The 72,089-nt window shown below is 38.5% G+C and overlaps 1 protein-coding gene and 1 long non-coding RNA gene across 2 annotated transcripts; both read left to right on the top strand.

Moving 5' to 3' along the window:
- The first annotated feature begins 41,530 nt into the window (after nucleotides 1-41,530).
- On the top strand, nucleotides 41,531-43,635 carry LOC141633618 (uncharacterized). The gene is made up of 3 exons (XR_012538401.1): nucleotides 41,531-41,631; nucleotides 41,725-41,797; nucleotides 43,475-43,635. It is a non-coding gene; the product is annotated as an uncharacterized LOC141633618 (long non-coding RNA).
- Nucleotides 43,636-47,709: 4,074 nt separating this feature from the next.
- Nucleotides 47,710-50,481, top strand: LOC141630193 (uncharacterized). The gene is made up of 3 exons (XM_074443053.1): nucleotides 47,710-48,185; nucleotides 48,387-50,277; nucleotides 50,374-50,481. Exons 1-3 carry the CDS (start codon nucleotides 47,710-47,712, stop codon nucleotides 50,479-50,481), a joined length of 2,475 nt encoding a protein of 824 aa, XP_074299154.1.
- Nucleotides 50,482-72,089: the final 21,608 nt, after the last annotated feature.

Raw genomic sequence — 72,089 nt, 5'->3', positions numbered from 1 at the left:
AATCATACTCGTAAATATATTAACAAGATATGAGCATTTATATAGTGACCTCTACCCAACTATCATAAATGATTCCAAGATCCAAATTCATATTAACTTGGGCACGGTAGGGCCGATTCATCCCTTATCAATATAACTCGGTGGATTAACGCTTTAATCGATTCTACTTTTAGAACTCTTGGTCGATAAAATTACATTAACATTTATCTTTAGCCCGGAACACATGCGACTACGGTCACGAATACTTCCGTTGAGCTCAAGCCAAATTTCGAATAAATGTGTCCATGATCCAAATCCACATCAACTTGGGCACGGTAGGGCCGATTCATCCCTTATCAACATGAATTCGGTGGATAGACATTTATCACCCACTTCCCCTACGTAACAAGTTTTGTACCCCGGTAGGGCCGAGTGCACTCCCTCGCGAAATAGGTTTTCATGGTTTCTACTATTTGGTAAGGCTAAATCTCAATTGTTTATTTTAGCGTGAGGTCATGTCAATTCATTATCTATCACATTTTAAGTGAACTAAAGCGGTGAACTACGATAATTCTAATTGACACGGTCATTAAATTCGATTAAATGATAATGCATGTTTTAGTTATGGCGATTTAGCGATGCATGCGACATATAAATAAAATGCAAAACATAAAATAAATCCTAGTATGGCCTTCTTAAAATAGAAAATCTAATTAACTATTACATATTCAGAAACCAACTCCATTGGTCCCTTGAAATTCGGTTATGGCACGCATCTCGAGGTAACACCGTCTTTATGTATCGCCTTCTTGAGTGACACCGTCTTTATGGAACTCCGGAATAAATAAATAAATTACATAACAAATTACATAATTTCCTATTATACATATGTAATTAAAATAAAATAAATCTATTAAATTACAAAACGGTGATACGAGATCACAATAAATTACAACCGAATCGATATTCCCATACATTTCGGGTAATACCAATTAAAAACTAAGGCCATACTAAGTAAAATTACATAGTTCAAAATTAGATAAAATAAAATTATGACAATCATAAATAAAATGCAGCATTATAATATGTATGAACATGCCCAATTTTATGCTAAATCGCCTTTAAGTAGCCAATATCGTATATTTAATGGTTTTTACGGATTTGCGTGATTCAACCTTTTAAAATCACAATAAATTACATAAATTCATATTTATGCACAAGTTAATTACCCTAACCTCTTAGGACTCAAAATTAGTCTCCACTAACTATTTGACTATAATTAACTCATATTTCTTAAAATTGTTCATTAATGGACCTAAAATTACAATAAAATGCTATAAACTTCAAATAAATCACAAAAATTCCCAATAAATTTGAAATTTGAAATTTAAACTTATGAACATTCTGGAAAAATACCATGACACTCATAATGTTCAAAACTTAGGTTAAAATTTCGTAAAATTATCGGAAAAACTGTGTTATGGTTTATCGGATTTATCAATAATAATCATAAAAACATGAGAAAAATTATATTCATCAACTTTTCAATTTTAGATCTGAAAAAGATAATAAAATGTAACATGTGACGTTTTTCCTTAGTCATGGAGTATGTTTTAGGAATTATTCACTAATTAAGTCACTATTTATGCTATTTTTCATCAAAAATTCATAAATCATGCATAAAGACTTCAATATAGCCTATTATTTTACACACATCTTGTAAAATTTCATGTGACAACATACTAAATTTCTATGACCCTATTCAATATTTATCTCATATTAACCTATTTTTCTTCTAAATCCGATTTTAAAAATGAAAAATCCATATTTTGAGCATAAGAACTCCAAAAATTCTGAAAATTTACAGGTCATCTCAAAATAAAACATGTGATAACATATCCAAAAATCACGGGGAAATACGAAGTTTAGCTAATTTTAGTCCGAAAATGACATTTTAATCATAAAATCACATTTTTAATGCCATTATTATATAAGATGAACAATAAAAAAAATCCGTAAATTAACCAAAATATCCTAAATACATTTTAGGACCAGAAACTTTAACATGCATAAATTTATTTCGTGATATATCATAATAACACAAATTTACAAGTTTTATATGTTAATCGTATAACTCAGAAAAACTATAACCGATTTGCATGCAAACAGCCAAGGCTCTTGATACCGCTTGTTGGAAATCTCAATCTCTTTACTAACATATTAATATATGTTTTAATTTTAATTTAGTCATAAAATTAAAAGGGGATCTTATGCATGCAAACAATAAGAAAAATAAGGAAGAAATCTCATTCTTACATTGATGTTTCGGATCAAAGGGCACAAGAGAGTTCTCCTACTCTCTTGTTCTTGAGCTTTCCTTAATTGGATGAACAAGGATTCAAGTGTAGAATCCCTCCCAAGGAATTATACCCAAGGTAACAACTTAATAAAATTAATATTATTATTACTAGAACAATATTAATTTTGTGTAAAAATTGACCCAAAAATTATTTGGTCTCTCAACAATTTCGGTCAAGAGAGAGAGAGGAGGAGGAAGATGTTATCACTCTAAAATTCTTATTTTTAGATGTTAAAACAATGAATGATACACTAGTGAATATCTTAGTGTATATTAGGTAAAATAAGAAGAAAAACCCATGGTATTTGTCTTCTCAAAACCGGGTGAAAGGGGGGAAAGGAAGGAGCCAATGCATGCACAAGGTTGCCTTCACAAGAACAAGTAGGCTTGCATGGCTAGTATTAGGCAAACATGATTATGTTTACCACTAACATAATTAACCTAATATTTTCCTAATCCTCTCCAATATTTCGGTTATAATAGATAAAATGGATTCCATTTTATCTTTGTCAATTTGTCAATTTGTCACATGTCATATGTCACATGAAATTGTTATGCATTTTTAACATATTAAAAATCAACGCATTAATAAAAATACGTCATACACAAAATCGACTTAGTAATTCACAATTACTTGTACCAAAATAATTTACCAATTATAAATCACAACATCTTGTATTTATAATAATGTATTCATTCAAATGCAATTGTTTCCTTAAACAATAATTTCATCTAAGTAATAAAACATTTCGATTACTTAGACCGTATCTTATTTAATAAAATTTCAATAAGACACGTAAAATAACTTCCAAAATCGTCCGTCAATTTTAAGTAATTTAATTGACCCGTATCGTCATACGATCAATTAAATGATCAATTAAGAGTGTTATCCTATAGGTATGACCTAAGGGGATCAAATGGTCACCACCGTCTCATGACAGTAATGTCAAACTCTAGTCAGCCAATCATTACCGATATGTGTGGACCAGTTGACAGTAAAAATACTTCCCAATTGTATTCTTTAAAATGAGACTTAAATACTTCCCTTTACGGATATCGTCTTCAATTCTTGTTCCTAGCACCCTTAAGTCTTTGAAAGACTTTTTGTTTTGGTACCTCAGATGGTTCGCATAGATTGGCCTTAAATTGTCTACGAACTTTTCAACAAGGGTAGCTTTGTCTGGGCATTCGACGAGTTGCGTGCTAGTCTTTCTCCACCTTCTTAGGAAGTCGGTGAAACCTTCTTTCTTATTTTGGGTAAGAACCTCTAGAGTACGCATATTGACTTTAATTTCATCATTATCTACGTACTGTTTCGTGAACTCAATTGCAGCATCGTCCTAGGTAGCAATTTTTTTGTGATCTAAGGAGTAGAATCATTGCTTCGGAATAGTATCAAGAGATGAAGGAAAGATCCTTAAGAACATCTCTGACTTAATGCCTTTGATAGGCATATAATCTTTGAATGCACGAATATGGTTCAAAGGGTTTTCATGCCCCTTAAACTTCGGGATGTCAGTCAAGTTGAAGTTAGTTAGCAGTTGAGCATTTACTGCCTCATATTTGGACTATTTTCCTTATAGATGTCATGTCCTTTGAGATACATTAGTTGCTCTTCCAAATACTGGAGTCGCTTTTCAGCTTCAGTAGGACCTGGTGGAAGATTGACTTATGTAGAAGGAAGTCTAGCTTCTACAGCGACAATACGGCCATCGATGGCGTTGAGGCGAGCATAAGCTTGGTCTTGGCTTTCCTGGAAATGAAGGAGTGCAGCTAGGATTTGATCATTACCATTTACGGGCTGTTAGTGTTCATCATTAACACTTGCTTGACAAGTTCCCACCATTTTGGACTGGGATAAGAAATCGATGACGAATCAAAACACGATCGACCATTTTTGCAAACTTACTCGAAAAAAGGACTTGACTAGTGAAGTGGGTGTGTGCCACTATGTCAAGTGGGATTTGAAAATGACAAATTTTGAAATGTTTGTCCTAGACAACTGTAGTGTAGTTGTAGGAGTGCTGACTCGAAGTGGGTTTCGAAATGGGTTTGAGGCCCGAATTTTGACTCAACATTTGGACAGAGTTTCGGCTTATTCTGCGCTATTTTTAGGCCATTTTAGAAAAGGTTTACATTTTGAAATGGATTTTATTTTACAAAATTTCGTCATGGTTTTATTTACAAATGGTGATCACGTATATGATACAAACATATACATGGGCATTATAACAGTATGCTGAGTGCATTTAAAGGGTTTTGGCTTAAAAGGTGGGTTGCCATACCAAGCAATCAAACCCTGGTCTGTGGAGAGGTCCATGCCAAACATGAGTAAGGTCGGTTCCTAGTCCATTTTCCGAGTAGTGAAAGCTCTTGATACAAACATGAGTAAGCATCGTGGTATGGTTGACGTCAATCGCTATCCATCTTTGGGCCCAGATAGGAATTTGGACCGTCCAGACGGGACGATTGGTTGAATGGATTGGGTTAAGGCCTAGGAAGGCCAAATGAAACGACCTAAGAAGGTCGATTAATGACAACTGTCTCGTATAAACTATTCCCTAACCTTGTTCAAGTTTCACCCTCGGGAACACGTAAGTGTATCATCCCCAGCGGAGTCGCCAAACTGTGGACATGGGCCACCCGCACCGCGCGCACCTGCGCGTTGGTTTTGAGGTGGCGACACTTCTCCCACGGAACCTTGGTTTGCCAAAGCATGTCATGGGCCGTTACTGATTGGTGAGGTATTGAAACTGGTGAAAAGTTGAATAAGCCTGCATTTGTGGAGTGGGCACCAATTTATTGTGGAAAAATTGAAAACCGTTCAAATACTTCATGTAACACCCCCATTTATCTAAGAGCCTTAACTAGGCCTTCCAAGATAAGTGAGACTGTTACCATCTCGGAATGACCGAGTTAGTGAATAAAAGAGTTTAACAAACCAAGATAATTTAAATAAATTAAACTCAAATGTCTTTTACATATTCTTTTCTTCTCAAAATAAAAACAATACAATATAGCAGCGGAATTAAAAGACAACTAGTGGTGATAAATAACTAAACAGTGAGCTAAAGCTACGTCGTCCAGTCCATATCCTCACACGCCTCCCAGGCTCCTAGCCAAGTAATCTCAAGTACCATCCAAGCCTGCTCTCCAGTTACGGTTCATCATAGGTGTTCACGATTACACTGTCAACCACGAGGTTGAGTAGGAATAAACTAAACAACAATAATTATTTAATATAAAACACAACCAACCAATATCCAGTCATTTCCAAGTCACCCAGCTATACCGTAACTAACTCAACGATTTCACTGGCAGTAGCACAACCTCCTTAAAACCGTGCCATGCTCAACTCAACTGGCAGTGGTATTCTCATACCATGCTCAACTGACAGTAGTACCCTCCGTACTATACACATCTGGCAGTAACAACTCTCTTGTTATGCACAACTGGCAGTAGCATGTCTTCCTCTATGCACAACTCATCACAATACTCGTATGATATATCAATAATAATCGCAACAGTATAAATAACAGTGACATTCATCTCAACATTTAATATAATACTCTTAACCACAATTCTTTGTAAAACTTATCTCAGAGATAACTCCATCATATAAGAACATAACACAAGGTCGAGTAGAATATTCCTACCTTTTCGCAAAATCTTCCACAACTCAAGCTAACACAATAAAAAAGGGCTCTTCTACAAATCACCACCTAAAAAAGATAATTAATTCACACAATTACGATCAATTTCGATTACATAATTCTTATAATTTATTATACTACCACCCCAAATATCGTTTTATTAAATTTAATGAAATTACGTCAAGATTAATTAATTAATACGAACTACGCTGCTACACTACTACCGTGCTACGTATTCCGTACTACCATTATTATACTACATATATAACTACTATATTTAATTAGTAGTCCAAGACCCATTACATTATACTAACATTTAATATGAGTTTGTGATCATATACGATCACCAACATAAGAAAACAATTCTATGATCATCGATCCTCATCACCAAGACGCATATACGCTATTTTGGGCAGACACTCTCGTACCACCCCTTACCCGACTACTATCACAACAAGCGAGTGCCACTCACGACCAGCACCCATTACAACCCACTAACCACCTGCCACCGCCACAAGAGCAGCAGTTATGTAACACGACCCGTATGATGACCCGGCTCCACAACGAATCCAAAACGTACCCAAAACAGAGGCATGGTATTACCGTATGCGAGACCCTTAATGACTCTAAAACTGACCTCTAAACAACCCAACGTCATGTCTGAAACGGGGTGTGCAAACCCGACATAAAACTTGCTATTTTAACAAACGGAAACAGACATTCCAGGCCTTATAATCATGCTAGTAATCCCCTAAAGTTGCAGATTGATCGAAGTTCTCCACATCGCACACAACCCACGCGAAATCTTACCGAAACCGACTCAAAACAGAGTATGCGTATTGCTGCTGTCCAGCCCTCTTTACCACTTCTAACCGCCCTATAAAACCCATCCTATACGCCCTCAACTACCACCATACTACCAGCCATCGAACCACAACCAATCGTACCTAAACTCGACGCAAACGACTCAAAAACGAGCCCTAAACCAGATACGCCTACTGACCCAATGCCAATTCACGCTCTGCGTTTATAGGATGCCATAAGTTTCTATAATCTTTTGTATAATAAATAATATATTTAAGAACTCTACTTTTAAGAACTAACTAAGTCGTAGAAAACCGAAACGAACGGAAGAAGTTGTTACCTTTATTATGCGAGTGACGTAGCTTCTATCTAACGATGTAAAGGTGGATAGAATCTGCTTCCGATTAGGTTTCTAAAACGTATGCTTGAATGAAGCGAAAGGGGCGGAAGGTTGCAGCGTATAGATTAACCAAAGACTATGTGAATGTAAAAGAATTAGGGTTGTTGTTTGCAAGGTATATATATAGTCTATGTACTTCAATTTGAATGGTGTAAAGACTACTTTTCTATTTCTGACATAATTATTATTATTATTATTATTATTATTATTATTATTATTATTATTATTATTATTATTATTATTATTATTATTATTATTATTGTATTATTATTATTATATTATTATTATTATTATTATTATTATTATTATTAATATTATTATTATTATTACTACTATCGATATTATAATAAGTTATTTAATAAATATACATAATATGTATATATAATATATAATATAATAATACTGTATATAATAACATTACCAAATTTCATATACACTAGCATATTACCATCTTATAATGTATTATTGTATATTCTAATACAGAGTAAGAATTTTAATAAGGTTTATAAATAATTTCTCAGATAATTAAAATACGGGGTATTACTGTCTTCCTCCCTTAAAAATGAACTTCGCCTCGAAGATCACCCAAGAATACCACGAAATCCTTTATAAACACCCTTACAACTAAGTACCATTCCAACTTATGATCATTGCAACACAATCAACCATTTATTATTATCAAGCTATATCAATTTATCAAAAGGTGTCACAAAAATAAACTCAAAATAAACTCAAATACGGAAATGTAATACAAAAATAAACTCAAAACATGAGGTGTCACATTCTACCCTCCTAAAAATAAACTTCGTCCCGAAGTTTCGGAACTACTACCATTTTATTAAAACTACTAACAACTTAAATAGTTACATAAATGATAAGACTCTAATTCTCTCAATGAATCCTAGTTACCCTTCTCCCTATTTCCTTGTACTATACTAGCTGTCCCAAATGCCTTCCCACCATTACCCTGATCACCTCCATTGCCATGCCTATTGTTGTAGATCCTCTGGGTACTCCATTGCCCTTGATTCCTATTGCTCCCAATACTTGGTGCTGGAGTTCGATAACCCCCTTTGTTCCTACCTTCACTACTACCCTTAGGTGCTCTCCTACATTCAAAAGCTCTATGCCCCATTTTATTACAGTTAAAACACCTCCATCCTCGAACTGGAATCTGGCCTGAGCCTCCTCCTCCACTTCGTGTTGCACTTCCACCATAACAAAACCCTCCAGTTGAAAATTGTTTAGGTTGAGTATTGTTTTGCTTCTTACTACCCCCAGCTCCCTCACTTGATGTCTCAGTCTTCCTCTTTTCCTCATTTGCCTTCTTCTCCTCTTGTAACATATCACTAATCCTCTCAGCATGCCCAGCTCTTTGATAAACATCATCTATGCTACTTGGCTGCCCAGCAGCAAGCCTCTTCTTAATAGTTGTTGTCAACCCCTTCTCAAACCTCAGTGCTAGTATCTCCTCACTTAAGTTCAAATCTGACACATATTCTGCCAATTCCATAAACCTATTGTGATAGCTCTCCACCTTCATTTCATCAGTCATCTTAAAAGAATCAAATTGAGGTCTCATCTTACTCCTAATATGTTCTGGGACAAATACAGTTCTCATAGTCTCCTTAAAACCCTTCCAAGTGAGAAAAGATTCATCATTCTCCTTCCAAGCTTCCCTCAAAACTTCCTTGCTACGATTCCACCACAAACCGGCTTTCCCCCTCAAATAGTAAGCAGCTTGATCTACTTGCAGCTCCGCAGGATAACTCAGCAACTCAAAAGGTTGTCAAACTCCCTATGCCAATCCCCAAGTAAACATGATTCACCTAATCCTTCATACTTCGTCGGGTTGTGTCTTGCAATATTAGCACTCATCTTTGCTGGATCCTGAACTGGCCCTTTAGCCTTTAGTGCCGTAGTCAAAGCCTCATTCATAGATATCAAATGATCAATCTCCTCTTGGGACATGTTAGAAGGTGTAGGTGTAGATCTCTTTGGACGCATGGTTCTATAAAAGTAAAACAAGACAACATAAGTTTCTACCCGAGGGAAGATGGCTTAACATTTTTAAACTATCTATACATACAAAACAAGATGTGGTCAATTCTATCCTTTTTTACCGCTCCTTTTATCCTCTTATCATCACTCCTACATCCCAACTATCATAGTTTAAAAATTGATAAAACATTTATATTAAACTTTTGGTAAAACTCGCGTTTTTGGAAATCAAAGTCAAGCTGTAACTTTCAAAAATCGCCATTAAGTAACCGTTACATTCTACATTGAATTTTTATACTTCAAAGAAAATATAAAGAGTTTTCAAAACATGAGAAAAAGGATTAAGCCCAAATCTAGAATAATCATTTTATAAAGATTTTTACAATTCAGTGGTTCGAAACAAAAACTGATCAGCAATTTGTCAAAAACTTGGATCAACTTGTAAATATCACTATTAGTTGTAAACAATTTATCTTGTAACGTGGCTTATCAATTTGAAAACATATATGAATCTTTTAAATTTTGGAGTTGGAATTAGGCAAAAATATTAAGTACAAATTAAATGAGAAATTTTACAAAATCGATTGTCGAAATCTTAATTGTACAGGAACATTCTGATCATTGTCCACTAAAATATTTATTTCTCCTAAACCATAAACCTTTTAAATATGAGGCTAACGACATTGGAAAGATAACTCACTGGATTATCAGTCATAAAAATTTCGACCTTAGAAGATAAACAGAGATCAAACGGAAACTAGATCAAATAGGGGTAAAAATCAGACAAAATAAGGTTCAGCCCTAGGTTCCTTTTTACTAGGTCATAAGCTTCATTAACACTCTCCTATACTTGTATTAGCGCAACGTGGTCATCATACTTCACACACGACTAGCATCTACTCTAAAGCATTCCTATCACACGTTAAATCATTTCATAATATTATAAATAGCATGGTTTCGGGATTCACATAGCCGCATATCACTAGACATGATACTACTATCACACAACATCCAATCATCGAACAATATTAATTTATAACCACTTTCATGCTCACAATTAATTCAACATATATTTATTATCAATCCCCCTTTCACCCAACGCACAATACCAATTCTTAATATAAACACTATATGGCCAAGCCATCAATTAATCTTTATACTTAACTTACTCCCATCCTACAACTGAGTTAGTATAATTCATATCAAGCATACAAACATCTCCCTAAATCGGATATACTTCCTTTTATCTACCCCATGCTCTCAAATTTTCTCTAAGGGTTCCCGGTTCGAAACTGAGAGGGCCAATGGTTTGGAGTGAGGGGCCCTACTCATCCCAAGCCTAAGATGGGGCTCCTAACAGTTTCTATCACGGGGTTCATTTTATTAGACACAACCTATGTTCATTATTATTCATTGGTTTAGGCCTGAGGATCGTTCGCTCTGATACCACTTTGTAACACCCCCATTTATCTAAAAGCCTTAACTAGGCCTTCTTTGATAATTGAGACTGTTACCATCTCGGAATGACCGAGGTAGTGAATAAAAGAGTTTAGCAAACCAAGACAATTTAAATAAATTAAACTCAAACGTCTTTTACATATTCTTTTCTTCTGAAAATAAAAACAATACAATATAGCAGCGGAATTAAAAGACAACTAGTGGTGATGAATAACTAAACAGTGAGCTAAAGCTAAGTCGTCCAGTCCATATCCTCACACGCCTCCCAGGCTCCTAGCCAAGTAATCTCAAGTTCCTGCCAAGCCTGCTCCCCAGTTACGGTTCATCACAAGTTTTCACGGACACACTGTCAACCACGAGGTTGAGTAGGAATAAACTAAACAACAATAATTATTTAATATAAAACACAACCAACCAATATCCAGTCATTTCCAACTCATCCAACTATACCGTAACTAACTCAACGATTTCACTGGCAGTAGCACAACCCCCTTAACACCGTGTCATGCTCAACTCAACTAGCAGTGGTATTCTCATACCATGCTCAACTAGCAGTAGTATCCTCCGTACTATACACATCTGGCAGTAACAACTCTCTTGTTATTCACAACTGGCAGTAGCATCTCTTCCGCTATGCACAACTCATCACAATACTCGTATGACATATCAATAATAATCGCAACAGTATAAATAACAGTGACATCCATCTCAACATTTAATATAATACTCTTAACCACAATTCTTTATAAAACTTATCTCAGACATAACTCCGTCATATAAGAACATAATACAAGGTTGAGTAGAATATTCCTACCTTTTCGCAAAATCTTCCACAACTCAAGCTAGCACAATAAAAAAGGGCTCTTCTACAAATTACCACCTAAAAAAGATAATTAATTCACACAATTACGATCAATTTCGATTACATAATTCTTATAATTTATTATACTACCACCCCAAATATCGCTTTATTAAATTTAATGAAATTACGTCAAGATTAATTAATTAATATGAACTACGCTACTACACTACTACCGTGCTACGTAGTCCGTACTACCATTAATTAGTAGTCCAAGACCCATTACATAATACTAACATTCAATATGAGTTTGTGATCATATACGATCACCAACATAAGAAAACAATCCTATGATCATCGATCCTCATTCACCAAGACGCATATACGCTATTTTGGGCAGAAACTCTCGTACCACGCCTTACACGACTACTATCACAACAACCGAGTGCCACTCACGGCCAGCACCCATTCTAACCCACTAACCACCTGCCACCGCCACAAAAGCAGCAGCCATGTAACACGACCCATATGATGACCCGACTCCACAACAAATCCAAAACGTACCCAAAACAGGGGCACGGTACTGCCGTATGCGAGAACCTATATGACTCTAAAACTGACCTCTAAACAACCCAACTTCACGTCTGAAACGGGGTGTGAAAACCCGACATAAAACTTGCTATTTTAACAAACGGAAACAGACATTCCAGGCCTTATAATCATGCTAGTAATTTCCTAAAGTTTCAGATTGATCGAAGCTCTGCATATCGCACACAACCTACGCGAAATCTTACCGAAACTGACTCAAAACAGAGTATGCGTATTGCTGCTGTCCAGCCCTCTTTACCACTTCTAACCGCCCTATAAAAATCCCCCTATACGCCCTCAACTACCACCCTACTACCAGCCATCGAACCACAACCAATCATGCCTAAACTCGACGCAAACGACTCAAAAACGAGCCCTAAACCAGACATGCCTATTGACCCAATGCCAATTCACGCACTCCGTTTATTGGATGCCATAAGTGTCTATAATCTTTCTATAATAAACAATATATTTAAGAACTCTACTTTTAAGAACTAACTAAGTCGTAGAAAACCGAAACGAACGGAAGAAGTTGGTACCTTTATTAGGCGAGTGACGTAGCTCCTATCTAACGATGTAAAGGACGATAGAATCTGCTTCCGATTAGTTTTCTAAAACGTATGCTTGAATGCAGCGAAAGGGGCGGAAGGTTGCAGCGTATAGATTAACCAAAGACTATGTGAATGTAAAAGAATTAGGGTTGTACGCAAGGTATATATATAGTCTATGTACTACAATGTAAATGGTGTAAAGATTACTTTTCTATTTCTCACATAATTAGGATTATTATTATTATTATTATTATTATTATTATTATTATTATTATTATTATTATTATTATTATTATTATTATTATTATTATTATTATTATTACTACTATTATTATTGTATTATTTTTATATTATTATATTATTATTATTATTATTATTATTATTATTATTATTATTATTATTATTATTATTATTATTATTATTATTATTATTATTATTATTATTATTATTACTACTACAACTACTACTACTACTACCGATATTATAATAAGTTATTCAATAAATATACATAATACGTATATATAATATATAATATATAATACAATAATACTGTATATAATATTACCAAATTTCATAAACACTAGCATAATACCGAGTAATAATTTTAATAAGGTTTATAAATAATTTCTCAGATAATTAAATTACGGGATATTACACTTCATGCCATGTTTAGACACAAAGTAATGACATAAACACTAAGAACTCGTTACCCTTAGAATTCTATGTATAGAATGACTCTCGAAGATGCCAATGGACACGGATGTCCAGAGATAACTGGAGTAAGGGGTGAGGGTACGTATTAGGAAGCTCTTTAATTCGAACACCTAATCCCGCTCGCCTCGATAACGGCCTCTACTAATGATTATAGAAATTGTTCATATTTGATATGTCGTCGATGTAATGCGTGCAATGCAACAAACATTGTAACACCCCTATTTATTTAGGAGCCTTTAGCTAGACATTCCCAAATAAATAGGACCGTTACCATCTCGGTTTCCAGAGGTAGTGAATAACAAAGACCAACTCACCAAAATACTTTAAATTAAAAACTTTAATGATTACATGTTTATTACAAATTAACCAACTAAAACTTAATATAAGATATTTACAACTCGCAGCGGAAAATAAATAAGTGATATAACTATATATGTGATCTAGACTTCATCTAAGGTTCCAAGTTTGGCTCTCATCCCAATGCTCCCAAGTCAGCTAATCTTTGGTACCTGTCAAATCTGCTCCCCATAAAACGGTTCACCGCAGGTGTTCACGAATACACAGTCAACCACGAGGATGAGTAGGAATAACCAACAACAAGTCAAAGTGAAATGATATGATATATAATGCAAGCACAATTGTGCTCATCACCCGAAACATGCTCATCACCCGAAACACTCGTTCATCCCGCCAATCCCTGGCCCGGGGTATTCATCATTCCAACCGAAATTGAAGTATTCACCATCCCAACTGAAGTTGAGGTATTCATCATCCCAACCGAAGTTGAGGTATCCAATTATACACCATGCCAGTTATAAAAACCATCTCAGACACGAGCTGAGGTATCCAATGCAAACGAAATTCCAATATAAATAATCAATAACAAACAATCCAATGATATATAATCCACATCCATTAATCCATCCAATTTCACAATACTTTTATAAATTCCACAAACCAACAAAGACAAGACAAGTTGAGTAGTTATCCTACGTTTTCGCAAATCTTCGAGTCACGCGAGTCACACAAGCAATCAAAACTGATGCTTTACCAATTCATAACCTACATAACATAATTATGTACAATTACTTTATAACCAATATCAACCAACTAATCATGCACTTATCCTATTCCCATCACGTCCTAATCCTTTTGACAACTTCAAAGCTAAATCTCTAATTCTACAGTTTTACAGCACTGTTCAGTCTCGCTAAGACACATATCAACAATTCTTGTGAAATAGACTTTCTTCAAATTACAGACTTATCAGGGTTTTCTTGAAGGAATCATAAATACTGACGAATTCGTCGCATAAAAAGTATTGACCTCTAAAATAAGTTTAACAAATCCTTTTCAAGTGAAACAAAAGCCTAAAATTATCTAGACTCTCCAATTTTAATGTTTGCAAAAGACTCAACTCAATTTCAATTTATAAATTAGGTTTGCAAAATAAACTTTAGACCACTAGTGCATTCGCGGATTCTCAGTCGACATATTCATAACGAATTTATTCTGGAAAATCTACACGTTCAATTGCTACGGAATTTTATAGGCATGAACAAGACATGAAAATAACCTAAGTCTATTCTTTACGTTTTTGAAGACAACGACATTAAGATAGTCTGGTAGTTCGTTTAAGACAACTTACAGATTTATAAAATAGCTGTAACTTTATTCTAAACACTGAAAGATTAAAGATGAACTTACAAAATAAAAGATGATGAACTTCTCTTATTTTTTTCCCTTTTAGTTCTCTCTCTCTCTCTCTCTCTCTCTCTCTCTCTCTCTCTCTCTCTCTCTCTCTCTCTCTCTCTCTCTCTCTCTCTCTCTCTCTCTCTCTCTCTCTCTCTCTTTTATGTGATATTATGAGTTTTTATGTGGAATAAGGATTTATGGTTAGGTTAGCCTTGCTTATATACTAGTAAGGTAGTATTATTTTAGGAAAGTTTCTCTCTTTATTATTATTATACTAGTCTTACCATAAGTAGGATTACCATACATCTCTTTTACTAATTTAATTATTAAGATATTAATATAATTATTATTACTTTCCCATATTATTATTATTTCCATATTATTTATTATTAGTTCCCGATATAAAAACCCGATCACACCCATACTATACTAATAAATTTCGGTCCATATAATAATGGTACACGGCCCAAAGCACAAATATAAGCTAAGCCCAATTCCCGACTTGGATGCTTAATTTATTATTTAATTAACGTCTTACCTATACTTATTATTAGAAATGTCTTTAATCAATTATTAATGTACATAAATTATTCTCAGAAATTATTATCAAAATACGGGGTATTACAGTCTTCCCCCCTTAAAATGAACTTCATCCCGAAGTTCGCCTATAACTACTACAACAACACCTATAAACATCCACACAACTGAGCACTATCTAACTGATGATAACACAATTATCCATTTACGATTATCAACCACACCAATCTTGTCACAAGGTATCACAACAATAACTCAAAAAATTCGTAGTATTACATTCCTTCCTCCTAAAAATAAACTTCGTCCTCGAAGTTCGAGATAACAACCAACGGAAATAATTAGACCATTTATCACCAGAACATATAATACACATTGTAATATAAGACGACTGTTATTTTCAACAGAACATCGATTGATGGCATAATTAATTTTAAACAGCAAAACCACATTGTATAGTATATTCGAACCAATCTTTATTTAAACTCAACTACTACTTTACTTAACTACCGACGAATACATTGCCAGACTAAATAATAATCTATAACAAAATACTCCTAATTGTTTAGTATAATGATCACTTAAGCCAATGTGGTACTATCCACCCTTCCTTCATAAATGATTTAAATTTATTTTTCGTTCATTTTAATCCTTACCTAACGTCATCTAACTTAAGCATGGATGCAATTATCGTGAACATATATATGGCTTAGGGCAACACATTCCGCATATCACTAGACATGTTATTCTACTTCACATAATTGACAAAATCAAATATAATGTTCAAGAGATCAAAAAGAAAACTTGTTATTCATTTTACATGTTATAACTTCTAACAATCTTCAAGGCTAGGAAAACACGTCATATCTCCTAACAATCATTAATACATAATAACATAACTACTTATTGAGAACGTATACTTTTTAGAAAAATACAGAAAGTTAATAAACCATGAGAAAAAGAATGAAGGCCAAAGCTCATAAGATCAATTTATAATGCATTTTACAAACTACTTGGTCGAAACAGAAATTTTACAGCAACTTGTCAGAAACTTAGGTCAACTTGTAAAAATCACTATTAATTGTCAAAAATTTAAATTGTAACGTGGTTTATCAATTTGGAAACTTTCATGAGTCTACTAAACACTAGAGTTTGAATTATAACAAATCATTAAGTAGTTTTTAAATGGCAAATTTTACACAAACATGACGCAAAAACATCACTTTACAGGAATATTTCGACTACTGTCCAATAAAATATTTATTTCTCCTAAACCGTATATTATTTGATTATAATACCAGTGGCATATGAAACCTAACTCACAAAGGTATCAGACATAACAATCTCGGGCAAGAATTTTAAACAAACAATAAATGGCAACCAAAATAATCAAGGGTAAAAATCTTGTGAAATCAACCAAAATCGCATTCTTCACAATTTTACACAACAATTAATACCTCACATGCTTAATCATATTCACTCCTTCCACATACATGCCACATACTTCCTCATATCAACATGCTTAAAACAATCCTTAAAATAAATCATGTCACACCCCCTCCTCCGTAAAATAAGGTTACGCCCCCGTAACCGCAACCATTAATGACAACAATACGCAACCAAGACAAACAAAATTCCTAAGAGAAATATACTATATTCATTTTAAATTACCCCACACTCTCAAGTATTCTCTCAAGGTTCCCGGTTCAAAATTGGAAGGGCCAAGGTACGAATTAAGGCTAGCTTCTTAACCGCACTAAGAGGGGCTCCTAACAGTTTCTACCCGGGGTTCATTTTATTTAGACACATCCTAAGTTCATTATTATTCATTAGTTAGGCCTGAGGATCATTTTGCTCTGATACCACTTTGTAACACCCCCATTTATTTAGGAGCCTTTAGCTAGACATTCCCAAATAAATAGGACCGTTACCATCTCGGTTTCCCGAGGTAGTGAATAACAAAGACCAACTCACCAAAGTACTTTAAATTAAAAACTTTAATGATTACATGTTTATTACAAATTAACCAACTAAAACTTAATATAAGATATTTACAACTCGCAGCGGAAAATAAATAAGTGATATAACTATATATGTGATCTAGACTTCATCTAAGGTTCCAAGTTTGGCTCTCATCCCAATGCTCCCAAGTCAGCTAATCTTTGGTACCTGTCAAATCTGCTCCCCATAAAACGGTTAACCGCAGGTGTTCACGAATACACAGTCAACCACGAGGTTGAGTAGGAATAACCAACAACAAGTCAAAGTGAAATGATATGATATATAATGAAGTACAATTGTGCTCATCACCCGGAACATGCTCATCACCAGAAACACCCGTTCATCCGGCCAATCGCTGGCCCGTAGTATTCATCATTTCAACCGAAGTTGAAATATTCACCATCCCAACCGAAGTTGAGGTATTCATCATCCCAACCGAAGTTGAGGTATTCACCATCCCAACCGAAGTTGAGGTATCCAATTATACACCATGCCAGTTATAAAAACCATCCCAGACACGAGCTGAGGTATCTAATGCAAACGAAATTCCAATATAAATAATCAATAACAAACAATCCAATTATATATAATCCACATCCATTAATCCATCCAATTTCACAATACTTTTATAAATTCCACAAACCAACAAAGACAAGATAAGTTGAGTAGTTATCCTACCTTTTCGCAAATCTTTGAGTCACGCGAGTCACACAAGCAATCAAAATTGATTCTTTACCAATTCATAACCTGCATAACATAATTATGTACAATTACTTTATAACCAATAATCAACCAACTAATCATGCACTTATCCTATTCCCATCACGTCCTAATCCTTTTGACAACTTCAAAGCTCAATCTCTAATTCTACCGTTTTACAGCACTGTTCAGTCTCGCTATAAAATTCATAATTAATTCATAAAAAATCAAAACGATGCAAGACCAGTGAGGTTGGAACCCTAAGACACATATCTACAATTATTGTAAACTAGAATTTCTTCAAATTCCAGAGGTATCAAGGTTTTCTTGAAGGAAACATAAATACCGACGAATTCCGTCGCATAAAAAGTATTGACCTCTATAATAAGTTTAACAAATTATTTTCAAGTAAAACAAAATCCTAACATCATCTAGAATATCCAATTTTAATGTTTGCAAAAGACTCAACCCAATTTCAATTTATAAATTAGGTTTGCAAAATAAACTTTAGACCACTAGTGCATTCGCGGATTCTCAGTCGACATATTCATAACGAATTTATTCTGGAAAATCTACACATCCAATTGCTACGGAATTTTACAGGAATGAACAAGATATGAAAATAACCTAAGTCTATTCTTTACGTTTTTGAAGACAACGACATTAAGATAGTCTGGTAGTTCGTTTAAGACAACTTACAGATTTATTAAATTGCTGTAACTTTATTCTAAACATTGAAAGATTAAAGATGAACTTACAAAATAAAAGATGATGAACTTCTCTTATTTTTTTCCCTTTTAATTCTCTCTCTCTCTCTCTCTCTCTCTCTCTCTCTCTCTCTCTCTCTCTCTCTCTCTCTCTCTCTCTCTCTCTCTCTCTCTCTCTCTCTCTCTCTCTCTCTCTCTCTTTTATGTGATATTATGAGTTTTTATGTGGAATAAGGATTTATGGTTAGGTTAGTCTTGCTTATATACTAGTAAGGTAGTATTATTTTAGGAAAGTTTCTCTCTTTATTATTATTATACTAGTCTTACCATAAGTAGGATTACCATACATCTCTTTTACTAATTTAATTATTAAGATTTTAATATAATTATTATTACTTTCCCATATTATTATTATTTCCATATTATTTATTATTAATTCCCGATATAAAAACCCGATCACACCCATATAATAATGGCACACGACTCAAAGCACAAATATAAGCTAAGCCCAATTCCCGACTTGGATGCTTAATTTATTATTTAATTAACGTCTTACCTATACTTACTATTAGAAATGTCTTTAATCAATTATTAATGTACATAAATTATTCTCAGAAATTATTATCAAAATACGGGGTATTACAAACATAGATTAATCCTAGGATGTGAAATTAGACTATGTCGGTGAACACATGTTTTAGCAAACAATTGAGGTCGAAGTTGATGTTAGATTAAATTACATGTGAATGCCATACAATTAAATCATACATAAAGAAATAATAAAGGAATATTAAAATTACAAGAATTAAAATTACAAATATTACATGGTGTTATTTGATCTACGTCAAAAGCACCTTCAAAGACGGGATTTCGAAGAAGAAAATAAAGGGAAAATAAAATTAGAATTAAAAGACGAAAATACATCGGATTAGAGGTGATAATACGAATAATAGTTGATTTAAACTGTAATTAGAAGCTACGTCAAAGCGAGAAAGAGTTCAGGGACAGAACCCAGCCCAGAGCAGGCGGAGCATCTGCTGCGTCCTCTGGAAGAGGTGGAACACTTCCTGCGTCTGTTCTTTAGTTGGGTTCTGGCTGTGAAGTCAGAATCGCAATATCGTTATCGTTCGTTGGTAGATTTAGGATGGATTATCAATTTTAGACTCGAATGGAATTGCTTTAATTGATTATATGCATCTGGCCAAGTCATAAAACAAATAAAAAATGAGAATTTACAACGGTTTACAAGATTATGATTATCTCGTATCGGAAATACAAAAGAAGAAATTTGAGGTTAAATTAAGACGAAATTAGACACAGAAACTCGTAAGAAAACTTATGTATGAAACTAGGACTTCTAGAACCTCGACATGAACAAGTCGAAACCCCGAAGAATCGATTTGAATTAAGACGGCGAAAACCCGGAAGTATCTAATTACTCGGGATTAAGGACGAATTAAACATGGTAATTTAAAAGGGATTGTTAAAACATAATTTATATATGGAAAACAATGAAGAAAACAAAGAAAAACAGAAGTAATAAGAAAAATAGAAAATTGCAGAAGGTCGACGAAAAAGAAGAAGAGCAGGAGCAGCAGCAGCCTCTGGAAGAGGCGCAGCAGGTGCTAGGACTCTTTGAAGAGGCGCAGCTGCTGCTGCGTTTTTTCTTGACGTCTGACCTCCGCTGTTTTATAAATTCGGTTTTAAAAGATGGATTTTAAATCGGTTTTCGAACGTGCTCTTGATATAAATGTACATTAAATGATACAAAATAAAGGTACAATAATAAAAATGGGATTTTACACTCTCAGACTTACATGTTTGACGAAACGAGATTGACTAAAGTTATCGTTTTAGTGATTGCTCGACTCGAATATGCGTGGAAAATGCCCTCGTTATAGGTTTAGTAAATTTATTAGGTTAATTAAACGTGGAGTTGGTCAAATTGATCGGTCTATGCAACGTGACTGGGACTCAGAAGGATCTGAGCTTACGTGGTCGATTGATCAAGCACGTAGGCGTCGAAAGCAATAGCGTGGTCTAGAATGCAAAGAGAGAAAAAGAAGGGGCGGAACACTCACGCAGAAAATATGGAGGCCGAAGGCCTCTATTTATACTAAACATATGGAGGAGTTTAGGAATGACACGGATTTGGAAACAAATCTCGAAAATATTCTGAAAACTGCGAAAAGAGGGCTGGAGAAGAGGCGCAGCAGCCACTGCGACCCTTGGAAGAGGCGCAGCACCTGCTGCGTCCTTTCCCCAGAGGTTTCCACCTCAGCAAGAAAGATTTCCGCATTTTTTTATGGAATTTCGGTAGATATACACTTCCTTATTCCGCAAAACACAATTTTGCAGAAGATGTTTACTTAAAATATTAAATTTAATTAGGAATAATTATCCAGAGAATCCTAGAACATTACGGAATATTCCAACTCGGCATTTAAATGGTTTTCAGAAAATGAAGCGGTTTTTGACCCGGACTCCAAATGAACTCTAATTACTGTCAAAACTTACAGACTGTCATAAAATAGTTCCGTGTATCAAACATGCGGCCCAATCATCACTGGGTGGTTGGCGGGAGGTGAGAAATGAGGTATCTACACGATCTACATGGCTCGAATCCAAATAAAATGAACAAACTCACATCGATTCCAATAAAACACATGTTTCACATTCATAGCTCTCAAGGTACAATACTCGTTCATCTCACGTTATTAGCACCCCTTTATCCTCGCAAACTCATTAACTCACTCTCTTTTCACATCCTCTCAGTCACAACCACGCGTGTCTAAGTGTCTTCACTCATCAGAACTATACAACCCTCAAGGTAAGCAAACATTGAGACCCATATCTAAGTACATCACTACATTATTAACAAAGAAACAACACTATGAAGCAAAGGAACTATGTTTTAAATACAAAATTTAAAATTTAATCATATACACTATGGTATATATATATATATATATATATATATATATATATATATATATATATATATATATATATATATATATATATATATATATATATATATATATATATATATATATGAAATTTTGGGCAAAATTCTAATTTGATTCTCAATTTACTTAATACATAGTATTATTAATAAAATTGAAGTCTTATTATTACTCAATTAAATCAAGAAAAGCTTTAAGACAAATTTTTCAAATTTTAAGACCATACCTAGCATCATCAAATAACATTTGGATCACGCAATACTACATTAACAAGGCCTAAGTACCAAGAATTAACTAAGTCATGTTTGAGTACAAAATCAAAATCCATGAAATTCCAAAAATTTTGGGATACAATTAAGATAAAATTTTGAATCAAAATGATACATGTCGTTACTAACAAGGATAGTTGCCTCATTAGCCAATTAACCTATGCTTCAAACGCGAAAATCCAAAACTTAAGCATGATCATCAAAGTTTCGAAAATTTTGGAATAAAGTTTTAAGACAAATTGCAAATATATGACAAAAGTTAGCAATAACAACTAAACCTTGGTCCTTGTTAAACAATTAACCAAGCAACAAATACAAAATTAAATCATTGACACCGGAATATATATTTTCGAGTTCATAAAAAAAAAATTGGGCAAATTCAATATTAAATTTTTTTATACTTGACATCATAAATGAAGTAAGAGGTGATTAATATCATGAATCTAACACAACATGCAATGAATTGACAAAATGTGAAGGAATTAACGTAGATTTACACACAAAAATCAAGTTGGAAGAATGAGAGGAAAGAAAACGTCACTTGCACGGTGAAATTAGCCAATTTAAGGGACAAAAATAGAGTAGGAACTTGAATTCGAGCAATAAATAATCAACAATGAAGTTTACAAGGAAAAATGATTTTAAATGAATGAATAAAGAGATAAAATAAGGCTATAACACAATTTTAGCGAAATTTATAACCCATAAAATGGCACTCGGTCGAGTGCTAAGTCCACTCGGTCGAGTGCATGCCCACTCGGTCGAGCGACCCAATTCCAGAAAATTTCAAGTTTCTGGAAAATGGTCCACTCGGTCGAGTGACTTGTACTCGACCGGGTATTAGCTCGCACTCGGTTCGGTGCCCCTCAATGGTTTGCAATTCCCGACTAAGAAATACCATTTTATACTAATGACTAATCTACTAACAAACATTACTAAGCACATTCTAACTATAGCACTAATGAAGTTGAAACATGTACCAAATGAATAACTACATCATGTAAGAATCCTATCAACTATGTAATTTACTGTTTCAAACTCATCATATTCAAACACGCAACAATCGTACAAAGGAAAGAATTTCACATAAAAAAATTTCTTTACTCATATCACATATATCTTACTAAAGTAAACATTCAAATTTCATCATTTCTACTATCACATGTTATCATTCACCATATGAAAAATTATATCATGCAAGAAGCCTATTAACTCGTATCAACACATACAAAACTACGGCATGCAAGGACTTGCCAATTTAACATAGCACACATGTAATCACACAACATGCCACTTCACGTTTCCCGACTCATAACCACCCACGTAGTGACCCACCGAAACAATAGGATCTAGTTTTGGAATGAGGGATCCTTTTCACCCAAAACCCACCTCCTATTGTACTCATGTCGGGTCCATTTTATTAGACACTCCTAAATTCATTTTGGTTTATTGGTTTAGGTTCCAAAACTGTCGCTCTGATACCACTTTGTAACACCCCAATTATCCGGCCAAGATAATTGAAGCGTTACCGTCTCGGTTTCCCGAGGCAGTGAAATCGGAATTATAATTAAGAAACTTTATTAAATAAATACGAGTTTAGTTATGACAAATGTAAACTAATAAATGAAATACAACTCGTCTATGACTATGCCATCTACCTAGTGACTATGTACTCGACTCCAAAGTCCGTAGCGCGGCCCGAATCCCGATCATGTCAACAAACAAAACTGTACTTGACCTTCTCCCCATATGACCAAAGAATATCATATGGATCGACACAGGCCACCCAAAGATAAGTGACAATGACACAGACACACAAACGTCAGTAACGATAAAAGAAAGTGTGACACAACTCAAGTGCGTTAGTCAACAATATGACCATGATATGAATGACACACAATTATCCAACCATCACGCCGGTACCGGAACACGCCCAGACGTACCCACAACCACTGGTGCCAGGAACACGTCCACGACACCATACTCAGACAAGGTACTCCGAACACATCGGTGGTACTGGGCCAAAAAGCGACTCGGGTCCCCTGCCAGACGTCTTGCCTCATCCACACGCGTCCCACCAAGACTCAAGTCATTAATGTGCACATCCGTCTTGGAGCGGGAAACTCCAAGAGGCGACTCAAGCGGAAGACGGTCTCCCAACCACCTTCCGTCTCCACAATAACAAATGACCAAACATGCCCTCCAACATATAAAATAACACAAATATGCAAGATATCGCATAACATGTCAATTACCGACTCATCCAATAAAATTAATAACAAACGACTCATTTAACAAATGGATACATTATCGAACTGAGTAGGATAAACCTACCTTTTAGCAAAACTCCATAAGCAATCCGAATAAAATAATCTTCCACAAAACCGTCACCTAAATATAATTAATAAAAATTAATTAATTACTAACTAATCTAATCTAATTAAATATGAATTAACAAATTAAATAAAACTCGTCTTAACTATTCAAACCCCATCTTAAACACACTTGGTCAAAACCACCATTGCACCACCGTGTTCACCACCCACCCCAGCCACCATAGCCACCCTCTGCCGCCACCTGACCACCACCACCAATCACGGTGGCTCTCAAAGCCGGCAGCCACAACCAACCCAACCACACCCGACTCTAACAACACCACACCCGCAACCACGCACACCCATACAAGCATAGCCACCACCCGACACCACCGTCACCTCCTCATGACCGTGGTGGGTCCAGCAGGAGCCATCGTGCCACCAGCAACAGCCACGGCAGCCGCCATTCCCAACAACAACAATGGCGACACACACAACCCGTAGCCCTCCTTTAACCCGCGATAACAGCCCTGACTGCCACCTATGCCGCCACCCACGACCACCCACCAAGTCCTCTCACACCCCCCTACAACCACCGCCCAAAACCACCCCAAGTCAGGCCCATGACGGAGGTTAAAACACTAGCCCTAGAACCAAGTTACACCACCCAACATATACCTAGATCTATTCGGTCAAACACGGTTTTGGGGCGGTTAACGGTGGCTAAAGGTCGGTCAAGGTCAGTCCCGAGGTGGTCAAGGTCGAGGTGGATCGAATAAAATAATATATAAGCTAGTGAGACGGTCTTACCTTACGAACTCGAGGCGGAGGGACGAATCTCCATTTTCTCTTCCTTTTTCCCTCTTTCTTTTATCTCTCATGTTTGTGGATTTTGTGAGATTACAATAGGATAGGGTTGGGGTGGATAAGGTAGGATATATATGAGGTGAGTGCGGTACATAATACACGTATAGTATATCGTATTATTATTATTATTTCATTATTCTGTCTCATACACAATTCGTATAAAATATAACATAATATTATTATTATTATATAATTATAAAACTCGGAGTAGTACACTTTAAAACATCTGAGAGACGCTCCATGGGTCGTCATACGGCTCGCGCCCCATGAAGCCTTCTGCCTTCATCTTTTACAAACAAGAGAAGAGCCCTTTACACCGCCAATAGGCTCAAACTCTTACTGGACTGCCTGGTGCTGTTCTGTCCCTCTTCCGGCACTTGTCTAGGACATTCCCGATTACGGTTGACCCGAATGTATCGTGGATCAGATTGACGAGTTTATATTTTACACTTAATCTTTTAAAACACCTTTTTGAACAAATGGATCGTGTTAAGCACCATAACCATAATTTGGTAAATGTATGTTTAATATCCGCATTACATGAAAATCAACCTAAATACCATTCTGACACTAATTTCTTGGTATTTGCATAAACAACTGACTTAGTCAAATTCTCACATGTTACGATAAACTAATGGAAGCGCATTCATGAATTTAACCAATTTTATCAACTCTTGCACTTAGCAACCACGATCGATCAGTAGAGGCCGCTAGAGCGGGCGGGATTGGGTGTTCGATTAAAGAGCTTCCGTATACAAACCCTCACCTTCTTACTCAGAATCATAAGATAGTGGATGGCCTTACCCATGGCAACCAGAGTCATTCTAGGCATAGTATGCTAAAAAGGGGATAAGTCATTATCTTTAGTATCTATGTCAAGCTACGCTTCATGCTTAGTTTGACCAAGGTATAAAGTGGATCTCGAATAGTGTCCAAGCACTCCACAATAGCTTGCTGGCGACTCCGAACATCTTTCACTCATTTCGAAAACCTTCATCGATACGAAATCGAGCGATCTAAAGTGATCATGTCAAATCACCTTTGCCCCCAAATGTGGCTTTAGACCGTTGTATGTCCATAGATTGGCATGCGGGTGGCCCATGTCCACAAAAGTGTAACTACATCTTTTAACTAAAGTCTTACGTCTGATCATAGTTCATATATATAAATCCAAATTGGTAGGCATAGCTATAAGTCATGAGGTTTTATCACTAGCAATTGTAAACAAGCTAGAAACCCTAAACCCTAAACCCTAAACCAACCATAACAAAAAACCTAGAAACCCTAAAACCCTAATAATGTGTAATTGTTTGTATTAGCGATTTAGGTAATTTAATTATATCGAAAGGGAACAAAAGTAACGGTTGGCAACCCTCATCTCCCCTACTACAATGAACCTACATATTGTTATCAAAAACCGATTTGATCCTACGATTCTACAATTTCACGATGTAAAATTGCTTGACCGATATAAGCTCTTACGATTCTACAATGGTTGTTCAATATTGCGGTCCTTGTCATTTGAAAGTTTCTAGAGATAGGATCATACTACGATCCTTCAATTTTACGATCCTATAATCCGATTTCATGGTAAAAATATTACTTATATAGTTAAATGTATTGACATAGTAAAACCCAAATTCTTGTGTAGGTTGTAGAAACATGTTCATACAATGATACTAAAATTGTCCCTTCAGGGACATCTGTTAAAATTGGAACGATACAGAGAATGATATTAAGATCCTATGTAAGTGTTTTGAGCTTCGATTATGATGTTTTTACCGAATAAAAAACTATATTTAGCGACTTTGTAGGATCATTTCATTCAACAATCTGATTATAACGGTTCGATCATACCCTCCCCATTGATTCAAAGTAGACTCCCGATCCTAACAACCTTGTCGACTACTAGCCTACATCGTTCACATGTTAATTAAATGGAGGTCAAGATGCTTTATTAAAAAAAAATTATTAATCGAAAATGTCTATATATAGAAATCAGTATGTCCCCTGAATATCGTCTATCACTACATTAATAAGAGAGAACAAATAAAAAAAAAACTTCAAGCCAACTAAAATGAAAAAGTTAAAAGTTAGATTAAAATCGTTTATTAGTAAATTGAATAAATGGTCGTCAGTGACAACGATTCGTTTTACAACTCCATATCCCTTAGAAACCCAAATATAGAATGGAATATGGAAAGATATGCGATCGTTTAACCGGAAGACATACGCAACTGTTGTTTGCAAAGTTTGGGACCAGTGGTAGTTTTAGAAGGGTTGTATTCCAATGGATTCATTGGAAGGTTAAACATAATGACCCTCGTTATAAACGTTGCATCTTTTTTTTGTTAATTACAGATGTTTTCTCCGTAGTAATTAATCTTTTGAAGAAAGAAAAGTGTAATATATTTACTCTATTACTAACCGACTGAAACATTTGAACCTACAAACAAATGCAATTGTAAAGGTGAGACCAAAGATTGTGGGGGTGATGTCACCATAACACCCTTAGATGGTTGAAGTGAGAAATGAGATGATGTGGTATGTGGCTTCACCAAAATGCAAGAAATGTCATTTTCCTTTATTTAATAGAAGTAAGATTTGTTATTCGAAAGATACAGAAATAGAAGGAGAATAGAAATACCAGAAGAATTATAAGCGATCAGAAAGTAAAACCCGTAAGTAGTGCCGTAGTAGAAGCCACTGCCTTGAAAACTATTTCTCCGGTACGACCGTGGTGGCGATCAGCTAGTGCCAGTAGTTCCCCAAGGTTAACACTACAGTCCCCACGCAGTTCCGCCCACTTGGAACTGTGAGACTTGGAACGATAAAATCAGCAATACCCAGAAATTATGAGAGAGCAGAGAAGACGAAGAGAAGAAAGGAGAAGAGAGTTTGATTTTCTGTGTGTAAAATGTTGTGAAGAGGTTCGAATTTATAGTCGAAAAGGGTCAGTTACAGGAGCCAGAAACCGACTCCTGAAACCCTGCTACAATCCGAGTTAGTGGGATTAAGACTCTCCCCACTAACAGTCAGTTTGACTGACTTATTCAACTCAGCATACAAAAAACACAGTCCAAAACAAAACTCGGATCCGGCCCAAAAAGATAGGCACAGCCCGCCGCAGGCGATTGCCAAATTCCAAATCCCGAATCCGAATCCGGATCCGGGCTGGGCCGGGCTCGGGCTCGGGCACGGCGCGCGCGCGCGTGTACGAGCTGAATTAAGCACCTCGCAATGCTTCTACGAAAGCCTCCCTTGACCCACTAGTGATATGGTAAGAAGGGTAGGTATATATAAACCCATAAAACTTCCTTTTCCTCACCCATGTGGGACAATTGGAAACACTTCAAAGGTAAAAAAGCCCCTATATTTCCAACAAGAATTTTCCCATTATAAAAAACAAACAACTGAATTATCACTTCATCATTAAAATGTCCACGGCCTCGTTTATCCAAAGAAAACCTATAACATTTCCGCTTCCAACAACTGTTGATTTATTGTCCAACCTATGTCGCAATCAAGAAGAACTCGGGTGGTGGAAGACAATCTCTCTACGGAGGCGGACAGTTCATTTTTGGATGGATCCAGATCCTACGGTTCGGGGGCGGACATTTGGTTTTCGGATGATTCGGTAACGTCCCTTTACTTCAAGGAGGTCCCCGAAGCATACGAACCTGATGTGGATATGCTTTTAGATTTGTTGCCTTGTTTCCGTGCTCTTCATGGGTCGGAGCTCCTGAAGGCCAGAGAGTGTTTCCGTGATTTATTTTTTACAGAACGGAGATCAACGGCGGAATTCGATGCGGCTATACTGCTATAGAACTTGTTTTGTCCATCGCCACATGCGAGGACTTTCGTGTGGCTATAACTTATTTTGGGAAGGATTTGTAGAGAGTAAATTATCAATTATACCCACGCTTAATATACATTTTTACTTTTACTCTCACGTCAATTTTTTTGTTAAATTACATCCAAATTAATAGCTCAGGTTAAAATTTGCACCAAATATCGAAATCAGGCCAAATTTCCGTCAAATTTCAAATTTTTTGGATAAAATATTTATTTTTGTACGACTTTTCACTCCTTTTTTCCTTTATTAAGCTTATATGTTTTCTCCTCCTTCATTGCCTCTTCATCCTTCTCTTCTCTCTTCCCCAATTTTATTTCCCTTCATTGTGTTCATCATCTCAAGGCAAGTCATTCCACATTGTTTTGTTTTGGTTATTGTGTTCAATTAAATTAATTGAAGTCAATAAATTTCATTTTCGTTTAATTTTGTTATGGTTTTTGTTAATTAGGTTATCTTTTTTATTTGTCTTTTGAATATTAGGGTTAGTAACTCAATCAAAATGTCAATTGGAAGTAGCTATGAAAGCTCTCATCAAGGTGTCACAGCCCAGGAAATGTCTTTGTCGTGTACCAGTTGCCATTTTGACGTCTTCGACTCATGATAATAATTAAAGTTCAATTGGAATTATTGCGAAAATTTGGGGGGAAATTTTGGATGAAATTAGGGTAAAAAGTGAAATAGGGAAAATAAAATGAAGAGTCACAGGTTTATTGAGAGCTACACGCGGGGGCAATTTTGTCATTTCATGCAGTTTTTCACCTGAAAATGCCTTGGGGTGCAAATTCTAACCTGAGCTATTAATTTGGGTATAATTTAATAAAAACAATTGACGTGAGAGTAAATGTAAAAATGTGTATTAAGCGTGGGTGTAATTGCTAATTTTCTCTTTGTAGAATCTCACATTGTTTAATTAACTATTACTATCAAATTTAGAGTATAATACTAGTAGGTAGAGGTGGCAATCGGGTCAGTTCGGTCAGGTTTGGGTCGGGTCAAGCGGGGTCGGGTCTTATCGGGTTCGGATCATATCGGGTCGAGTTCGGGTCGTTATCGGGTTGGGTCATTCCGGGTCAAATGCTGTATCGGGTCGGGTCGGGTTAGGGTCGGGTTATTATCGAGTCCAGTTACTTAATCGCATTACTATAATTTATTACCATTAAATTTAGTTTTTAACCTATTATTTACATTATTATTAAGTCAAACGTATCAATCTATACACAAAATCACTTTCACTTTGATCAAAATTAAGCTTAATAATTGTCGGGTCATCAATTTAGTCGGGTCAGTATCGGGTCAGGTGAATATCAGGTCTAGTCTAGGTCGGGTTCGGGTCACTGATAATTGGGTCGTGTCGGCTCACGAGTCGTCATCAGGTCGGGTCGGGTCGGTTTCGGGTCGCAATATTTTCGGGTCCAATTGAATTGCGTTTGCTCGGGTTCGAGTCGGGTCACTCGGGTCGGGCCAAACTTGCCAGCTCTACTAGTAGGTAGTGTAAGATAAACTCAAGGCGACGATTTTTGAGTTTCTAAATCACTTTTTTCGGAAGGATTTGAAGCCCATGTCTAAATCATAGCTGATTTTTCATTTTAGAGGGGTTTATTGAAAGCTCTTATCTTATGTAATTACATGTGGTGGCTTAACTAAATTGTAAAAAAAAATTAGTGTATAATACTTTTCTACCTTAGTTACTTGATCGCTTGCGTCGTCAACAATCAAATCAAACACATTTATTATCTTAATAAACAACTAGCAAGTAGGTAAGTCGAGGTCGATCCACGGGCAGTATGTTTTGGGTTCTAAGTCTATCTATTTTGATTTATGCAAATGTCACGATTAGTAGGTTGGGTTTTAAACTACACTTATGAAATTCAAAAACAATAACAAGATGTAAACAATTAAATGAAAGTAATAGGGTGTCATGGGTTCATAGGAGTTATCAATGATGTCTACACATGTGAATCTAAATTGGGTCAATGTTATTATAACACCCCCTTCTTACCCGGCCAAGGTAATTAGGAGATGTTACAATCTCGGTTTCTCGAGGCGGTGAAATCGGAGTTGCAATTAAGAAACAATTAATATAAATAATGTATTGAGTGGAGTACATAAACATAGAAGAATAAGTAAAAGAATACAACTTATGACCACTATACTATTCTAGCCAACTATGCTCGACTCAGATGTCATCAAGGCTAGTCCCGTCTCCCACGTGCTACCAAAGCTAACTTGTACATAACCTGCTCCCTATATGATTGGAAATATCATATGGATCGACACAGGCTACCCAGGAAATAGGTGACATTTACATAGACACACAAACGTCAGTTTCTATACTTTAATATGAAGTACAACTTAGTAAATGAACATTCCACAATGCTTGAATGTAAAGGGACACGCCCACGACACCACACCACATCATAAGGTACTGGGACACGCCCAGACGTACCCGGTCCGGAAGCCAATCGGATCCCCTGCCAGACGTCGTGTCTCACCACACGAGACCCTCCTAACTCAAGTCATTAATGTGCACATTTCCCTGGAAGTGGGAAGCTCCAAGGGGCGACGCGAGCATAAGACGATTTTCCAACCATCTTACGTCTCCTCAACAACCAAGTACCGCCATCAAAGACCTTTCACATTATACAACCGTGACCATGTGTGACAAATGAAGAACAACACAAACATATGACCAATTTATGAAGTTAATTCCAACATGTTATGAATAACCATCCCTCAAATACCAACATGATACGCCAACCGCCTCACAAATGCAATAGTGAGGAAAGACACCCAAATGTGCATACAAAATATTGAAACCGAGTATGATAACCTACCTTTTAGCATTCTTCACAAGGTACTTGGTTCCGACTCGACTCCGTCTCATAAAACAGTCTGATAAGACCGTCTCATCCTAAAAAAATTATACAACACTATCACAATGCATTCAACACCACCATAATATGAAACCCTTTATTATTAGTCACTAATAACCCATATTACACAAGTAAATACTAATTAAACTCCCTTTCTAAAACCCTAAGATTAAGATTAACATAAGACAAAGTAGGAAGGTGAGATTTCCACTTACAAAGGTAGATCGGAAAATAGGAGGGATGTTCTATCATTAATCCAAGCTTGAAATCTATGGGAGGGTTTTTTTGAGCATTTAGAGAGAGGGGAGAGTGTTTTAGAATAAGAAGGAAGGAGAAGAAGAATAAAGAGGATAAGAGGTTTGGATAAGATGAAATCCCGAAATATCAATTCTCGGGTACTGCATAGTGTCACTCGACCAAGTGACAGGTTCACTCGACCGAGTGCCACTCACTCGGTCGAGTATACTCCTTACTCGACCGAGTGCGAGGCACTTGATCCGCTAGAGGCTCTACTCAATCATCTGGAAGTCTACTAGGTCTAGTTTAGGTCTTACTTGGTCTAGTGGATGGTAATCTTTTACATCCGGGTACACATGGGTTCCCTCTCGTGTCCCGAGCTCTCTTGTAGGTCCCAAAATATCCGGGTATTACAATAATCCCGCCTTAAAAATGAACTTCGTCCCCGAAGTTCGTCACCCACTTTCTTTCAAAATTATTCCTCAGTCTTCTCTCAAGTCTCATTCCCGATTCTCGTGTACTCTCTTGTCATTGTACTCTTTTATAAAGTCTGTCGAAGTTCTTGTTGTCATTATCACTCTTGTTAACCACACATGTTTATCGTACTTATCCCAAGATTCTTTGCTCAATTCTCATTACATCCTCACGTGTCGTGCTCTTTCTTTTCTAAATTTCCGAGTTATTACATTAATTCCTCCTAAAAGAGAACTTCGTCCCGAAGTAGTATCACATGACACTTCCCCGGTAATCTACTCTTATGTCAACTATTTTGTTCATAAGGGATTCCGACTCGCTTCACTATATCTGTATGTCATTCGTGACAAATAAGTATATATCTATTTGGTGAGGTTTTTGATATGTATGTGATTAATATATATATATATATATATATATGTGTGTGTGTGTGTGTGTGTGTGTGTTTGTGTGTGTGTGTGTGTGTGTGTGGACACACTTTATGAGTAGGCCCAAACACTCTTTATACTCATCATATAATTCACATATCGTATCGAACCGCTATTGCTTGTACTAGCGTTAAATAGTTGCCATGTGCCATGTACTTGTCATTATTGTTTACTTTTCCACTACTATCACGGAGTGCATACATGTCGTATACTGTAACACCCGCCCTTTTCGTATATTTTTCATGAAGAAAAGTAATACTTTTCCATTAATTTATCTAGTTAATTGCATTATATTACTAAAAATAAATTTAATATAAGCTATACTTTTTAAAGCTTACTTTATATAAAATATACGTCTTCGTCGGATAATAATAATAATAATCATAATAATAATAATAATAATAATAATAAGAATAATAATAATAATAATAATAATAATAATAATAATAATAATAATAATAATAATAATAATAATAATAATAATAATAATAGTGCTAATAGTAATAAGCTCCGTCTTGAATTATAGTAGGTTTAAGACGAAAAATCTAAGTCTAGCAAAGAACCGTCACATGCTCACGTATAAGACTAGACTTATCTACCTTCGACCTATCCCGGGTCGACAACACACCCCTCAATTTTGGCACCCAACTAATATAATAATAATAGATTTACTCTCCCTCACACTCTCTGACCAATCATAACGAGCCAACACCCCTATTCTTTTCGAAAGTTTCATGTGGGATTGCATAAAGGACCTGCACAAACGAATGCTGCAGCTGTACAAAACGAACCAAAACAAGCTCCAGAAAAACCCATTAATGGCGACTTAAAATCCTAGATTTATAGCTCATTTTTCGACCAAACTCAATAATTCTTGCACCATTCTTCTCTATATCTCTTCCTTCATCTTTTAAGGTAAGAAAGACATAGTCTTGTGGAGTTCTCGTCTCGACCCGTCTCATGAATGTGACGTTTTTAAGCTAACTCGGCTGTTATTACGGTTTCTAGGTGAAGACTTTGAGGACCCAGAAGGAAACTCTTTCATAATAGACCATTCTTTTGAAGATTGAAGAAAGTTAAGGTAACGGTAAAAGGTTACTCGGAAAACGACGGGAAACTCCGCACTTTTTACTCGTTTTTGCCTTATTTTTCGCAAAGTTTAAGTCTTTGTGCGCTTCCCCATAGATGGAGTCGATTTTTGTAGTGTTTGTGCTCATTTTACATGGTTTTTTGGACCCCTTTGGTCCGTTTTCTTGCTGGATTCGGGTAAGGCGAAGGAGTTGGGTTCTCTGTTCTGCCACGGTTCATTTTTTTTTAACTGTCAAAATTTCTATTTCACTTCCGTCCTACTGCTACTCTCAAGGTCATTCTTGAGTTGAGTTCAAAATGGACTGCTGGGGACTTTTTATGTTATGACTGTAGCGTCCTACCTCTGTTCGGTAGCGGGTACTTCCGTCTCTCGGACTGGCTTCTTACTTGCAGTGTCATGCTTTCCCTGTATGCAATGGTTAATCCCTCTCCCCTGTTTCTGAAACCTGCACTGATGACTCGTTTTTTTTGGAGCATGGATTGAATTGTTGGGCTCACAAGTCTACAAGTTTTGGACTGGTTTTGTTTTGGGTTTGGTGTGCAGTTGTCCTTCTTTTTCTTTATTTCGTGATTACTGGGTTTGCCGAGGACATTGATACCATGTCCTATTCTTTCTTTATTTTGTGATCACTGTGTTTGCCAATATTGCTGCCGTGTCCCTTTTTTTTCTTTACTTTGTGATTACTGATGTTGGACTCACCAACATTCAATGTTTGGGCTCATACCATGAAAACTTTTGGACTCACCTCTTCATTTTTTTTTGGACCCAAACTTCTGGATGTTTGTGGGCTCATCATTACTAAATTTTTGGGCTCAATTTGTCACTCGTATCGGATTGTTTGCATTTCGTAAATTTCCACATGACGTAAATTATCCATTACCACTTGTTATATTTTATTTATTGTATTTAGCCGACATGTATAATTATAAAATGAAATGTTTATTTTATGCGCTCAAGTATGAAAGGATGATTATAGATAATTACTTGTGAGGGTCGTATTCTTGTAGAAATGCCGTGATACTATCATGTATGCTTGATTTACATTTACGCCCTACTTGTGCTGTTCTGGCAAGTACGGGTTTGGCCTGCTTGTGCTGTTTTGGCAAGTATGGTTTTGGCCACTTGTGTTGTGCTGGCAAGTGAGTCATATCTTAGTCTTTCTGCCACTTTCGTGCTGTTCTGGCGATTGGGGGTATTCGGTCTCTATTAGTAGTCGAGTCTTGGGTGCGTGATGTGCTGGCGCACGTCAAATCGGGATGTACACCCGAGAATCTGCAGATTTAGACTAGGACCGTATCATTATCGTAGTCCTACCTGGGGAAATTATAGTCTAAGAGTAGTAAATGTTAGTATTTTGGATGGTTATTTTGGTCATATCTCCTTGGATTACGTGCTCATGGTTAAGTGGTCTTTATCTTGCCTTCTTACAATTTCCTCCATTATTTGACATTGTGTATGCTTTGCTTACTTGCCTATCTTACTCCTTTTCCTTATTCTTGAATCTTTGAACATGTAAGATCATATGCTTAGTTACAATTCAGCTCATCCTTATCTTACTTAATCTGATCATTTGTTTATGTGCTTTGTCATGTTCATCTTGATGTTTTATGGCTAGGAGAACCTTGAGTTACTCCCCACTGACTGTGGCTTTCATGTTTATATGAATGACAGGTTGGTGAAGATGCTTATATGGGGTTTGACGTGTGAGCTAGCGAGTACCCCGGACTTTTAGATTTCTTATTCACCGCTTAGACTCGCCTATTTCTTTATGTCATTCGAGGGATATATTTTCCCCACTTTTGACCGTTTTATTTGTTTGGACCCTTGTTTTTATTTCCGCTCTTTCTTTCTGTCGAATGTTAGTGACTCCCGCATGTTAAACCCTATCTACGAAATAAAAGTTTTAAAAACTTCACATTTTTCGCATTTATTTAGTAGTTTACTTTCCGCTTTATCGCGGGGTGTCACAGTTTGTATCAGAGCCTTTGTAGCTCCCGACGCACACACGTGTACCCCAAACTTAAATTTTTAACTTGACCTTGAAATAATGAATGAGAGATGGGTAGAACTAAGGACCTAAGTTGGTAGTCTTCTTGTGTATGTTATTTGTTAAGTACTAACTCGTTTGACTCTCTTTGGTGCTTTAAGAAGATGGTGCGACCAAACAATGTGCAGAATACTATCTTGCAAGCCCTTACTCAAATTCTTCAAAATAAACAAAATGTCAATGTTCAAGCCCATCCCGCTCCACAAGTGGTAGATCATCAAGGAAGTTTTTCTTGGATTGCAAGTCAACTAGCGAGAAACAAGGCTAGGACCTATGGTGGTGAAGTGGATCCTATTGAGCTTCCCGAGTGGTTTCGTGACATGGAGAAGAATTTCTCTCTTTATGATGTTCAATATCGAGACAAAGTGAAGCTTGCCTCTCATTTCCTTGTGAAGGAGGCCGATAGGTGGTGGACTATTACCGGACCTTCCGTCACTCAAGACCCCACCTTTGATTGGAACCGTTTCAAGACTCTTGTGGAAACTCGTTTCTACCCTAAGGAACTCAAGCAACAAAAATTGAAGGAGTTCATTGATTTCAAGCAAGAAGGCCTATCCGTTCAAGCTTACACCAACAAATTCAATGATCTTGCTCACTTTGCCCCTAAGTTTGTGAAAGATGAAGATGAGCATGTCTACTTCTACCGAAGAAAGTTGAATCCCAAGTTGGAAAGTATGGTGAGAAGAGACTCCACAACCTTTGTGGTGGTCTATAATGATTCTCTTTGGGCCGAAAATTCCTTGAAGGCTATTGATAATGATGCCAAGTCTCGTTCCCACTCTACTTCTTACCGTCCTAACTTTCATGGCAAGAGACCTTTTGTACCTCCTCCTTCACCAAGCCATTCTAACAAGAGGTTTGTACCAAGAGCACAAGAACCAAGAGTGCAAGAACCAAGGAGGCAAGAGCCTAGTAGACAAGTTTCCCAATCAAGCAACAACAACCTCAATTTGAAGAAAGCTCGCAAGTACTTCAATTGTAAGCAAGCCGTTCACCCCGGAGTTGGATGCTACAATAGACCTTTGAATTGCTACATTTGTAAGAGGCTCGGACATCGTGCCAATGCTTGTCCCGAGAAGAAGGATGATCCTACTCCTAAAGCCAAGCCAAGAGGAACCATCTTTGTCATGAGCCGTGCCGAAGCCGCCGCTCATCCCGACATCATTACGGGTATGTTCTCAATTTTGGATCAACCATGCCTTATTCTCTTCGATACCGGCGCATCTTTATCTTTTATTTCTTCCAGGTTTTCGGAAAAGTTAGCTCTTGAGCCCATACCTAGTGAGGATACCCCTATATCCTTACCTTCCGGAGAAATCATTTCATGCTCCTATTTCTTCCCCGATGTCCCTATCATAATTTCGGGAAATCTTTTCCCCGCTAACCTACGTCATTTTCCCCTTGAGGAATTCGATGTGATTTTGGGTATGAATTGTTTCTCCAAGTATGATGCAAGATTCGAGTGTAGAGATCAAAAGATTCGCCTCAAAAGTCCGCTAGGAACCCACGTATCCTATAAAGGAGTTCGTTCTCAAGAAGATGTGAAGTTGATTTCCGCGTTGAAGTTGATGAGTTTGGAGAGGAAGGGTCACCAAGTCTTTTATGTGTCGTGACTTCTAGTTCTTCTTCTTTGCCGAAGCTTGAAGAAGTACCCGTGGTGTGTGAGTTCGCCGATGTTTTTCCCGAGGAGTTGCCCGGGATACCTCCCGAGCGTGATGTTGAATTTTCTATCGACCTTGTGCCCGGAACCGGACCGATTGCAAAAGCTCCTTACCGTATGGCTCCAAACGAACTTAAAGATTTAAGGAAGCAACTTGATGAGATGATTGAGAAAGGGTTTATTCGACTTAGTGCCTCACCTTGGGGTGCTCCCGTTCTCTTTGTGAAGAAGAAAGATGGATCCATGAGACTTTGTATCGATTATCGTGAGCTTAACCGTGCTACTATGAAGAACAAGTACCCTCTACCAAGGATTGAAGATTTGTTTGATCAACTCAAAGGTGCCTCTACATTTTCCAAGATTGATTTAAGATCCGGTTATCATCAAATTCCCGTTCGTGATTCCGATATTCCAAAAACCGCCTTTAGCACGAGATATGGACATTTTGAGTTTAAGGTGATGCCCTTTGGTTTAACCAATGCCCCCGCTATCTTCATGGACCAAATGAACTGAACGTTTAGTGAGTTCTTGGACAAGTGTGTTGTGGTCTTCATCGACGATATTCTCATCTTTTCTAAATCCGAGGAAGAGCATGCCGATCATCTTCGTACCATCTTAGAGATTCTTCGTCGTCAAAAGTGGTTTGCCAAGTTTTCCAAGTGTGAATTTTGGTTTTCTAAGGTGTCATTTCTTGGTCATGTGATATCTAAGGAAGGTGTTATGGTGGATCCTTCGAAGATTGAAGCCGTGATGGAATGGAAGAGCCCGACCAATGTTGGGAGATCCGTAGTTTCTTGGGTTTGGCGGGTTATTACCGTCGCTTTGTAAAGGACTTTTCTAAGCTTGCTAGACCGATGACTCAACTTTTGAAGAAAGAGACCAAATTCTTGTGGACCGAAGCTTGTGAAGTAGCGTTTCAAGAGTTGAAGAGAAGATTGGCTACCGCTCCCGTGTTGACCTTACCCGAGGATGGAGTGGATTTTGATGTGTTTTGTGATGCTTTTAAGATGGGTTTAGGTTATGTTCTCATGCAAAATAGGAAGGTTGTTGCTTATGCTTCGCGACAATTGAGAGTTCATGAAGTGAACTACCCTACTCACGATCTTGAGTTAGCCGTCGTTGTTCATGCCTTAAAGATGTGGAGACACTACCTCATTGGAGTTCATTGCCGTATCTACACCGATCATAAGAGTTTGAGGTATATTTTCACCCAAAAGGAGTTGAATATGAGACAACGTCGTTGGTTGGAATTAGTGAATGACTATGATTTGGAGTTGTTATACCACGAAGGAAAGGCAAATGTGGTACCCGATGCTCTTAGTAGGAAGTCAACTCACTCCTTGAGTGCCATCCGTGTGCTTCCCGATGACCTTTGCGCCGAGTTTCGTAAGTTAAGTTTGCAAATAGTGGAAAGTGGCTTTGATTACCTTGGTGCTATGGTTGCCGAACCCGTTATTCTTCGTGAGATCCGTGATAACTTGTGGATGATGCTACTCTCAAAAGATTCCAAGCCAAGCTTCTTGAAGGGAGAGCTAAAGATTGTGAGATTGATGCTAGTGGATACCTTCATTACCAAAGCCGCATGTATGTCCTCGATGCCAATAACTTGAGAAAGAGAGTTCTTGATGAAGCCCATCTATCCCCTTATTCAATCCACCCTGGAGGAGACAAGATGTATAAGGATTTGAAGCTTCAATTTTGGTGGCCTAACATGAAGAATGACATTGTGATTTATGTTGGGAAATGCCTCACTTGTCAACAAGTGAAGATTGAGCATAAGAGACCCGGAGGTTTGCTACAACCCTTGGATGTGCCTTTATGGAAATGGGAATCTATCTCCATGGATTTTGTTATGGCTTTACCTAACACCGTTGGTGGAAAGGATGTCGTATGGGTGATTGTGGATAGATTGAGCAAGTGTGCTAGGTTCATTCCCATAAAAGAGACTTGGAGTCTAGATAGGCTTGCTAGTGCCTATGTTGAGGAGATTGTTTGTTACCATGGTGTCCCTAAGGAGATCGTGTCGGATCGTGACCCAAGATTTTTTTCGAGATTTTGGAAGGATTTACAAGATGCTATGGGTAGTAAGCTGTTGATGAGTACCGCTTTTCATGCCGCTACCGATGGACAAACCGAAAGGACGATTCAGACCCTTGAAGATTTGTTGCGTGCTTGTGCCCTTGATTTCCATATTAGTTGGGAGAAGAGCCTACCTTTGGTGGAGTTTTCCTACAATAATAGTTACCAAGCCTCTATCAAGATGGCTCCTTATGAAGCTTTATATGGAAGAAGGTGCCGTAGTCCGATTTGTTGGGATCAAGCAAGTGATGTTCGTGATCTAGGACCCGACAAGCTAGCCGAAACAATTGACCAAGTGAAGATCATCCGAGAAAGAATGAAAGCCGCTCAAGATCGCCAAAAGTCTTATGCCGATGTTCGCCGTCGACCCTTGGAGTTTGAAATTTGTGATAAAGTGTTCTTGAAGGTTTCTCCTATGAAAGGAGTAAAGAGATTTGGAGTTAAAGGGAAGTTGAGTCCAAAGTACATTGGACCCTATGAGGTGGTAAAAAGGATTGGTGCCGTGGCTTACAAATTGGATTTGCCCCCGAGTTTGGGTAAAGTTCATGATGTGTTCCATGTATCTCAACTTAGGAAGTACATTAGTGACCCGAGTCATGTGTTGCAAAATGATATTTCCGAGCTTGAGCCTAGTCTTTCTTTCGAAGAGAGACCGATTCGCATTTTGGATAAGAAAGACAAAAAGTTGAGGAGTAAAGTTGTCCCCTTATTGAAAGTTTTATGGAAGTGCGGTGACGTGGAAGAAGTGACTTGGGAACCGGAAGCTTCTATGCGTATCAAGTAACCGGAATTATTTTCTTAAGGTAATTATTCTTACTTTAAGTTTCGAGGACGAAACTTTCAAAAAGGAGGGGTGATTGTAACACCCGCCCTTTTCGAATATTTTTCATAAAGAAAAGTAATACTTTTCCATTAATTTATCTAGTTAATTGCATTATATTACAAAAAAAAATATTAATTAAAGCTATACTTTTTAGAGCTTACTTTATATAAAATATACGTCTTCGTCGGATAATAATAATAATAATAATAATAATAATAATAATAATAATAATAATAATAATAATAATAATAATAATAATAATAATAATAATAATAATAATAGTGCTAATAGTAATAAGGTCCGTCTTGAATTATAGTAGGTTTAAGACGAAAAATCTAAGTCTAGCAAAGAACCGTCACATGCTCACGTATGAGACTAGACTTATCTACCCTCGACCTATCCCGGGTCGACAACACACCCCTCAATTTTGGCACCCAACTAATATAATAATAATATATTTACTCTCCGTCACACTCTCTGACCAATCATAACCAGCCAACACCCCTATTCTTTTCGAAAGTTTTCTGTGGGATTGCATAAAGGACCTGCACAAACGAATGTTGCAGCTGTACAAAACGAACCAAAACAAGCTCCAGAAAAACCCATTAATGGCGACTTAAAATCCTAGATTTCTAGCTCAGTTTTCGACCAAACTCAATAATTCTTGCACCATTCTTCTCCTTATCTCTTCCTTCATCTTTTAAGGTAAGAAAGACATAGTCTTGTGGAGTTCTCGTCTCGACCCATCTCATGAATGTGACGTTTTTAAGCTAACTCGGCTGTTATTACGGTTTCTAGGTGAAGACTTTGAGGACCCAGAAGGAAACTCGTTCATAATAGACCATTCTCTTGAAGATTGAAGAAAGTTAAGGTAACGGTGATAGGTTACTCGACAAACGTCAGGAAACTCCGCCCTTTCTATTCGTTTTTGCCTTATTTTTCGCAAAGTTTAAGTCTTTGTGCATTTCCCCATAGATGGAGTCGATTTTTGTTGTGTTTGTGCTCATTTTACATGGTTGTTTGGACCCCTTTGGTCCGTTTTCTTGCTGGATTCGGGTAAGGCGAAGGAGTTGGGTTCTCTGTTCTGCCACGGTTCATTTTTTTTAACTGTCGAAATTTCTATTGCACTTCCGTCCTACTGCTACTCTCAAGGTCATTCTTGAGTTGAGTTCAAAATTGACTGTTAGGGACTGTTTATGTTATGACTGTAGCGTCCTACCTCTGTTCGGTAGCGGGTACTTCCGTCTCTCGGACTGGCTTCTTACTTGCATTGTCATGCTTTCCCTGTATGCAATGGTTAATCCCCTCTCCCCTGTTTCTGAAACCTGCACTGATGACTCGTTTTTTTTGGAGCATGGATTGAATTGTTGGGCTCACAGGTCTACAAGTTTTGGGCTGGTTTTGTTTTGGGTTTGGTGTGCTGTTGTCCTCCTTTTTCTTTATTTCGTGATTACTGGGTTTGCCGAGCACATTAATACCATGTCCTCTTCTTTCTTTATTTTGTGATCACTGTGTTTGCCAATATTGACGCCGTGTCCCTTTTTTTTCTTTACTTTGTGATTACTGATGTTGAACTCACCAACATTCAATGTTTGGGCTCAAACCTGAAAACTTTTGGACTCACCTCTTCATTTTTTTTGGGCGCAAATTTCTGGATGTTTGTGGGCTCATCATTACTAAATTTTTGGGCTCAATTTGTCACTTGTATCAGATTGTTTGCATTTCGTAAATTTCCACATGACGTAAATTATCCATTACCACTTGTTATATTTTATTTATTGTATTTATCCGACATGTATAATTATAAAATGAAATATTTATTTTATGCGCTCAAGTATGAAAGGATGATTATAGATAATTACTTGTGAGGGTCGTATTCTTGTAGAAATGCCGTGATACTATCATGTATGCTTGATTTACATTTACGCCCTACTTGTGCTGTTCTGTCAAGTACGGGTTTGGCCTGCTTGTGCTGTTCTGGCAAGTATGGTTTTGGCCACTTGTGCTGTGCTGGCAAGTGAGTCATATCTTAGTCTTTCCGCCACTTTCGTGCTGTTCTGGCGATTGGGGTACTCGGTCTCTATTAGTAGTCGAGTCTTGGGTGCGTGCTGTGCTGGCGCATGTCGAATCGGGATGTACACCCGAGAATCTGCAGATTTTGACTAGGACCGTATCATTATCGTAGTCCTACCCAGGGAAATTATAGTCTAAGAGTAGTAAATGTTAGCATTTTGGATGGTTATATTGGTCATATCTCCTTGGATTACGTGCTCATGTTTAAGTGGTCTTTATCTTGCCTTCTTACATTTTCCTCGATTATTTGACATTGTCTATGCTTTGCTTACTTGCCTATCTTACTCCTTTTCCTTATTCTTGAATCTTTGAACATGTAAGATCATATGCTTAGTTATAATTCAGCTCATCCTTATCTTACTTTATCTGATCATTTGTTTATGTGCTTTGTCATGTTCATCTTGATGTTTTGTGGCTAAGAGAACCTTAAGTTACTCCCCACTGACTGTGGCTTTCATGTTTACATGAATGACAGGTTGGTGAAGATGCTTATATGGGGTTTGACGTGTGAGCTAGCGAGTAACCCGGACTTTTAGATTTCTTATTCACCGCTTAGACTCACCTATTTCTTTATGTCATTCGAGGGATATATTTTCCCCACTTTTGACCGTTTTATTTGTTTGGACCCTTGTTTTTATTTCCGCTCTTTCTTTCTGTCGAATGTTAGTGACTCCCACATGTTAAACTCTATCTACTAAATAAAAGTTTTAAAAACTTCACATTTTTCGCATTTATTTAGTAGTTTACTTTCCGCTTTATCGCGGGGTGTCACATATACTGTCGTCATATATTTTATGCTATCACATAATCACTTGTAACTTGATTACCCTTGCATACTACTAAAACAAGTGCAAAATCAAATGTAAACATTACATAAAAATCCACCGTGTGGAGTTCCTATGGTCGCTCGACTCTTAGAAGGTCGGTATAGTCTGAAATCAAAGTCAAATACGTCATAGGCGGTCGAAAGTTCCTAGAAATGGTCAAATCCCATATTCCACGGTCCATTTTAGGAGCTACTCGGTCGAGTGAGGGTGTCACTCGGTCGATTGCGGGTCTTTACATGAGGTTTCCAGGGTCTGTCTTCGGCCTACTCGATCGAGTGAAGGGGGTCACTCGGTCGAGTGGACCTCCACTCGGTCAAGTGAAAAATGGCACTCGGTCGAGTGTCACTGGTTCGTCTAGATTTCAGTCATTAATAGCCTTTAAACTTTCCTATGGTTGAGTATACTTGCAATGGAGTCTCAATGTGATCACTACACCATCCTACCACACCATGTCTAATAGTTTTGGCCTTATGGCCGAGTTTACAACACAAGAAAATAATTTTTTCAAAGTTCAAACGATAAAGAAATGTCTCAAGGAGTCCCGAATCATAAGGTCGCCACTACTCGGAGGGCTTCCTCTTCTTGCCAATGCCCGACATCCATTTCGCCCACCTGGAATGATTCTTCACCGTCTTGCTTCCTCTTCCCGCTTGCTCTTCTTCCTTGTCCTCCTCCTCTTCCTCATCTCCGTTCTCTTCTCCCCTTCCTATACGTGCCGCCTCCTCCCATACACTATCAAGGTCCATGCCTTCCGCCGCCGCGGATGTTTCTGCCTCACTTTCACCCCCTTGATAGACATTCCCAAAATAGATCCCGGCATCACCGATATATGGGTCACCTAAGTGTCCTACACCAAAAGGGATGTTGCTAGTCCAATCTGATGGTTGGATACCATAGGCCTTAAAGACTCCAGTGGTGTCTCCGTCTCCGGACCCAAAGCTAGGGCGGTGGGTGGGTCGTACCCCTTGATAATAAGCCTCCTCGTGCATGTCTCTCAACACAAGGTCGGTGTTCACTCGGTGGATGAGGTACGACATAGGATAGTTGGAGTCAAAGGTGAGTTTGTTTTGGCTAAAGCTCCCGGCATAAGGTGGGGGCATCATCGATGTAGGCATAGAATAGGGAAAAGAGGTAGGAGCTTGTTCGACGGGATCACGAGGTGGGGAAGGTAGTGGAGGGGTCTCCCGTTCCATGGTAGAATCATCAAGGTCGAAAATGAGGTTACTAGGAATGGTGTACCGTTGGGCCTCGGGGCGGGGTGATTCCTCCCTCTCCAAGGGGAAAGTCAGAGGTAGTCTTTCACTGGAGGGGATTTTCATATGCCAATGTTCATCAACTCCCCAAGAATAGGTATCCTTCTCCTCCCCCATCAACAATCCAATACTTACCCTTAAACCACGCAAGATCAAAATAAACAACTCCCCTAGACATGGGTGCATCCACCACCCCCGGTTCATATGCTAGCAAGTCCTTGGCTAACCGAGTTACCAAGGCCCCACAATCTAAGGAGCACTTGTCCGACTCGGTCATCCTCTCAAGGGTAAGGCACACCATATGTATATCATTAAAGTAGAAACGCTCTGCACGGTAGGGGCTAAGGTAAGAACTCAAGATTAACACATCCGTTGAGTTGAGTTTGTTCAGGTATTTCCTCCTATAAAAGATGTTGGCCAAAGAGCATAAGAAAATCTTTAGAACGGGGTGCTTGATATCACTAATTTTCTTGTTAATCACACCGATCTTTCCCTTACTCGTGTAGAGATGAAAATACTTCGAAGCCTTTATGTCCTTCTCAACCTTATCATGGTGACCCTCGACTCTCTTACCCGCTCCCAAATGGTCGGTAAAGGCGTCACTATCTACATTGAAGGTGGTATTCTTGAGCCTAAATTAAACTCACATCATGGGTTTCCTTATCATAGGTGAAAGAGCTCAAAAACTCAAGGGTGAGGTTATGGTAGCTTATCTCCTTTAGGTTGTACAATCCCTCCAACCCACTACCATGGTGACCCTCGACTCGCTTACCCACTCCCAAATGGTCGGTAAAGGCGTCACTATCTACGTTGAAGGTGGTATTCTTAGCCTAAATTAAACTCACACCATGGGTTTCCTTATCATAGGTGAAAGAGCTCAAAAACTCGAGGGTGAGGTTATGGTAGTGATAGAGTCAAGAAGTGTCGAGTCACTAGGGCCTTTTTAGGCCAAGTATGCTTTTAATTAAGGGTCTTTTGTCGGAATCAAGAGTTAATCTTCCCGTCCCGATGATTGTCATAACTAATGCGTTTTGATTCACGTGTGGAGCTGCGTATGAGGATGGAGCCCGGAATCCAAAGAGTGAACCTCTAGCCACACTAGTAGACAAGCAATCATGCGGAGACGACCTCACATGAACCAGTTACGGAGCCGACATCCCCTGCTAGGAAGCATGAAGGCTAAGTAGTGAAGAACTCGTGTTGAGGAAGTGAAGAAATAAATTGCCAGGCGGTTTTGCAGATCGCCACCATCAGCGATCTGCCATGGCGTCTGCCCTCCTCCGATAGCTGCGGGGTAGCGATCTGCCACTCATCCGGCAGACTGCCGTTGTGCTGTGCTCGTGACTTTTATTAAGCCCGTTGGCTTAAAATTAAGCCCAAATCCCGTATTACCCTAGATTCGTGTGCAGCCTTATAAATAGTTCACATTTTGGAGACCTAAAAATGATCTTGTTTAGGAGTAATTCAAAAAGGCTTGTGTGTTAAGAAAGCTTGGATTTTTATTAAGGAATTTGTAATCTTTTAGTTTGGATGTTAATCTTTCTTCAATTCTTGGGTTTTACTAAGAAGATGGAAGGCTAATCTCCCTTTTACTTGGTGTAATTTAATCAAAGTATCCAACTTTGATGTTGTAAGACTCTTAAAACTCTCTCAATTTATCTATTGTTCTTTCCTTTGTTCTTAAATTCTTATGTTGAGTAGATGAATGTTTGAATTGATCACTCTTGCATCTTATTTACCCATCTATTGCAAATTCTAGAGAAATGGTTTAATTTATCTAGAATTGTTTGGAGCAAACTTGTTATATGTTGATTTGGTTTAAAGGATGCATATTTCAAGTAGGAAATTACATGTCTTTTCTTGCTAGTATGGTTTAATCTAGTAGGATTTGATTCTAGCTTACATCTCTTGGCAAAAGCTTCATGCTCAATTCTAGTCTTTATTCATGGTTTAATGAGTTGTGGTTGGAATTGAAGGACTCACATATATGGTTTAATTATGTGTGTCAATTTCTTGAGATGATAGTATTGGATAGATGACAATAGAGAGAAAAGAGTCAAACTTTGTCATTGTTGGATTACTAAGAGAGAATTATACCAAGTCTTTCCCATATTTGATTGTTGCACATCTAGTGTTTGTTGTTTTGCTTCTATGATAAGAATTGCATCTTTATTTTCCCTTATTCTACTTCAAAACCCCTTTCTCCATTTATGTCATACTACATGTTAACCATTGTTCATAAGCATTGTTTGTTGATAAACATAATTAGTAGGTCCTTATTGTAGTTAGTATTGTGATTAGTCCATAAAGTCCTAATTAGTTGCTTTATAGTTAAAACTCAAGTCTTTAGTTTAAAAGTTCTTCCCTTGGGTTCGACCCTAACTTGCCAATTTACTACCCTATTGCTTGAAGTTAGTAAAGTTTAGTTAGGCTTATAAATTGTTAATTTGGTAGTTAATTCTAGTATATTAGCGACCTAGTCTTTTTCTTTACCAAATTTTGGCGCCGCTGCCGGGGAAGGGCAACATAGCTAGAGCTTGAGTCGTGACTTTATGTTTAGTTGTTTTATTACTCCTCTTGTTGTTAAAAGTAATAGGAAGTTCTAATTTGTTTGCTTAGTGCGAAGGTTTATGTTTAGCTCCCCTCCACACGGTGAATCAACCCCCGTGGAAGAAGACGCGTTTGGAGCATATTCTTGGCTATTCACTAACCCTTGGTACCAAAGACCACCAAGAGAACATAGAGTAGAAGAACCACCTTTAGGAACCCCTCTTGAAGAAGAACCAATAGAAGTAGAACCAATTGAAGTGGAATACCCACAAATGGCGAATGATACAAGAACTATTAGGGAGCTCCGGGCAAGAAATTATGACACTCAACCTCTTTGCATTGCCTACCCACCCATGGGGGCTAATGCCAACTTTGAATTGAAGGGCTATTTCATTCACAACCTCCCAAAGTTTCATGGACATGCGGGGGATGACCCAAATCGCCATCTTTCCGAATTCCATATGATGTGTGAGGGTGCAATTCCAAATGGTGTCACGGAAGATCAATTTAAGTTGAGAGCTTTCCCATTTTCCCTTCAAGATGCGGCAAAAGATTGGTTGTTTTACCTTCAACCGGGTACAATCCGTACTTGGAAGGACATGAAGGCGGCTTTTCTTGAGAAATACTACCCCGACTCAAGACATAACCATGCAAAGAAAGCCATCACTTCTCCGGAGCAAGATGCAAGTGAGAGCTTATATGAGTATTGGGAGAGGTTCAAGAAATTAGTTGCTCAATGTCCTTACCATGGTCTTAGTGGTGATGACCTTTTGGTCAACTTTTGTGATGGTCTTACCGTACAATACCAAATCATGGTTAATTCCGCTACGGGTGGTGGAGTTGACAATTATTCCGTGGCGGAGGCAAATGAGATCATAGAAAAGTTGGCCGCTAGCACAAGGAACTATGGAAGAAGCCGAGTGTCAAAGAATATTAACTCCATTGAGACACCTTCTCCTTCCTCCCACAAGCTTGAGAAAACCGTGGATGATCTCACAAAAATGGTTGCTCAACTAGTGGGGAACAATCAAGGAGGAGCACAAGGATCTAATGTGGAATGCAATTTTTGTCAAGGGCCACACCCAATGGAAACTTGTCCCATCATGGAAGAGCAAGGAATAAGCAAGGAGAATGTGAGTGCCATGATGCACGGTCAATACAACTCTAGGAACCCCAATGGGGGAGGGTATTATAAGTATGATCCGAGTGGCAATACTTACAACATTGGGTCAAGGGACAATCCAAACCTTAGTTGGGGAGGAGATACCTCCAAGAGCTTCCAAAATGGTCAATTCAACCACTTGAAGAACTCCAACTCTCAAGGACAAAACTCCAATTACCAAAGAAACAACAATCATCAACAAGCCAAGGGAGGATCCTTCCAATTTGGAAACCAAGGACAACAAGGGAATTTCCAAGGTAACCACAAGAACTTCCAACAAGGAGGGGGCTCTTCCTCCCAAGGAAATGAAGATTTGTCTACAAATGAGATGTTTAAGATGATCATGAAAGGGCAAGCCGAAAATACCAAGAGGTTTGACAAAATGGATGCGGATAAAATTTCAAGTGATGCTAGGGTGAAGAACCTTGAAATCCAACTTGGCCAACTTGCACAAGAAATGGCCAAGAACAATCAAAGGAACTCTAACTCAATTCCATCTACAACATTTCCACCAAAGGAAAATGCAAGCTCCATGACTTTGAGAAAGGGGAGAACCCTAGAATCCCCCCCGAAGAAGAAGAGGAAAGCCAAGTCACATGAGAGAGTCATTGACATTGAGGAACAAGTTGAAGAAGAGCTAGTGGTTGAGAAAGAGAAAGAGACACCCTCTAGAGCTAGTGGGGAAGAGGAGAAGACTCCCTTGAGGAATGACAAAGAAAAGAGTGAAAGCAACAAAACCAAGGATCATGTTGAGGAGATCGAGAGAGAGTATGTTGTGGAGGTACCTTTTCCTAGTGCTCTCACACATTCTAAAAGTGTCGCAAGAGATGAGGATCTCTATGAAACTTTTAGGAAGTGTGAAGTAAATATCCCTTTGCTAAATCTTTTGAAAGGTGTACCTAGGTATGCAAAGTTTCTCAAGGAACTTTGCACACCTAGGAGAAGCCCAAGGAAGGGAACCCAAAGAGTAAGGGTAAGTGAACATGTTTCCGCAATTTTTAAAAAATCACTTCCCAAAAAGTGTGGAGACCCGGGAATGTTCACCATACCATGCTCTATTGGGGACAAAAGTTTCACTCATGCTATGTTAGACCTTGGTGCATCAATCAATGTTATGCCATATGCCCTTTATGAGACTTTGGGACTTCCACCATTGAACAAAACCGATGTAGTGATCCAACTTGCGGATCGCTCAAACATATACCCAAAGGGGATGGTGGAGGATGTGTTGGTAGAGGTAGATCACTTAACCTTCCCGGCCGACTTCTATGTTCTTGACATGGAAGCCGACTCGAGGGCCACTCCAATCCTTTTGGGGAGACCTTTTATGAAGACCTCTAAAACCAAGATTGATGTGTCTAATGGGAACCTCACTATGGAATTTGATGGAAGGAAACTCACGTACAACATCTATGATGCTATGAAACAACCTAGCGATTCACATTCATGTTATTTCTTAGACATCATTGAACCAATTACCTCACAAGTTTATATGTTGTGTCAAAGGGACCCACTTGAGGTGGCCCTCACTAACAATGTCGAGAAAGAAGGGTTGCGGTTTTTGTTGTCTAATGATGTGCAGGATTATGTCAACAAGTTAGAGGAGGAAGTAACCCTTGATGATAATCAAATGGAAAAGATAGAGGACGGAATCAGGGGGTTTCAGCAGACTGCCAAACCCACCGCATGATCTGGCACGGCGATCTGCCGGACCAGCGATCTGCCATGGCGATCTGCCACCCCCAGCAAGCGATCTGCAAATCCCCTGTTTCCGAATACTTGTTTTGCTTGAAGACAAATCCCAATTACCCTAACTTCCTTCCCCTAGAAGCCTCCCTTGAAAGACCACTTCCTTCCATCATTAAGCCACCCACCCCCAATCTAAAGCCACTCCCCGACCACTTGAAGTATGTGTTTCTCGGAGAAAACAACACTCTACCTCTCATCATTTCAAACCAACTTGAGGGTGATCAAGAGAGGAGGTTGGTGGATGTTTTGCAAAAGTACAAAGGAGCATTTGGATGGAGCATCGCGGATATCAAGGGGATAAGTCCAAGCACTTGCATGCATAAGATTCGATTGGAAAAGGATGCAAAACCCGTCCGGCAACCACAACGGAGGCTCAATCCACCCATGATGGAAGTTGTCAAGGAGGAAATTATCAAACTTCTCCAAATGGGTATTATCTTTCCTATTAGTGACTCTCAATGGGTAAGTCCTACTCAAGTTGTGCCAAAGAAGGGAGGGGTGACGGTAATCAAAAACACTCAAGGGGCATTGATCCCCACCCGTTTGCAAACGGGATGGAGGGTGTGTATTGATTATCGCCGCCTAAACCAAGTCACTTGGAAGGACCATTTCCCCCTACCCTTTCTAGATCAAATGCTAGAGAGGTTAGGTGGGAAAGAGTATTATTGCTTTTTGGATGGATATTAGGGTATTTTCAAATCCCCATTCACCAGGAGGATCAATCCAAAACAACCTTTACTTGCCCATTTGGTACTTATGCTTACCGCCGCATGCCTTTTGGATTGTGCAATGCCCCCGGCACTTTCCAACGATGCATGATGAGCATTTTCTCGGACTATGTGGAGCGTATTTTGGAAGTTTTCATGGATGACTTCACCATCCATGGGGACTCATTTGACTCGTGTCTAGACCACCTCGCTATGGTCCTATCACGGTGCATAGACTCTCACCTCATTTTAAATTCTGAAAAGTGTCACTTGATGGTGAGTAGTGGAATCGTGTTAGGGCACATAGTGTCGAAAAGAGGGATTGAGGTGGATACGGCAAAGGTGGATGTGATTAAAACCTTACCGTATCCATCTAATACTCGAGACGTGAGGTCGTTCTTGGGCCACGCGGGTTTTTATCGAAGGTTTATAAAAGATTTCTCCAAAATAGCTAACCCCTTGTGCAAACTTTTGCACAAGGATGTGGATTTCGTGTTTGATGATCATTGTAGGGAAGCATTTGACTTGTTGAAGGAGAGACTTATATCGGCCCCAATCATTCAAGCACCCAAGTGGGATCGTCCTTTTGAGATCATGACCGATGCAAGTGATTTTGCCATTGGAGCCGTATTGGGACAAAAGGATGACAAAGCTTCATATGTGATCCAATATGCTTCATCTCTCTTGAATGATGCTCAACGGAACTACACCGTCACCGAGAAGGAATTCTTGGCGGTGGTGTATGCTCTAGAGAAGTTCCGCCCATACTTACTAGGAGTCAAGGTGATTGTCTATACCGATCACAAATCCATCACTCAACTTGTGAGCAAGAAAGACACCAAACCAAGATTAATGAGGTGGGTTCTCCTACTTAGTGAGTTTGACATAGAGATAAGAGAGAAAAAGGGATTGACAAATGTGGTGGCCGACCACCTAAGCCGACTACAACTTGATGATCAACAAATGCAACGAATGGGGGTAGTCGATGGGAGTTTGCCTCATGAATCTCTCTATAGTTTGAGGATGACGGAGCCATGGTATGCCAACTTGGTGAACTACATGGTGACTAAGAAGTTTCCACTTCTCTTTCATCTAGTCAAAGGAACAAGATCAAGTCCGATTCTCGGTTCTATATATGGGATGAGCCATATTTGTGGAAAATGTGCCAAGACCAAGTCATCCGCCGTTGTGTGCCGGATGTAGAAATCCCGTCCATCCTAAAGCATTGCCACGAGTACGCTTGTGGGGGTCACTTTGGGCCGCAAAGAACGGCACGTAAAATCCTTGAGTGCGGTTTTTATTGGCCCAAGTTGTTTAAAGATGCTCATATCTTCGTTACTACTTGTGATAGATGCCAACGTTTTGGCAACATATCACGTAGGAACGAAATGCCCCAACAACCGATGCTCTACTTGGAAATTTTTGATGTTTGGGGAATAGACTTTATGGGACCATTCCCTAATTCCTATGGATATATCTACATCCTCTTGGCGGTCGACTACGTGTCTAAGTGGGTGGAAGCTATCCCCACCAAGTGTGATGATGCAAAAACGGTGCAAGCATTTGTCAAGAGCAATATATTTTCAAGATTCGGCTTCCCAAAAGCCATTGTGAGTGATAGGGGGACTCATTTTTGTAACAAGGTGATCTCAACCTTGCTTCAAAAATATGGTGTGCTTCACAAAGTTTCTACGGCATATCACCCCCAAACAAATGGCCAAGCGGAAGTCTCTAACCGGGAAGTTAAACACATCTTGGAAAGAACGGTCAATCCCGACCGCAAGGATTGGAGCAAGAGGCTTGAAGATGCTCTATGGGCTTATAGAACGGCCTATAAGACCCCAATCGACATGTCCCCATATAGGCTAATTTATGGGAAAGGATGCCACCTCCCCGTAGAGGTGGAGCACAAGGCCTATTGGGCAATTAAAGCTTTTAATCAAAATATCGATGAGGCGGGATTGCACCGAAAGCTTCAAATACAAGAATTGGAAGAGCTTAGGCACAATGCCTATGACAATGCTAGCATCTACAAGGAAAAGGCTCGGTCTTGGCATGACAAGATGGTCACAAGACGAGTTTTCAAAGAGGGAGAAGATGTGTTGGTTTTTCAAAGTCGCCTCAAGAATTTTCCCGGCAAGTTGAGGTCAAAGTGGTTTGGACCCTACAAAGTCAAGAAGGTTTTTCCCCACGGAGCGGTGGAGGTTGAAGACCCGAGCCTCGGGAAGGTGATAAAGGTAAATGGGCATAGGTTGAAGAAGTACTACAAAGGAATCGAATTACAAGGTGAAGAGGATCTTCTTTTAGAAGATCCAATTTATAAAGCTTGACTCTCCAACTTTGACTAAGTCGAGCCATCGACGTTAAAAATACGGCACAAATTTGTAAATATTCTCTTTTAGTGTAGAATTCCCGTTTTCATAGCTAGAATTTACATTCACGTCATTTATCATTCCGTTATTTACATTCTTATTGATAAATTGCATTAACCTTCATGAAGTTACTAATCATTCTATAAAGTGTGAAGTCGATTTTTACATCACCTCGGAAGGCGTGTCATTGGTGAAGTGACGGAAATGTGGAAAGGAATTTGAATGGGGGCGTGTCAAGAAGAAGAGAAAGGTAGAGGTGAAGCATTTTTGAGCAAAATTTTGGTTTGATACCAAAATTTAGCTCACAAAAAAAATTGCGACATCAGACCCTTTTGGCAGACTGCCAAACCCCTAGCGATCTGCCACGGATAGTCACAAAAGCACGGCGATCTGCCGTTTTCGCTCTGATGCGGATTACTCTAAAAATACCCGCGAATGTCCTATTGTTCCTCATTTCAGAAATTTCGAAACCTCACACCCCAATCTCCCTTCAATCACCCAAAATCCCACCCAAATCACCCAAAATCCTTACCAACTTTCAGCAAATCTTCAATCCTTCAATCATTAAGCCTCCATCATCCCCTCACAACACACAAAATACCTTTGATTTCACCCAAAATCAGAAATTTTCCCCAAATTTTGAAGAACCCTAACTTTGAAGATCTCAAATTTCAAGCTTCTAGAGTGGAATTCAAGGGTCTAAGTCGGGTTTTTGAGCAACTAGGAGCAACAAGGAGCATTATTTTTGTGGAATTCGGGGAGGTATAACAACCAAACTCTACTTCCATTTTTCTTACTCTCTTATCATTCGATTTTCTTCTTGTTTTAGAAGAATTAGTTGGATTAGTTGTTGCCTATTGATGTTATAGTTGTTGTTGGTGGAAAACTTTTCTGGGTGAGGCTTGACAAACATCAAACACAAGCTTTTGAATTCATCTTAAGCTAGTGCACACCAAGTGTTTGGTGAATTGTCTCAAAGAGTGAAAAATTTTTTGAGTGCCCTATTTTGTGTTGGTTGTGTTGTATCATTTCTCTTGTAGGTACGAACATGTCAAGCTTGAACCCATTCCGAAGACCAAACAAGAAAAGGGTTGTAGAGGAAGCCGAACATGGGGAGGAACCAATTTTTTAGGGGGAAGGGTTAGATGCCAACCAACTCAAAATCTTTCAAAAACTTGGCCTTCACCAAAAACAACCTATCAAAACCACCCGTTTCCTTTCCCCCGAGACTCTCAATGACCTAGGCATGGGCACTCTCGCCCGGTCTATGCTTGCTAAGGTGGGTTTAGAAGACTACTTTGATGATGGGTTATGGGATTACACATACACCTCCTACACCCGAGAGTTCCTTTCGACCTTGACGGAGTGTAATGTGGCGGAGGGTAGAGAGAAAAAAATCCGATTTCGAGTGAATGGCAAGTGGCATACCCTCACCCATACCCAAGTAAGAGAAGTCTTGTCCATCTCCAAAGCCCCGTCCCCCATTCTCATGGCCGGGAATCGGAGTGATGCGGCTTGGACCGAGATGGTGGGACCCAAAAATGCCGCCCATGCCAATATGATTTCCTATTGCACCAACCCCGTAGTCCAACTCCTTACCCGCTTCATCACCACCATCTTCTATGCTATAGGAGAACCAACTAAGGTCAATGCCAAAATCCGAGCTACCATGTGGACCATGCTCCCGGAGGGGGTAGGAGTGCCCGATTGGGTACAATTATTTATTGATGCATGCATGGTCCACAAGACCAAGAGTTCGGGAGGGAGTATAAATTGCGGGGGAGCAATCACATTCTTTGTCACGCATTTTGATGGGGACATTGATGAGTCCCAAGACGTCTTCAAGACTAAAGGTCTTCCCTATTACAATGACATGGTCCTTGAGGAGTGTAAGATGTTCAAGAAGGTGAAAGATGAACCCCTTAAGGGGTATTGGTTGGGTCCCGACAAACAAAAATATTTGAGGCTTCCGAGGCCTAGCAATTCTCCTTTGCCAAGTGGCACCCATGGTAGGAACTTCTTTTGTCGGATGGATATTTCGGACTTTGCCTCCGATGAGGATGAAGAGGAGGCAACCAATGACCCTCCCGTGGACATGGACACCCCCATGAATGAAGCGGGGGAGGGGTCTCATGCACCGGTTGCTCCTTGGCAACAAAGTATGTACGACTATTTCAAGGAGACTAGAGAGGTGTTCACTACCATAAGTGGGCGTGTGGAGAATCTCCAATCTTGGCAACAACAACAAACACCAAGGTTGGAGAATCTTGACCAATGGAGAAGTGTGGTTGATGATAGGGGGAAGTTGATAGAGGAGGCCGCAACAAATCAAACGGCTTTGATGAGGGAAATGATTGCTAACCAAGAGGCTAACCGTGTTTGGCAACAACAACTTGACCAAACAATGACGGCCAATGCCAACATGTGGAAGGAGCAAAATGAGTGGAGAGGCCAAATGGACCAACAATTTGGGGTCCAAAATGAAAGATATCAAGAGTATGTCGAAGATTCATACTATGATGCAAGGACCCAAGAAGACACACTTGGGATAGTTAGTGGTCTATTTGGCATGTCTCTCCACCCCACCATCCCACCCTCTATCACCCAAGAAGATGTGGACCAACAATATGCCCGGGCAATAAGAGAAAGAGAAAGAAGAGAAAGAAGGTGGAAGAACCAAGGCACCGATGATCAAGGGGGTGCCTCGGGTTCTCATTGAAGAAGAAGAAGTGTTTGCCTCCTCCACATTGGGGACAATGTGGAATGTAAGTGTGGGGGAGGAATTTGGATTGTATTATATGTAAATTTCTTGTTGTTGGTTAAAAAAAAAAAAAAAAAAAAATCCGAAAATCCCGGCTAGGTGAAAACCCACAAGGGTGGGCGCCTAGGCAAGATTGGGAAGGTGGCCGAGGACGGGATGAAAACCCGAAAGGGCATTCCGGGTAAAATGAAGAAATGAGTTGCGAGCCACCATGAGGGGAAAGGAAAAGCTAAGGTGAAAACCCGAAAGGGCACCTTAGGCAAAATGAGGGATTTTCACCAAAAAAATTGAAAAATTGAAAATTGTAACACCAAAAGATGGAGGGATAAGAAGGGAGTGATAAGGAGGGTCTTGGAAGGAGGCTAGAATAGGATTTAATTTCTTTTTGAGTCACAAAACTTGTCCCAAATCGGTGGATTTTTGCTTTGGCTACTTTGGTTGTTGATTTATTTCGGAGTGTGGCCAACCAAGTAGCATGATCATACCTAGCTTGGAGTAATAAGGGGGTGATATAAGTGGTGAATTAGGATGTTTTAGGAGTTGCTTAGGCCACTTTGCTTACACCTTGGGATAAGGTGAGAGTGGCCATCTCTTGTTGGCGATATAAGAAGGGTGGAGTTGAGTAATGAGTCGGAGTTGGAGTCATGTCGTGTCTTGTGCGAGGGATGATATAAGGAGGACGAGTGAGAGAAGAGTTTGTGTCACCTTTGAGTCTAGATTTTCTCTTTAATTGGTGGTAGTTCAAGAGGGAGATATAAGGAGGAAGAGGTGAGGGAAGAGTGGTCATTCTCTCCTACACCCGCTTGTGGACTTGCCGAATGCTTTCTTGAGTTTTACTCGGGACGAGCAAAAGTCCAAGTGTGGGGGAGTTTGATAGAGTCAAGAAGTGTCGAGTCACTAGGGCCTTTTTAGGCCAAGTATGCTTTTAATTAAGGGTCTTTTGTCGGAATCAAGAGTTAATCTTCCCGTCCCGATGATTGTCATAACTAATGCGTTTTGATTCACGTGTGGAGCTGCGTATGAGGATGGAGCCCGGAATCCAAAGAGTGAACCTCTAGCCACACTAGTAGACAAGCAATCATGCGGAGACGACCTCACATGAACCGATTCTGGAGCCGACATCCCTGCTAGGAAGCATGAAGGCTAAGTAGTGAAGAACTCGTGTTGAGGAAGTGAAGAAATAAATTGTTCCAGCGGTTTTGGCGATCGCCACCATCAGCAGATCTGCCATGGCGTCTGCCCTCCGACGGCAGCGATCTGCGGGGCGATCTGCCACTCATCCGGATCGCCGTTGTCTTTGTGCTCGTGACTTTTATTAAGCCCGTTGGCTTAAAATTAAGCCCAAATCCCGTATTACCCTAGATTCGTGTGCGACCTTATAAATAGTTCACATTTTGGAGACCTAAAAATGATCTTGTTTAGGAGTAATTCAAAAAGGCTTGTGTGTTAAGAAAGCTTGGATTTTTATTAAGGAATTTGTAATCTTTTAGTTTGGATGTTAATCTTTCTTCAATTCTTGGGTTTTACTAAGAAGATGGAAGGCTAATCTCCCTTTTACTTGGTGTAATTTAATCAAAGTATCCAACTTTGATGTTGTAAGACTCTTAAAACTCTCTCAATTTATCTATTGTTCTTTCCTTTGTTCTTAAATTCTTATGTTGAGTAGATGAATGTTTGAATTGATCACTCTTGCATCTTATTTACCCATCTATTGCAAATTCTAGAGAAATGGTTTAATTTATCTAGAATTGTTTGGAGCAAACTTGTTATATGTTGATTTGGTTTAAAGGATGCATATTTCAAGTAGGAAATTACATGTCTTTTCTTGCTAGTATGGTTTAATCTAGTAGGATTTGATTCTAGCTTACATCTCTTGGCAAAAGCTTCATGCTCAATTCTAGTCTTTATTCATGGTTTAATGAGTTGTGGTTGGAATTGAAGGACTCACATATATGGTTTAATTATGTGTGTCAATTTCTTGAGATGATAGTATTGGATAGATGACAATAGAGAGAAAAGAGTCAAACTTTGTCATTGTTGGATTACTAAGAGAGAATTATACCAAGTCTTTCCCATATTTGATTGTTGCACATCTAGTGTTTGTTGTTTTGCTTCTATGATAAGAATTGCATCTTTATTTTCCCTTATTCTACTTCAAAACCCCTTTCTCCATTTATGTCATACTACATGTTAACCATTGTTCATAAGCATTGTTTGTTGATAAACATAATTAGTAGGTCCTTATTGTAGTTAGTATTGTGATTAGTCCATAAAGTCCTAATTAGTTGCTTTATAGTTAAAACTCAAGTCTTTAGTTTAAAAGTTCTTCCCTTGGGTTCGACCCTAACTTGCCAATTTACTACCCTATTGCTTGAAGTTAGTAAAGTTTAGTTAGGCTTATAAATTGTTAATTTGGTAGTTAATTCTAGTATATTAGCGACCTAGTCTTTTTCTTTACCAGGTAGCTTATCTCCTGTAGGTTGTACAATCCCTCCAACCTAAGAACCGTAAAGATATCATGTACCTCCCTCTCTATTCCTAAGGCCTCCAAGGTACTTACCGATGTGCACTTTGTTGGGGCCATCCTCCTAGTGGCTAGGACCTCAAAGTTACTCCGGTGATCTTCACTCCCAAAGGCTATCGTCGGGTAGCCCGGAAGGGTGATAGCGAACGGTGCCTCCGATTGTGGTTGGCGGGCATTCCTTCCACGTCCTGTTCTAGTGTTCTTTGACATGCTATAAGAGAGAATCACACAATAGATGGAATGGGAAAGGTAAAAATTTGAATTCAATTTTGGATATGGATAAGAATTTTCTCTACTTCTCAATTTGGTGGATGACAAATAAAAAGGGAATCCAAATATAGTTCTCTTGTATTTTGACCAATATTCCAAAATTTCCTAATGTCACAAATTCTTTTCCAGAAATTAAAATTCTTGTCATAATATGGTTTAAACATAACTTTAATCACATGTACTACTCTTGTTTATCATCCAACTTGTTTAAACTTGACTCAACCACGACATACCACACTAGATTTTTATCATAATAGCCATTTGCTCAAATTTTGAAAATTTAAATATTTTAAAATCTAAACTTAAGAGGCTACATGTTATTGAAATGAACTTAATTAGTTAAAAGCGGTTAAAACAAGAATTGGCTTGGTAAAATTTAAAAATCCGGGTAAGTGAAATGCTTCTTTTTGCCACTTTAAAGTCCTTAAGGCGGAAAGATTTTAAATGTTAGGCTACTTCAAGCATCATAGGTTTGAAGTTTTGAGAAGCCATGAGTAAGCAACACAAGTAGTAATCATAAGAATTAAAATTTTGACATGGTTAGTGTCAGATTTTCATGAATTTTGTCACACTTTAGGACAAAATTTCTTTAATTCATTTCATAGTATAGCAACAACCATCAAATTCACAATTTAACAACGTACTTAAACCATCTTTAAGACACAAAATACATTTGTTCATGGGAGTTTTAAGAGAAATTTGAAAATTGCACCCAAGTTTTAAGACGAAATTTGTTTCATTTTGGGACCATATACTACATTACTAACTAAGATAGTAGTCTTATAAGGCAATTATATCAAGTTTTACCCATAAAAATACCTAGAATTCGAAGTTTTGAGACGAAATTTTAAGACGAAATTTTTACATATTAAGCAAGATCCATCAATAACAACAAAGGTTAAGCCTTTGTTGTCCAATTAGACTCAACAACAAGCACCAAAATCCCATTATTGACTCAAGAACACAATTTTCGAGCTCATCAATGGTGGACAAAATCTCATCACAAAAGTTTGATTTTTATCAACAACAATGGTGTAAAAAGTTTACTACTATCATGACTTAAGTAAAATGGGTAACTAATTAACAAAACTCAGATGATTTAAGTGTAGATCTAAAAAAAACTCAAATTGGGGAAAACAAGAAAGAGGATGAATAGCGTACCTTGACAAATTAATGGAATTAGGTGAAGAAAAGTGGAGTAATAGGATGAATCCTAAGCAAAATGGAAAAACAATGGAGGTTTTTGGGGGATTTTTGAGAGGAAATAAATGACGATATGAAGATAGGAAGATAGGAATGAAAAGTGAAGGAGATAGGGGCTTTTAGTCATGTAGCCCAGCCTGTGTGAATCCACTCGGTCGAGTGCCGAGTATACTCGGTCGAGTACAACGCTACTCGGACGACTAGAAAGCCCACTCGGTCGAGTGAATGTTTTCCAGAAATGTACTACTCCCTGAAATTGGTCCACTCGGTCGAGTCAAGTGTCCACTCAGTCGAGAGATTGTTTACTCGACCGAGTTGGTTCTCGCACACGGTCAAGTGATTCCTTTGGGTCCAAATTTTCAACAAAGCCCTATCGACGTATTTCCTGCAAGACAATAAGAGGTTCGGGAGTCCACTGCCTATCGGTGACCCGTCGCGAGTTAGTTCATATTCTCTATCCCTTATCTAATACTTCCACACTCACATTTACACTTCCAAAATCATCACGAATTATACTCTAGTGGTAGCACTATCAAGCATTAGATAAACACGCGATATGAATCAAGAGAATAGAATTATCATATTTCAAAATGTGCCATGATATGTAAATATACTCATCCAATTTTCCATATCCTACCACACACATGTAAGACCCCATAACATGCAAGAGTCTATCAACAACCACATCATCCATGAAATCACACAACATTGGCTATGTCGTTCACCCCTATTTGTAACCACCCACGTAGTGACCATCCGAGACAATAGGCACTAGTTTTGATATGAGGGCACCCACTCATCCAAAACTGATCTCCTATTGTACTCATGTCGGGTTCCTTTTATTAGACACACCTAGGTTCATTTTGGTTCATTGGTTTGGGTTCAAAACTCGAAGCTCTGATACCACTTTGTAACACTCCCTTCTTACCCGGCCATGTTAATTGGGAGATGTTACCATCTCGGTTTCCCAAAGCGGTGAAATCGGAGTTGCAATTAAGAAATAATTAATATAAATAAAGTATTTAGTGGATTACATAACCATAGAAGAATAAGTAAAAGAATACAACTCATGACCACTATACTACTCTAGCCAACTATGCTCGACTCGGATGTCATCAAGGCTTGTCCCGTCTACCACGTGCTACCAAAGCTAACCTGTACATAACCTGCTCCCCATATGATCGGAAATATCATATGGATCGACATAGGCCACCCCGGAAATAGGTGAAATTTACACAGACACATAAATGTTAGTTTCAATACTTTAATATGAAGTACAAATTAGTAAATAAACATGCAACAATGCTAGAATTAAAAGGAAACACAAATACCATGCCGGGACCGGGACACGCCTAGACATACCCATATCCACCGGTGTAAGAGACATGACCACGACACCATACCACACCATAAGGTACCGGGACACGCTCAGACGTACTGGATCCGGAAGCCAACCGGATTCCCGATAGACGTTGTGTCTCACCACACGAGTCCCTTCTAACTCAAGTCATTAATGTGCACATTCCCCTTGAAGTGGGATGTAACACCCCCATACACCAAGGTGCCTTACCAAGACCACCTAATGCATGGAAATGCTACCATCTCGGTTACCCGAGGCAATGCATATCAAATTGACCATAAAGAAACATACTTAATTAAATAAGTTTAACTAATTACATGTTCAAAACCCAAAACTGTAAAGTGAAATACAACTGTTCCAAAATATCAAACCAACTGAAAAGAAACTAAGTTCAAGATACAGCGGAAGACACTAATGACACGTGATGATTCCATCCCAGCTATCCCTCGTACAAGCCATCTCACACCTGCTCAATAACTGCTCACCATCCCCGAATGGATCACCACAGTTTTCAAAACATTTAAACGGGGTCAGTTACTGATTACACAAAACAAGATATACAAGATACAACACACATATCACCCAACTCCGTCACATCTCCACACACCTGACTACACAATGTAGGCCTGCCAGAATACCCATCGCAACAGATATTCCACGTCGCTAGTGGAGGGCCGCAGCCGTACCCACCAAATCCAAGCTCATCTAATCCGAGCGAAAACCCATGTTCCTTAATGTGCACATCCCCTCCTGTGGCGGGTTCCACAGAGGGCGAATTAAGGGCGTGAAGCCACTCCCGCAAGTGACTCCACTCAGCCGAGGACGCGGCTCGCAAACCACAGACAAACACAACCATCCAAATTATATAACAACAACTACCAATACGATAAAGATCAACAACATTAAACAACCACAACACTCCACTATCAAATCCATCTAATCAATAATCGAGTAGCGAAATCCTACCTGGAAAGGCAATTCACCAAGATCGTCACAAATCAGCTAATCAATACTGCTCCCCTACGAAACCACTTTCTATAATCACATGATCATATTATTACTATCTAACAATCACTAATCTCCCAAAATCCCCCAAAATACCCAATTAGGGTTTTAAACAAAATCAACGAAAAGACATAAAAACTCTACAAGGATCTTAGCCATGATACGATAAACTCAACGGCGTTAAGAATACAACGATCCGACGACTCTAGCCTTTGGGATTTGATAGCAATGCGAAGAAGAAAGCAACGTAACTTGTTTTTCTCTTGTGAGGTTTTAGAAAAAGATAAAAAGTGACAAAGGAACTGACAGGAGTGTTTATATACGTTTTTCGTATTGTTAACAAAACCCGGCAAAAATAACCCGTAGAATCGACTTACTCGATCGAGTACGTGACTTACTTGATCGAGTGCCCCTTAATCAATCGAGTAACCCACTTACTCGATCGAGTACCCATCAGGAAAACACTACTTAGAAAACCAAACTCACTTACTCGACAGAGTAAGCCTTACTCGATAGAGTACCCAACAGTACAGAAAACCGATCCAAAGACTGACTGAAGACCCGGTTAATTAAATCCATAAACACTGCCGGAGTATTAGACAACCCAAACGGCATCACCACATACTCATAGTGTCCATACCTCGTTTGAAAAGATGTCTTTGGTACGTCCTCATCCCGACTCCTCACCTGATGATAACCTGCTCCATAACTGCTCACAAAACAAGATATATAAGATATAACACACATGTCACCCAACTCCGTCATATCTCCACACACCTGACTACATAATGTAGTCCTGCCAGAATACCCATCGCAACAGATATTCCACGCCGCCAGTGGGGGACCGCAGCCGTACCCACCAAATCCCCGCTCATCTAATCTGAACGAAAAACCATGTTCCTTAAAGTGAACATCCCCTCCTATGGCGGGTTCCACAGAGGGCGAATCAAGGGCGTGAAGCACTCCTGCAAGTGACTCCACTCAGCCAAGGACGCGCCTTGCAAACCACAGACAAACACAACTAACCAAATTATACAACACCAACTACTAATACGATAAAGATCAACAACAGTAAACAACCACAACAATCCACCATCAAAACTATGTAATCAATAACCGAGTAGGGTAACCCTACCTAGAAAGGCAATTCACCAAGATCGTCACAAATCAGCTAATCAATATTGCTCCTCTACGAAACCACCTCCTATAATCATATAATCATAACATTATTATCTAACAATCACCAATCTCCCAAAATCCCCAAAAATACCCAATTAGGGTTTTAAACAAAATCCCCGAAAAAACATAAAAACTGTACAAGGATCTTACCCGCGATACGACGGACTCAACGGCGTAAAGAACACAACGATCCGACGACTCTAGCCTTTGGGATTTGATAGCAATACGACGAAGAAAGCAGCGTAACTTGTTTTTCTCTTGTGAGGTTTTAGAAAAAGATAAAAAGTGACAAAGGAACTGACGGAAGTGTTTATATACCTTTTTCGCATTGTTAACAAAACCCGGCAAAAATAACCCGTAGAACCGACTTACTCGATCGAGTACGTCACTTACTCGATCGAGTGCCCCTTACTCGATCGAGTAACCCATTTACTTGATCGAGTACCCATCAGCAGAACACTGTTTCGAAAACAAAACTCACTTAATCGACAGAATGAGCCTTAGTCGATAGAGTACCCAATAGTACATAAAACCATAGTATTACATGGGAATCTCCAATGGGCGACCCAAGCGTAAGACAATTTTCCAACCGTCTTACGTCTTCTCAACAACCAAGAATCACCATCAAAGACCTTCCACATAATACAACCATGACCATGGGTGACATATGAAGAACAACACAAACATATGACCAATTTATGAAGTTAATTCCAACATGTTATGAATAACCATCCCTCAAATACCAACATGATACACCAACCGACTCACAAATGCAATAGTAAGGAAAGACACCCAAATGTGTACAAAATATTAAAACCGAGTAGGATAACCTACCTTTTAGCATTCTTCACAAGCTACTTGGTTCTGACTCGACTCCGTCTCATAAGACCGTCTTATCCTAAACAAATTATACAACACTATCACATTGCATTCAACACTACCATAATATTAAACCCTTTATTATTAGTCACTAATAGCCCATTTTACACAAGCAAATACTAATTAATCTCCCTTAGCAAAACCCTAAGATTGATATTAACATAAGACAAAGGAGGAAGGTGTGATTTCGACTTACAAAGGTAGATCGGAAAATAGGAGGGATGTTCCATCATCAATCCAAGCTTGAAATCCATGGGAGGGTTTTTGTGAGCATTTAGAGAGAGGAGAGAGTGTTTTAGAGTAAGAAGGAAGGAGAAGAAAAATGAAGAGGATAAGAGGTTTGGATAAGATGAAATCCCGAAATATAATTTCTCGGGTACTGGAGACTGGTCACTTAGTCTTCAAATGTATCAACTTAAAAAGTAAAGATGAACATAAACAAAGGTGGATCCTTAAATAAAGATGGAGACTGGTCACTTAGTCTTCAAATACATACCCAAAAATATCCAAATATAAATTATTGAAGATATGAATCTAAAGAACAATTATTGAAAGATTTAACTGCTTTGTGGAAATATTTAAGACTAATCTACTCCTAATCCAAGAGAGTATTTTATCCTAATGGGACTTCCTTAATTTAATGAAGTATTAGGCTCCCCTAAGAGGACTTAATCCTAGAATTATAACAAATAGGGTATTTATAGGAGTTACAAAATTAGGGCTAACTAAGGGCTTAAATGAAGGAATGGCCCATTAAGGGAGTCCATTGCCGTGCTAGATACCTGAGCAGCTCGTGGGAATTGGCCAATAATGACCATCCTTACCTTCCAAATCGTGTGATCCCATGGCTGAGTCGCTCGAGTAGTTAGTTGATGAATCACTCTAGTCCTTGGCTGACTCGCTCGAGTCAGTTCTTCTTTCTTCCCTTCTTGGCATTGGTTGACCCACAAGTCGTGGGGATTGATCCTGCGTCGTGGGGATAGGCTTCTTATCTCCCAAAAACTTTTTTTATTGATCTATGGGTCCACGGTGCTACGCCTTCTCTTCATGCTAGTTCTCTAGACTTGTCAACTAGCATTCAAAGTGCACAAAGGATGGGAATTCTTCCGCTTTTAACTCCTTTCCTACAAAACGTATAGAAATGCACTAGGAAAGCAAATAGGAACCAATTAATTAGGTAAATGGCTATAAAAGATCGTAATGGCATGCAAAATAAAGTTGGTTAAGGGGTTAAAAATGCATAAATAGTGACCACATCATTACTCTTAACTCTATTCACATTGGCTAATCGACCATGCTCAATTCCCATATCACTGAATTTAGCTAATACCTTGTAGAATAAAGTAATGGAATTAATGGTGTCCTTATTAATGTCTCTTTCGTTATAAAAAACTTAATGTATATGCCTAAGTTAATTACACAAACCTTATTATTTTTTTGTATTATTGTATAGATATATAGTGTATTATTGTTTTAAAAACTTAATCAAGGGAGTTATTCATTATATATAGATTATAAGTATCTTTGTGTCTTGTACATTTTTAATACTCTTTTTTTTTACTCCCTTCGTCTCGGTCGATTGTTATCTATTTCATTTTTAGGGTGTATAACTCATTTGTTATCTATTTCTACTTTTGTTAAATTTAGGCAAGTGGACAAGTGGGGTATGTGATATGGGCAAGTGGACATGTGAGATATCTCCTTTATTTATCATTATTTTTCTCTTCTTTTTCTCATTTTCTTGGTCTTTGTGTCGAAATGAATAGATAACAAATGACCGAGACGGAGATAGTATTATTGAATAGACTATAATCTATTTTATTTTATTTATATTAAGGCATATTAGATAACAATTTTATTATTCCACTTTTATTGTGCGAATGGAGGGAGTTTTTTTCATATGATATAAAAAAATATAAAACTATTATATGTCTTCTCACTCTTTAAAATTTCGAATGTATTTTGGTTAGTTAACCTTGATTTGGAGGGAAATGTGGTTATAGCATAACAAATTTGGAGGGAAATATTTTGAAATTAGTTATTTTTGGTGGGAAATTTGAGTGTGTAATTTTTGGTGGGAAATTTGAGTAGGGAGTATATAATAATAAATCCGTCCACAAAGAATACTATCCGCATTAACACTAGTAGCCAATTTGACATAACATTTCAAGTTATTTAACAACAAATCTTTGTCCCACAAAATCAAAGTGGATAAGGTAATAAAGTTGGAGAAAGAGAAGAAAACATTTGTCCGCAACCTTATAGAAACAAGGTTATTTATGAAGAGGTGGTGGTTGTGGTCCCATCACCTAAGACCCCTGAGATTGTTAGAGCAACTCCAAAGGATAGCTACGACCCGCTGTAGCTTGGCTTTCCAACTTAACATTTCAATTAACTCTGTTTTTCGACTACAAAGTCATTTAGTGGTAAGCTACAATACCTTGTCGTTTGTATGCGTCCTATAAATTAAATTAATATTTAAACTTTCATTTTATTTTATTTTTACATTATATCATCCAAATGATTCAATTTCAAGCATGTAGCTTGTTTAAGCTACATTAGCTTTCAAGCATACCATCATTTTTCTTCTCCAATGGTTGCATTGTAGGTAAATAATTTATATAAATTGCAAGCAAGTCCTAAAAATATACCATTGGAGTTGCTCTTATACCTACGGTTGGTGGTGCAAAAAGATGGAGAAGAGTTTACCCCACCAGGGGGCTCTTAATAAGAAACTAAAAGTTTAAGTATTTCTACTAGTGTTAATTTATTTTCCTTAATTAAAAAATCCTAACTTCCTTCTCTCTCTAAAACGTAGAGAGAGATAAGCCTCCCAAAAAAAAACCCTAACACAGCCCCTCTTTGCTCCGCCGCCGCCTCCTTTCCTCCCACCAACACTCCCTGCAATACATTTCGGTCGCCGGAGTTCCGGCCGTTCAATGGGCAATCTCCGGCGGCTCACATCCCAACCCCAAAATCTTCAATTTTTCCGTTTTAGTAATACCCGTCCTTTTAGGGACCCGTTGACCGACGTTGACCGACCTTGGACACCGATCTTGACCTTTGGGAAACTCCGAGAGGGATGGCTTATGACGTAATAAGCTTTGGGTGTGTGGTACTCGATCTAGTCGAGTCTACTCGATCGAGTAGCTTGGGAGCTCGATCGAGTAGGGGTCACTCGATCGAGTAAGTTAGTTACTCGATCGAGTAACGGGTTTGCAGCGGGGAATTATAAATCGTGTTTCGTCAAACCTCAAATCATTTTCGCACCTCATTTCCAAAACCTAGATGTCGCCTCTGCTTCTTCCATTCACCATAGTTCCTTCTATTGGAGTCCTTGAGGATGCTTATGCCATGGGGATGGGTTGCTTGAGTCGGGTAGCGGTCTTGACGCCGAATTGTTATGCGTAGGTATATCACCGTCATCATCATTGTCGTTGTTTTTTCCAGTTAGGTTTGGAGTGGTAGTGATAGATGATTTTAATGTTGTATAGGTGTGTTGCGTGGTTGATTGACATTATATGGTCGGACGTGGAATCGCTGCGGTTGGCTAAAGGTAGGTTTGCCTAATCAGTACTGTTGGTCGTCTAGAGTGTCTTTTGATGTGGTTTGGTTGTTGTAGGGTCGGTGTGGTTGATTGTTTGTGATAACTGGTTGTTGTTGCGTTGTTTCATTTATCGTTGTTGTGGTGCAGCTGGTTGTAATTATATGTCTATGGTTCTCGAGGTGCGTCCTCGGCTGAGTGAAGTCACATGCGGGAGTGGCTTCACACCCGTTGTTCGCCCTCCGTGGAACCCGCCACGGGACGGGATGTGCACATTAATGGACAGGGGTTTATCGCTCGGTATGATGAGCGGGGATTAGGTGGGAACGGCTGCGATCTCCCACTGGCGCGGCTGGTCCAGTGGACAGTCGGAGACGATGATTGGTGGATTGGAGATGTGTGTGTGTGTGTGTGTGTGTGTGTGTGTGTGTGTGTGTGTGCGTGTGTGTGTGTGTGTGTGTGTGTGTGTGTGTGTGTGTGTGTGTGTGTGTGTGTGTGTGTGTGTGTTTGTGTGCTTAGGTGGTGTCTGTGGTCATTGGTGTGTTCCCTCAATTACTAACCTTGTGTGGTTTGTCTTGTTGATTGTTTCTGTTGTGTCTACCGTGATCCCTTATGGTGAGCAGTCAGTCTTAGCAAGTTGTGATCTGGATGTTAGCTGGGTGCCTGGCGGGATGAGTCTTTCATGAGTAACGTCAGGAGTAGTGTACATAGTGGTTTTGCGTTGTATCTTTTATGTCCGCAGTTTTAATTATCACCTGTAATTTAACTTAATTGTTCTTTTATCGACATTTGATTATTACTGTCCTCGGGCAACCGAGATGGTGGCGCCCTTATATGCTAGGGAAGGTCTTGTTAAGACTCCTGAGTATATAGGGGTGTCACAAAGTGGTATCAGAGCGACGATTTTGGAACCTGTAATAAATGAGCCTAATGAACGTAGTGAGTCTAATAAAATGAACCTGGTGTATGTATATTGGGAGCTCCGGCTGGTGCTAGATTTTGAGTGAGTAGGCGCCCTCATTTCAAAATCATGGCCCCATTATGCATAAGCCAGTCACCGGGTGAGGGAATGTCGAGTCGTAAAATTATGTGCCTAGCGCGTATAATAGTTATGTTAGGAATGTTTGTGATAAAGTCTTTATGTATGCTAGTACGTGTAATGGTAACGAGGAATTGTGAAAATATGTGGTTGAGTAGAAATGTGTATGGAAGTAGTGGACTAGGTGAAACGTTAATCGTACGTGATAGTGAAGTGTGATACGATAATGATAATGTTTTCTAAATCGTTCTTTGTGCTTTCGTATAAAAGTTGTGAGACTTGTATACGGTGGTGGTGGTAAGTAGTAAGATTTAAATCAGTCGTAATATTTGTCGAAGTAGTATTTGGTATGTGTGATGGATGAATGGTTGAGTGCTTCCGTGATATGGCATCGTTAAGTTCAGAAAGCTAGTCGATAATTTGTTGTGACATGGGTACACTATTAGTAAGCTTGAATGATAAAGGATGGTTAAATGTTAGATGAATGCTTAGAATGATAGGATTATAGGTTGTATTGTTGAGGATGGTTGCGTAATGTTTGTTATAGAATCAAGTAAATGTTGGGGTTGGTGTCCTTAACAGTTAGTGCAAGGACTTATAAACCTCTAAAAGGATCAAAGGGCATACTTTGGTATTATTATCAGTTGATCCACGTTTATCAATAACGGTTGGCTTGCTAGATAAGTTTGACGTTATTGTCATACAGATGGCGGTGATCAACTGGTCCCTAAAAGTCACACCTATAGGATACGTTTGAGAGACGTGACAAAGATGGAAATACTGATCATGTAGATGCCAAAATTGACTAACCGGATTAGTCCGAGTTATTTGACTAGTAATTAGTCAAATATGTGATGTTGAGATATTATATTTAATACGGATTAAATATCATGGGCTATGGCGAATTAACGATTAATTCGTAAAATTAAATATAAACGATTTATATTTAATTAAATGTATATTGAATATAATTATACAATACTTGCTTTGTCGGACACGAATTAATAATTGACTAACCCGTATTATTAGCGATGCCTTAATTTCCGATAACCGATAAATGATTTATAATATAAACCCGTCATATACATTTTAGCATTTGGCGAACTGGACCTCGAGCTAAAATTAAGAGGAAGTGGAAGCCCACTTCCCCATGCATGCACTCGGTCCGGCCGAACCAAACAAAAGGAGAGACTCCCTCTCCTTTTGACCTAGACAATTTCATTTGCAGAAAAACTAGGGTTTTGAAGAGCATTCTCCTCTGAAAAACCTGAGATCTCTCATCTCGACAAAACTCACATCAGTTCTCCCTATATTGCAAGGCAATCGGAGAACACTGTACTAGCACAAGGGCATATCTCGGACAAAGTCTTGGGTGTAACGATTAGGAGGAAATCTGTTTTGATTTCTGTTCTTTACGCCACAATTTAAAGGACCCGAGGTTATTTCTTGTTCCTTATCGTTTCTATTGTTTTTATGTTTTATGACAATATTCGCATGTCTAAATTTATGTTATAGTCCTGCAATTTAAGGGGTAGTATACGGATATTAACCCACAAGTGGTATCAGAGCGAGGCCACGTGAATTTTTCATGTGTTTTTCATAAAACGTTTTTGAAACGATGATTTTTCTCGCTTTGAAAACCGTGCCTAGTATACACGGCAGATTTTTTTTAAACCGTGTCATGTATTACACGGTAATTTCATGATTTTTCGATTTGGTTTTTGCATATTGTTGTTTTATACAGAGATTATAACAATATGTCATGTTTTGTCAATTGTCAAATTTGTTTTAATGCTTTTTTGATCGAATTTGCAATTGATTTTGTCTTGAAATATGTTTTCACGAGGGTTTTGAATTTTCCAGAGACTTTTGCACTCGATCGACCAAGTTTTCAATCGATCGAGTGGCTTTTCTGTATATTTTTTTGCTCGATCGAGTCCCTGCTGTACTCGATCGACCCTGTTCCAAAACCTTTTGCTCGATCGAGTCCTTCTTTACTCGATCGACGCTTTCAAAACCCTTTCCGCTCGATCGAGTTGTCCTCGTACTCGATCGAGCAGATTTGTTGATATAGGTACTCGATCGACCTACGGGTTAGTCGATCGAGTACTCCCCGATTAGCATACCCCTCGATCGACTTGCAGTTCATCGATCGAGCCCTTTTGTTCCTCGATCGAGCACTTGTGTCCCTGGATCGAGGATTTCATCTTTACTTGACTTTGAAAATTTGTTTCTTTTGATTTAAATTTTCTTTTGGCTTCTATATGTACTTTATACGGATATAGTACACTCGCTTAATAGTGAATCGGTTCACTCACGTACCATATAGTTGTTTTAAAGCGTCTTTAAAATGACGGATTGTAATGGATTAAAATTAAATGATAGAAGCGGTTTTATCACATGAATTTTAATCATTAAAAGGTGGTTTGGATAAATTTAACATAATTACGGAATTATGTCACGAATGAATTTGTTTTTAGTTGATGCATTTTATTTATCGTTAATTATGAATGCCGTGAATGCCTTTTTATTACGTATTTAATTTTTACAATTGATTGTAACTTAGTGTGGCCTTAGTAGAACGTGTTACCGTAATGATGGAACACGGTCTTGGTTGTATTTTGAGATCTCGCATCTCCGTTTTGGATTTTTCACTTGTAATTACAGTTTTAATTAGAATGTAAATAGGTTTATATTTGTAATTTT

This window comes from Silene latifolia, chromosome Y (genome assembly GCF_048544455.1).
Source record: "Silene latifolia isolate original U9 population chromosome Y, ASM4854445v1, whole genome shotgun sequence".
NCBI classification, from domain to species: domain Eukaryota; kingdom Viridiplantae; phylum Streptophyta; class Magnoliopsida; order Caryophyllales; family Caryophyllaceae; genus Silene; species Silene latifolia.
This window is presented reverse-complemented; position numbering and strand designations above follow the sequence as displayed.

Bases quoted from the DNA above. Each gene is read 5' to 3' on its own strand.
- LOC141630193 (XM_074443053.1), top strand. From the start codon at position 47,710: ATGTTTAGCTCCCCTCCACACGGTGAATCAACCCCCGTGGAAGAAGAC. The intron at 48,186-48,386 runs GTTGTTTTACCT...CCATGGTCTTAG, and splicing joins CAAGATGCGGCAAAAGATTG to TGGTGATGACCTTTTGGTCA. The intron at 50,278-50,373 runs GTTTATATGTTG...AATGATGTGCAG, and splicing joins TTGAACCAATTACCTCACAA to GATTATGTCAACAAGTTAGA.